The following is a 70,151-nucleotide window of genomic DNA, read 5'->3' on the forward strand; positions in this document are numbered from 1 at the left end:
AAGAAGCGACAGAGGAGACAGAGATTGTGGTGCAGTGGGCTAAGCCCCCTTGGGATGCTGACATCCCAGATTTGAGCACTGGTTCAAGTCGTAGCTCCTCGGCTTCCAATCCAGCTTCCTGCCAATGAACCTGGGGAGGCAGCAGATGATGGCCCAAGTGCTTGGGTCCCTGAAACCTATGTGGGAGATCAAGATGGAGCTCCTGGCTTCGGCTTAGCTTAGCCCCTGCTATTGCAGCCATTTGGGGAGTGAACCAGCAGATGGAAGATTCTCTCTCTCTCTCTCTCTCTCTCTCTGCCTTTTAAGCAAGTAAATAAATAAGAACTTAAAGAGAAAAGAGAGAGGCTAGAGGTGGTGTTTGGGGTGGCACTGGTGGTTTGCCTTTGAAAGGCTTGTGTCTGTCCTGTTGTTTGATTCACTGGGGATTAGCTAGTCCTGGGAGGGCCTGTCTCTCTGCTGTTCTGAGACATCAAAGCACCAGAAAATACAGAGATAGCACACGCGACAGGCAGGTGGCTCCTCCTCTGAGCGGCTGGTCTGGCTTTCCTCACATGGTGGCTGAAGACCCTGGCAGCCAGAGTTGTCCCTGCCTACCCTCTGCTTCTGTGTCATTTGCCACAGTCTCATTGTGGGGCCTAGCCCAGAGTCAGGTAGGAGGAGACCGTGTGTGTGTGCGCGTGTGCACCAGAAGGCATAGCTCAGGCATGGGGACCGTGGCTCCCGTCACAGGGCACAGGGGGCGGCTCCCGTGGGGAGGTTAAGCCCAAGTCTGCCTTCTGCTCAGTTGGGCCTGATGATCCCTATGTTCCTGCAGTCTCACCCATGTAATCAGGCTTGGCAGCCATACCTGGCTTGGGATCCAGGGTCCCAGCTCCCCTCGCCCCATTTTCCCTGCTCCTAAACTTCACAGCCCAAATGCAAAGAGCACAGAGAGGGTTCAACTCTAGAAGATGGAAATGCCTTCAATCAACGAATGCTTATTTTGTGCCCACTCTGTGCCAGGGTTTGGCCTAGGTGCTAAGGTAGGCGGGAAACGTGACAACCCTGCCTCCTGGGAGCATGGTACTTCCAGGGGAGGATTTTTTTTTAATGATTGATTTATTTATCTGAGAGTCAGAATTGAGAGAGGAGAGAGAGAGAGAGAGAGAATCTTCTGTCCACTGGTGTACTCTTCAAATGGCCACAATGGCTGAGACTGGGCCAGCCCAAAGCCAAGAGCCAGAAACTCCATCCGGGTCTCCCACGTGGGTGCGGGGGGCCTAAGCACTTGGGCCATCTTTTGCTGCTTTGCCAGGCATATTAGCAGGGTGCTGGATCAGAAGTGGAAAAGCCAAGGACTCAACCCAGTGCTCATATGGGATGCCGGCATCACAGGCAGCTGCTTAACCCGCTGCGCCACAATGCCAGCCCCCAGGGGAGGAAAATAAAAATGCAAACTGAAGGCAGCTGGAGTCCATGTGGTGCGGGCTGTGAGGATGGAGTGGGCAGTATATTGTACCGCCCGGAGGCTGAGTCAGAAGGCTCTGGTGCGAATTCTCAGATGCAAGTTGTTTTGGGGGCAAGTCTGGTGAGAGTTCTAGCCTCAGTTATGTCTTCCAATAAATGGGTTAAATGGTGCACCCTCCATCTGCTCCCCTGAGGGTGGGAAGGGCTGTAAGTCCCTCCATGCCTCAGGGATGTTCCTGGGACCCCAGATAACTGCTGGGCGATGCAGACCACTTCCAGATTTGGGGTCACATGCAAAGTTCAAGCCCAGATAGGGGTGGGACGCTCCTGTGACTATCTCAGTTCCGAGCAGGGCGAAGCTCCACTTGCTAAGGCTTAAGCCACGCCTTCGAGGTCCACACACACAATTCATACCTGGAGAAGACAAAGCTATGAGGCTTTGCATTTCTTCAGGAGTTGAGGCAAAAGTGACAGCCACCAAGGAGGGATCTTCTGACTCGTGAGACGCTGGGGATGCTGGGTGATGAGCAAACATGCGCCTTGGGCAAGAAGGCTCCTCTGTGGTGGAGTAGGCTTCACTGCCCAGGGCCCGGCTCGCCCTGGCTGGGGGGAAGCAAGGAGGAGGGCATCTCCCACGCCTCGGGTCACCTCCCATTGGGCCCTGTGGGGATTTCCTGAATTCAGCAGGCTTTTTTGGTTGTGGGCAGACGGCTGCGTGGGCATTGGGAGGGGCAACATGGGACATGGCTGTAGCCACAGACCCACGCACAAGGTCTTGAAAGGGAAGAGAAGGTGCCAGGGGCCACCATAATATGCACGGGAAAGGGAGCGGGAATCCCTCTCCCCTTCCCAGCTGTCCGAGGGCTTCTGCCCCCTGCACGGGGTTGTTAATATGGAGGGTGACTGCGCAGGCTGCAAGTCCTCCTTGGGAGGGGTGGGCGGCTCCCGCGGGTGCGGAAGCCCAGCAGGGAGGGGGCTGATCTCCAGGCTCTGACGACCCTGGTCCGTTCCTATGAGTGTCGGGATGTGCTTCTCGGGCATCTTGCAGCCAGCTCCTGCCACTCCTTGTTTGATTCGCTAAATCGCTGTGTTGGCTCACTGTGGCACACCCATGCTGACGGCCTGCCATCCCCCACTCCCCGCCCCGCCCAGGGACATGTGCCAGGCAGTGGAATCCAATGTGAAGTTAAACCCAGCTCAGTTCCCCCTCAATTCCCCATATCACCCCTCCTCCCAGGATGCAGAATGTGTGTGTGTGGGGGGGGGGTCTGGGCTCAGCCACACCTTCCCCAAAGTGTTTATTCTGGAAAATTCACCCAAAAATAGAGGGTTCTGAGGCTGGTGTTATAGCTCAGCGGGTTAAGCCGCCACCTACAATGCCCACATCCCACATGGGTGCCGGTTCGAGTCTCAGCTACACCACTTCTGATCCAGCTCCCTGCTCATGCTCCTGGGAAGGCAGTGGAGGATGATCCAAGTGCTTGGACCCCTGCACCCATGTGGGAGACCTGGAAGAAGCTTCTGGCTCAAAAAAAAAATCTCAAAAAAAAAAGTATAGGGCCCCATAAAACAGACTCCAGCATCGTTGCCAGCCAGCTCTAACAGTTATCAACATTCTGTTGATCTTGTTCACAGAAAAATGAAATTAAAAGAGAAGCTTATTTACTTAGGTACAAAAAATGTTGTTTGAAAGCTGCACAGTTTTTTCACTATATACATTTGCCAAGAAATTTTTGGAATCCCTTTGTCTGCATGGATTTCAAAATGCACCAAAATAAACTTATCCTTTTTAAAAATATTTATTTATTTGAAAGGCAGAAAGAGAGAGAGAGAGAGAGAGAGATCTTCCCATCCACTGGTTCACTGTACAAATGGTTGCAACAGCCGGGACTGGGCCAGGCTGAAGCCAGCACTCTGGAACTCCATCCTGGTCTCCCACAGGAGTGGCAGGGACACAAGCACTTGGGCCATCTTCCCTGCTTTCCAAGGTGCATGAGCAGGGATCTGGATCGGAAGTGGAGCAGTCGGGACTGGAACTGGTGCACTGATATGGCAGCGGTTTAACTCACTGTGCCACAGCACCAATGCCTGAACTTTTCAATTTCATTTTCCAGGAACTTTTTGAAATGTTCTAATATTTATATATGTATATGTATGTATATATATTTATATATATATATAGTTGTGTGTGTATACATATATATATATATATATTTCCTGAAGCATCTTGAGGTAGCATGCCATTTCACCCTAACCTAAGCCAGTTTGCACCTCTAACACACTAACAACCAAGGAAGCATTTAAAAGCCATTAACACTGGGCCATTGTCGCTGCTGATAGAATCAACAAGAATTTTTCATCATCACCTAAAATAAAATCCACATTCAAGTTTCCGTTGTTATCTCAAAGTTGTTTTTTTAAAAAGATTTATTTATCTATTTGAAAGAGTTACAGACGGAGGGCAGAGAGAGAGAGAGAGAGAGAGAGAGGAGAGAGAGGAGAGAGAGAGTCTTCCATTTACTGGTTCACTCCCCAGATGGCTTCAACGGCCAGAGCTGGGTTGAACCGAAGCCAGGAGCCTGGAGCTTCTTCCGGGTCTCCCACGAAGGTGCAGGGGCCCCAGGACTTGGGCCATCTTCCACTTCTTCCCCAGGCCACAGCAGAGAGCTGGATCAGAAGAGGAGCCCAGACACAAACGGTTGCCCATATGGGAAGGAGGCTCCTGGCCTCTGGCCACCAAGGGATCATGGAGGGCGAGTGGATGCCTCGCCCTGGCCTCGCCTGCTGCCCTGGCAAGGGGTTCTCAGCAGGGATTCCCTGCTTCCCTCCCTCTGTGACCTCCTTCCCCTGGCGGGCACAGCTTCTCCCTGGGGTTTCACGCGTGGCTGCACCTCCCTTTGCAGTCCTCAGCATCCGAGCTCGGCTCTGTTTTCTGGGCTGTTGTGCTACTTTAGGACTCTGTGTGAGAAAGCAGGGCCTGCCGTGGGGATTTTCATGCAGGTTTAGTTGGGAGGCATCCCTGGGAAGCACAAGGCGAGAGGGAAGGGAAGGGTGCCGGCATGCAGCCTTGGTCCCACCGGAGAAGGCACCTCGCAGCCACACCTGCAGAGGGCAGGAGGCTGGGGCATTCGCTGCAGACCCCCGTCTCCTCTGCGACCCTCACTCACTCCCTCTCACTTTCTGGCTGCCCCTTGTGGGCTGGGGTCAGAGGGCTGGCCAGCGCAGGAAAGTGGAGCGATGCTGGTGGACAGAGGAACGTCAGGTCCCGGCTTCAGTGAGCGCGGAGGTGGGCCAACACCAGCAGTGTCTGCCACAGGTTCTCATTGCTCTCCTTCCTTCCTGCCGTAATAACAATAACAAAGGGGCCAGCGTGTGGCCCAGCGGTTAGGCCACCACTGGGGAGCTGGCATCCCATGTGACAGCACCAGTTTGAGTCCCTGATGCTCTGCTTCCAATCCAGCTCCCTGCTAATGTGCCTGGGAATGCAGCAGAAGATGGCCCAAGTCCTTCGGCGCCTGACACTCATGTGAGAGACCAGGATGGAGTTCCAGGCTCCTGACTTCGGCTTGGCCCAGCCTTGGCCATTGCAGGCGTTTTGGATGGTGAACCAGCAGATGACGAAAGTTCTCTCTCTCTCTCTCTCTGTGTGTGTGTGTGTGTGTGTCTTTCCTTCTCCCTCTAACCCCCTGCCTTTCAAATAAATAAATAAATAAAGTATGGGTGGAAGATCTCTGTGTATGTGTCTCTCTTTCGCTCTCTGTCACTGTTCCTTTCAAATAAACAAATAAGAAAAAAGTAGTGGCAACGCCAGGCATTGGGCTAATATCTTCCCAAATGCTTTAGCATCAAATCTTCCCAAGGACTCATTCCTATTGTGCAGTTGACACAATGATGCTGAGAGAGGCTACGGAAACTGCTTAAGGGTTGAGCGTTGTCTGGGCTGGGTGCTGGGGCACAGGGGCTTTGCTGCCTTGCTCTGCCTCCCCGATCCCATCACCCTCAGGAGTGAGAGGCTAAGTTTCTGGGAGCTGAGAATGGCAGCCCCCCTGGGGACACCCCTGGGCTCTGACCCCACTGCTTACGGCCGGGAGTGCACCGCTCTCTCTTTGGAGTAACATGGGGCGCGCTCCTTGGCTGTGTGCTGTGTGCAGAGCTAGGCAGCCTGCTGCTCCTGCACCAGCTCGGCAAAGCCACGCCTTTGGAGGGTCCGCGTGGCCAGGCGCTGCCAGCTGTTGGCAGGGGCGAGCTGCTGCCTCAGGGGAGCCCGAGAGAACCCTGAAAGAGAGGCAGATCTGGGACCTGAAGGAGGTGCCCTCCGCTCTGGGCCTGGGAGTCACCTCCACAGAGGCCTCCGTGTCTCCCCACGCGGCTCTCAGCCACGTTCCAGACTCGGAGTGCTCAGAAGCAAAGCGGCTCGGCCTGCCAAGGGCTGGTGCCGCCCCAAGCCTTGCCCCACGGCCGGCAGGCGGGGGACTGGGCTGGATCACGGCTCCCGCACCCTTCTAGGGCCCTGGGGGTGAAGACCTAGCTCAGCCCTGCACCCCTGGACACTGCCACTCCCAACCCTCTCTCCCTGGATGTCTCCTCCAGGAACGCATAGAACAGAAGGACCCTACAGGCCTGCCCTTGGCCGCCACTCTCAGGGTGAGGACAGAGCTCAGGAGCTGGCTGTGCTGAGCCAGGGTTTCAGCCCTGGTGCCAGCGGGCTGGTCCAGGACACAGAGTGAACCTGGCTAAGCCTTTGTTTCCATATTGCAAGCATCCATCTGGCAGGATTTAAGGAGATGCTGTGGGCACAAGGCGTGGGCTAATCTGAGTGGCAGCAAGAGATACCACCCAAAGTCGCGCAAAGTCAGAGCAGACAACTTTATTATTAGTATTAATTTTTAACTTTATTTGAAACACAGTGTGATGGTGGGGGTGGGGTGGGGGGTGGAGACAGATCTTTCATCCACTGGTTCACTCCCCAAATGGTCACAACAGCCAGGGCTGGGCCAGGCCCAAGCCAGGAGCCAGGAGCCCGGAGCTGTTTCCACGTCTCCCACATGGGTGCAGGGGCCCAAGCTGTTGGGCCATCTTCCGCTGCTTTTCCCTGGAGCATTAACAGGGAACTAGATCAGAAATGGAGCAGCCCAGACTCGAACCAGTGCTCACCTATGAGATGCCAGTGCTGCAGGTGGCGGGTTAATCCCTGGGCCGCCCTGCTGGCCTTAGAACAGAATGCCTTCTAACTCAGAGTCCCCTCTTTGCCCCATCCTCTGGGTGCCCTGGGGTCTGGCCCAGGGACCCTAGCTTTTCCAACTCATAGACGCAGTCCTCTTTGGTGCCATTTCCCCCATGCTTAAGAGAAGTTGGGGGGTCACCCCGGTGACACCAACATCCCATAGCAGAACACCGATTGGTGTCCTGGCTGCTCTGCTTCCAATCCAGCTTCCTGCCACCCTCCCGTGGGAGACCCAGATGGAGTTCCAGCTCCTGTGGGAGACCCGGATGGATTTCCCGGCTCCAGGCTTCAGCCTGGCCCAGCCCTGGCTGTTGTGGTCATTTAGGGAGTGAGCCAGTAGGTGGAAGACCTCTCTCTGTCTCTCCTCCTCTCTCTGTCGCTCTGCCTTTCAAGTAAATAAGTAAATCTTTAAAAACAGAAAGAGAGAGAAGTTAGGGCTGGGAGGTGGCAGGGGAGTATGGGGTGGGTACCGCACGGGGCATTCCCAGGCTGCTTCTGTCTCCTGTAGACTCCACAACTGGACTTGTCAGGCCCTGGCTGGGGCCCGTGGGGCTCCCTAAGGATGCACTTGGAGTGCTGGGGCCTACGACCAGGACTGGAGTCCCCACTCTGGCGCTCAACAGTTCTACAACCCTGGGCGTGGTACACAGTCACCTAGAGTCATTTCTGAGATGATACCCCTCAGGAAGTGCAGGAGAGGTGGGAGCGCTGATCGCCAGTGTGGGAAGATCCATCATGAAGAGGGGAAGGGGCACGTTCTGGATCATTCTGGAAGGCGTGCTGGGGCCAGGGCCAAAGACAGTTTTCAGACAGAAGGAGGAGTTTCGTTGTTTCCCCACTCCCAACCCCTCCTTGGCACATGATGAAGGCCTGGCTGGTAGGAGCCTTGCCGACCGGGTTCACGGGCACTACTGATGAGAAAGGCGTGTCGAGACCCTGGGCACTAGCACAGAGGCACAGAGGAGAGACCCGTCAGAGAAGGCAGGGCCCGGGTTTCTGGGCCACGTGGCTCCGTCCAGTCTCTCTTTTCATCTGAGGTCATTTCGCTGTGGGTTTTTGTCTTTTCTGCCCTCTGTCCCTGGCTGGGTCTGTGATTGGGCTGCACGCTCTCCGTCTGGCTGATTGCGGGCGGGGATGGGGGCAGCGGTTCAGTGGGTGCAGGTGGGGGGTGTCTTGGTGCTGCCTGGGGCTGATCTGCAGCCGCGCACCCCCTCTGGCGCAGGCCAAGCTCTCTGGCCAGCTCTGCGCGCTCGCTGGGGTAATCCTTTCGCCTGAATAACCAGCAGCTGGCTGTGGCCAAGCCCGGGCGGGGCTGACCCCAGGGATGGCTGCAGCTCAGCCAGGCCTTGCCCTGTCACACACAAACAGCTCCCCTGAAGCCCCCACACACCCCAAAAGGCGACAGCAAACAAAAACCAGGGGGCGAAGTTGATTTATTTAAATATCTATTTTTCAGTAAAACAAACATTTTTAAATTATGGGGGGAAAAACAAAAAGGAAGACAATCACTTGCATTTGGGGAATTTCACACTGTGCCAGGTTTTGAGAGCAGAGCGCTGGAGACGCCTCAGCCCAGTGCAGAGGCAGCAATGACCTAAGTCACGGTTTTCTGTGCAGGTTCCACCCTGGCCACCACACAGCCTCTGCTCCGGAACTCGCGAGTCCCAGCTGTCTGACCGTCTGACTTCTGCGGCTCTCAGCTGCCCCTCGACATGTCCCTTTCCCTCCTACCTCTTTCTTCTCCACCTCCCACTGTCTCCTTTCCCATGTACCTGCACACACCAAGCGTCCAACAAAACCACCTCCTTCCTGCAGGGAACTGACCTCCCTCAGCACCTGCAAAATGTCTCTCTTCCAGAAAGCACCCCCATCGCTTCTCGGCCTTTTGGCTAAGATCACGTACAGAAAGCATTCCCGTGTCCCCTGCCCTGAGAGCGTTACCCGGCGTGAGGGACGCTCTGGGCTCCAGACCTGCTCCTGCCACCTGTTGGCTGTTACAGTCCTAGGGACAGGTTGAACCTCCCGAATTTGAAGATGCAAAATTCTCCCAAAGCTGAAATGTTCTGAGCACCTACCGATATGATCCCACAAACAGAAAATGCCACGCCATGAAGCTTTGTTTCAGACAGTTATTAAAAGCATTATGTAAAATTGCCTTCAGACCATGTGTATAAAGAGTATATGAAACATGAATGAAAATGGTGTTTGGACCTGGGGATCCCATCCCCCAGATATCTCATTATGAATATGCAAATATTCTGAAATCCAGTGTGCACCACTTCTGGTCCTAAGCATTTTGAATTAGGAATACTCAACCTGTCATTTCTTGTTTTTAAAGTTTCAGGTATACTGCTTCAAAAGGATGTGGCTAGGGCCCAACGTTGTGGCGTAGCAGGTAAAACCAACACCTGCGATGCCAGCCTCCCATTTGGGCGCCTGTTCGAGTCCTGGCTGCTCCACTTCTAATCCAGCTTCCTGCTGATGGGCTGGGAAAGCTGTAGAAGACGGCCCAAGTGCTTGGGTCCATGCACCTGCGTGGGAGACCCAGAAGAAGCTCCTGGTTCTTGGCTTCGCCTGGTTCAGCCCCGGCTGTTATGGCCACTCACTGAGTGAACCAGCGAACAAAAGATCTCTTTCTCTGCCCCTCTCTCCCTGTAACTCTGAGTTTAAAAAATAAATAAATAAATCTCTCTTAAAAAAAAAAGATGTGGCTACACAGCACTAGGTGCAGCAGTGTCCTAAAAGTCTACACAAGCTACAGAGTACATGCAGGGCTCCCTGTGGGCCCCCGGGTGCTGCCACTCTCGGATCACTCCACGTGGCACCTGCTTGGGGCCACATTGTGCTTTCAGTCTGTGGGCTGCCATGGTGGAACATCCCCTTGGCAACCAGCAAGTGGGGTTTGCCGGGGGAACATCAGGTCCCTTAGGGCAGGATTGGATTTGCACGTTTATTTGGTGAGCTTGCCCCTAGCTCACAGCACCGGTCAGGGCTGAACACGGGGCAGGTGCTCAGTCTTTAGGTTATTGCTTTGATTCAAGTTTCTTGGATAGATCCACCACCCACGGTGTGACGGCAGCATCATGGCAGCAGGATGGTGGAAAAACCCAAGCCTCCTGGTTCATCCTTGCAAACCTGACCTCCAGTGGCCAGGATGACGCCTGGCTTGGGGTCCTGGCACCCACCCAAACGCTCTGGCCCAGGGCTTAGGACCACCTGCTGAAGGATTTCCCTTTCCCACTGGAATAAGAATCCCCACCGAATGGGCGGGGAACATGGCCTTGCTGTGGATGAACCAATCAGACAAGAACTATAATTTGGCACGCAACCCCCAGATAGGGACAGAGGGACACGGCCATGCTGTAAACTCAGAGTGGGGCCAACTGTGGACTGTTCATTTGGAGGGTGTGGCGTGGGACTCCTGCTGTCTGAGCTCACAGCTGCCCCAGCCAGCAGCCTCCACCTTCAGCCCCCTCCCTCAAAGGCACGTGCAAATCCTCACAGGTCCTTTCAAAGAGCGGCCTCTTTTGTTATTTTCAAGAAAACCATCTTAAGTGGCTGCAGAAGATAAGAAAACGACCTCACCCCATCCAAAGAGCCCACCATACATGCATCACTCAGGAAACCCATTCTAGACCCTTCCCCTCCCCCACCGACACATCCCACCCCAGCAGGTGCACACAACTACACACAAAGCCTGCTGAAATTAACCTGCTTCTAAAAATAACCCAGCCCTTGGAGATCCACTCAGGGCAATGCCATTGCAAACACTGTCACTCGAAGCCAATCACAGTAGACACAACACCAGATAGCAGAGACCGAACACGACAGCCATCTCGGTGGCCCCTTGCTTGGTCAACCCCAACCCTCAAGTCACTGAACAAGGGTTTGCCTCCGCCAGACCCCTCGCCGGGACTGGAAGCAGCAGCCCAGGAGCATGCTCAGCCCTGGCTGACCCCAGAGAGCCCGGAAAAGCTGACTCTTGGCTTCAGGTCCATTCGGAATCAAACGCGTAATAAATAAACACATGCTCCCCACCAAGGCTGCTTGGGCATTTCCAGCCACGTGTGGATGTAGCCTTCAGGATGCTCCCCAGAATTCCCAGAGGGAGCTTTGCTCTGATGGTCCAAAGGCTCCGCCCCCAGCCTGAAGCTCTCTGGATCCCACTGGAGAATGGAGAGAGAGAGAGAGAGAGAGAGAGAGAAACAGCATGGCTCTTGCTGATGACTGAAGCCTGCTCTTTGCTGGAAGGGACATCCCCCACTCCCTTCCTGGTGAGCACAGCATCTTTGGTTCTAAGCCAGATGGAGTCTTGTGCTTTGGAAGGGCTTGGAGGAGTGTGAGAGACACAGACAGAGTGCTGGAGAAGGGACGTCCACGTGCGGCTCTCTTGTCCTGGGGACCCTAGAAGCAGGATTCTTTCCTCAGCATGGTCCTTGGGGGAAGAGCAGCCCCCGGGGCTCAGCACCCAGGGCCCAGGTCCAGCTGCTGCAGCATTGCCTGCAGGGACCCCTGCAGCCTGCTCAGGGCCACCACCTCCGTGGAGTAGAGTGAGGCCTCCAGGACGCCTCCCAGGCCCTCCAGGGTCTCCAGGCCACTGGCCCGGGGCAGGGGGCAGCTCTTGGACAAGGCCAGCAGGTGCAGAAGGTCCCGGAGGTTCTCCAGGTCGTTGGCTATTTGGATCACATTTCGGGACGGCAGACTGGCAAGGATCTGTTGGTAGATGGCCAGCGTCTGGTCCATCGTGGACAAGCTCAGGTTCGGGTGGAGGCCAGGGATGAAGTCCAAACCGACGACCCTCTGTCTGGAGGAGACCAACTGCTGCGTGGGAAGAAGACGCAGAGCAAGCGCTAAGAAAGCGCAAGAGATGTGGATCTGCTCCCCAGAGCCCACAGACCCCTTCTCCGCGTCACCTCTGCCTCCTTCCTCACCACCTGGCCTACGTGCCCCCTTCCTGTGCCCGGGGGACCCCTGACTTCCTGGATGCCCACCCTTCCCACTCACTCCCTCTTCCACTTCCAGACCGGCCTTCTCTGGTCATTCCTTTCTCCAAATGGCCCCTGTGGAAGAATCAGCTGCGACTCCATGTTTCTTGTTGAGTTCAGCCTCTTCCCAAGCATCTGGGCTCCTCAGTAAGCACCCCCAGCCACCGCTGCCCTCATTCCCTCCCACCCTCTGCAGCCTCCCACTCAGGTTCTCATGCATCCACCTCCTTAGGGGTCCAGGCCACCCCTGATGGGGACCCCCTCCCTCCTCGGCTCTGGTATATCTGGTTGCCACGGGGGGTTCTGCCAGTCCTCAATGCCTGGCACTCAGTCTTGTCACCAGCTACATTGGGACAGCCTTGAGGAAGGACTGTTTTGAAAGCAGGAGACTTGAGGGTTTCTCTCTACGAAATGCCCAAGACTCTGGAGCTGAGCTGTCCCTGCTTCTGCCCCTCTGGCACCTCCTGGCCGCCCACAGTCACTTCAAACATCTATAGTGACCATGTACAGTGGTCACATAAGTGGCTGATAACCACCTTGGGAAGATGATCTGATATCGCCATCATGCAGATGACCACGCCAGAGCTTAAGGGCATTTTGGAGCTAGCTGAAGATCTCAGGCAGACAGCACATGTGGAAGACTCACAGCCAGGCTTCCCAACTCCACAGACAGACCTCCTCGAGGGAACAGCCGAAGGGCTAGGCCTGTGGACCCCAGAGGAAAGCCCGGGGAAAGCCAGGTGCAGCCGCATGGGCCGATGGGAACCAGGTCGTCTTGCTCTTGCGTTTGGCCTTGAAATGTAGGAGCGAAAGGGCAGAGAGAAGCTTGCAGGGCCAGTCCTACTGCCCCTGCGAGAATCCCGGTGACAGGTTTGGAGGGTGCTGCCAGTGGTCAGCAGGGCCTCTGGGCTCGCTCTAGCCCCGGGCACCGGGACTGAAGGAAGCAGGCAAGCCGACAGGAGAAGGGACAGGGAGAGGCGGCGGTTCATGCAGTGGGAAGAGCAAAGGTTGCAAAGCCTGAGGGTGTCACCATATGTCCCTCCGTTAACCTCTGCGCCCAGCTTTCCCTACGCATCCTTGTGATATCAGACTCCTGCGATCCGTTCACAGAAACACCTGGCAAACCTCAGTGCCCTTGGAGTGGGTTAGCATTAGAACCACTCACTCACTGCCGAAGCCCAGCAGGCAGAGAGGCCGAAACGAGCAGCAAGAACAGGAGCCCCTGGCCGGCGCTGTGGCTTAACAGGCTAATCCTCCGCCTTGCGGCACTGGCACACAGGGTTCTAGTCCCGGTTGGGGCGCCGGATTCTGTCCCAGTTGCCCCTCTTCCAGGCCAGCTCTCTGCTATGGCCCGGGAAGGCAGTGGAGGATGGCCCAAGTGCTTGGGCCCTGCACCCGCATGGGAAACCAGGAGAAGCACCTGGCTCCTGGCTTCGGATCAGTGTGGTGTGCCGGCCGCAGCGGCCATTGGGGGGTGAACCAATGGCAAAAAAGGAAGACCTTTCTCTCTGTCTCTCTCCCACACTATCCACTCTCCCTGTCAGAAAAAAAAAAAAAAAAAGAACAGGAGTCCCACGCTTTCAAACCTCCCCCAACTGCCAGGAGGCGCTGGCACTCGGAGGGTGCTCTCCGGCCACAGTCCCGCTTGGTCCCCGGAGCCTCTGTACCGTGTGTGAGATGTCACTGATCCTGGTGACAATGGTTTTGATGAGGGTCTTGGTGTCATCCTGGACTTTCCTCATGGGCACAGCTGGAACACAGGACAGACAGGGCCACAGCCACAGGAGTCGGCAGAGGGGTCCACACTGCATTTTCCTTCCCAGGATGTGTATCTCGGGCCTGAAGGCAGAAGGAATCACCACCCATTACAGAGGCCAGTAGCTCAGACTGCGCCCGGCACCAGCCACACTGCCTAGCGCGGATGAACTGAGATTTGCTTTGTACTCTGGCTACCTTCTCCTCCGCACCAAAGCTGAGCCTTTATCTAGATGTCTATTAATGAAATGCATCCCTTCTGGAAGAAGATTCTTGTCCAGTCAATAAAACCACGACGAGGTGTCCCGCCGGCCCCGGAGCAGCCAGCCCGACTGTGACCAAATGCACTTGGTGTTGACAGCACAGACTTCAGGGTTGCTTCAAGGCAAAGGGAAAAGCTGTTAAGGTCTGGTTTGAATCTAACCACTCACCCACTGCATAACATCAGGCACACCGGGGACGGCGTTGGGGGCAGTGGGTTAAGCCGCTGCCGGTGACACTGGCGACCCATATCTGAGTATTAGACTTCCAATCCAGCTCCCTGCTAATGCACCTCGGAAGGCAGAGGAAGTTAGCCCAAGTGTCTGGGCCCCTGCCACCCTTGTGGGAGACCCAGATGGGGTTCCTGGCTCCTGGATTCAGCCTGGCCCAGCCCAGCCCATTACAGCCATTTGGAGAATGAACGTGAACCTGTGAATGGAAGATCTCTCTGTCTCTCCTGCCTTTCTTTCTTTCTTTTTTTTTTTTTTTTTACAGGCAGAGTGGACAGTGAGAGAGAGAGAGAGAGAGAGAGAGAGAGAGAGAAGTCTTCCTTTTTCCATTGGTTCACCCCACAATGGCCGCTGTGGTCAGCGCACTGCAGCCGGTGCACCGCCTTGATCCGAAGCCAGGAGCCAGGCGCTTCTCCTGGTCTCCCATGGGGTGCAGGGCCCAAGGACCTGGGCCATCCTCCACTGCACTCCCGGGCCACAGCAGAGAGTTGGACTGGAAGAGGGGCAACTGGGACAGAATCCGGCGCCCCAACCGGGACTAGAACCCGGTGTGCCAGCGCCGCAGGTGAAGGATTAGCCTATTGAGCCGCTGCGCAGGCCATCTCCTGCCTTTCAAATAAATAAATCTTTAAAGAACAGCTTTAGGCACATCACAGAATGACTAAAAACTCCATCCTCATCCCTGTGATGGGCCCATCTCCAGGCTTCTATGAGCATCAATTTAGGTAAAATGCACACGATCACTGATGTCATACATAAGAGTGTTAATGGTTAAACTAACAATAGGAGTCACTGTGCACCAGCTCCCCATGCAGGACCTCTGTCCTCAAGGAGTTGTATTATGAGAGTTAACGTGTACTATGAGAGTAAAACTTGTTTTCAAACAGTTGTGTGTGTATGTGTGTGTGTGTGTGTGCAAATTGTTGAAATCTTTACCTAGTATACAACTGGTCGTCTGTGTATAAAGTTAATTGAAAATGAATCTTCATGGAGAATGGACTGGGAATGGGGGAGGGAGGAGGAGGTGGAGTGGGAGTGTGGGTGGGAGGGCGGGTATGGTGAGAAGAATCATTGTATTCCTGAAGTTGTACTTATGAAATTTGTACTCATTAAATAAAGGGTTTCTTTGGAAAAAAAAAATGCACGTGAAGGGGCTCCATGGCGTCGAGAAATGTGCTCTCACCGCCTGCTGTTGGAGAGGACAGGGCTGACTTGTCTGGTCCAAGGCCCTCACGGCACCCCCTGCTCTCTCGGCCCTGGCCTTCCTCACCTGCTTTATGACTTCCTTTCTCTTCCACTGGGAACCTGAACCCAGCCAGCACTTTATAACCATCTGGTGATCATATGTCAGAGGCGTCACTGGGCGCCAAGGATGCACCAGTGGACAACAGGTGCTCTCGACTCCCAAAGGCTCATATATATGTTAAAAGGCAAGGAGAGGGAAGGGTGGGGGGGGGGAAGAGGGAGGGAGAGAGGGAGATGGAGAAGGAGAGGGAAGAGAGACTAATTCCATCTGCTGGTTCACTCCCCAAGAGCTGGGGCTCAGACTGAAACCAGCAGCCAGGAACTCAGTTTCTGGGTCTCCCTCTTAAGTGGCAGGGATTCAAGTCCTTGAGCCATCGTCTGCTGTGTCCCCGAGTGTGCATTAGCAGGAAGCTGGATGGGAAGCTTTCCATCCAGTATGGAATGTGACGTCTTGAGGGACAGCTTAAACCACTGTGCCACGATGCCAGCTCAGTTAGCGCATCCCAGGGGACACAGACAAGCCATTCCCATGCGGGAAAAAAGAGCTATCACGGGACAGCAAACGGGGCTCCCTGGAAAAGTGTCACCTGAGCTGGGCTTTAAAGCCAGGGCAGCGGTCAGGGAGGGCAGACGGTGGTGGCCGCAGGCGGCCGAGCAGCCATCTAGGGCGAGGCCCGAGGTGGAAAGAACCACACATGCACCCAGCATCCAACTGTCAAAGCCAAGGAGGTGCGAATCACGAAAGTAAAAACGTGCAGTTCCTTGCTGGGGCAGCAAAGTCTTAATGAGACACGGGAGGCAAAAGGCAACCAAGCTGAGTGCGCGTGAGCCTGCAGCCCGTGCGTGAACCTGAAACAAAGCCAAGATGCTAGCAAATAAGGGGACGGAGGAGCCGGAGATGGCGAAAGCTCATCCCGGCTTTCCACGGTCTCCCGCCTCTGGACCCGGAGGCAGCAGGTGCTACATTTTCCGTCCATAGGTGGCAACATCCGTTTGATGCATTTTCTGGCCATGTAACACACATAAACACTGCGTATGGAGCTTTAGTTGCCACGTTTGAACAAAGGTGAGCGTTTCGATCTCAGTTTTACAGAGGAGAGATAAAGGAGGCTCAGGAAGCCGAATCAGTCTCCCCAGTGGCAGACAGCAACACAGAGCATCCAGCATCCGGACTCGGGGCCTCCTGGGCAGCCAGGCTGCTGGGCTCCCTCCGCCCCACCTGCGTCTCCAATTACAAATCACCCCAGTCCCTCATCCAGGCTGGGGAACACAGGGCTTGGCAGCTAACATCCTCTCTAGGCTGAGGCTGTTTAAGTCACACCTTCCTTGTCAACTTCTGCTGTGAAAAATACTAAGTAGCTTGGGAGAATGCTTTGTGTTGTTTGCTCTCTTAAAATGGCAGCACTGGCCGGTGCTGTGGCGCAACAGGTTAAAGACCCGGCCTGCAGTGCTGGCATCCCATAAGGGCACTGGTTCGAGTCCCGGCTGCTCCACTTCCTTTCCTAATACTTATGTGTTAGTGACCCCTGCTTCCCAAGAGTATCTCTTGCCAGGTTAGCGTCGGTCCTAGTCATGGTCACATAACGACAGTCCCCTCTGATACCTGAATGGACAAACAGCTTGGGCAGCCCCTCCCTCACACTGGTAACCTCCACAGCCCACGTGGACATCAGTCACAGGAATCGAGAAGCGGCCGCTGAGTCGGCCTGCCTGACTGGGTGCGTGCCAGGCTGTGCTGTACTGTGCGAGACACACAGCCTTCGCCTCGAGAGCCGCTATCCTATTGGAACTCTGCTCAACACAGCCACACTTTATGCTGGCTGAGCTAATGTCCCCTGCTAGGGCCAGCAGGGGAGAGTGGACAGCAGGTCTGCCTCGGTTCTCCTGCTTCTTAGTCCCCGTGGGGCCCGACAATGGCCTGGGACTGGCTGGCAGGTCAGGGTTTAGGGGCCGGGGACCGGAGCCATGACTCAAGACAGCAAACACAGCCCCATGGAGCACAAGGACTGATTAGCACGTGCTTAGGGCCAGCAGCTGCCATGCACCAACTGTCCATCATAGACCAGGCGCAGCGATGGACGGAAAGTCCCTGGGAAGCGGGAGGCAGGTCTGGAGCGGATCGGGTCAGAGGCCAGGTCTTGTCCTTGGAAGCCTGGGTAGAGGGGCACATCATCTGACTTTGCCAACTACGTATACATATATAGATTGTCTGCAACAATAAAAGCAAAAGACAAAGCTGAGTTCTTAAGCAATCAGTTTCAGAATTTGCTTGATGGGTGCTGGTGCTGTGATAGAGTGGGTTAACCAACCACTTGCATCCCGTATGGGTGCTGGTTCAAGCCCTGGCTGCTCCACTTCCCATCCAGCTCCCTACTAATGTGCCTGGGAAAGCGGCAGAGGAGGATGGTCCATGTGCTCAGGCTCTGGCATCAGCGTGGGAGACCTGGAAAAAGCTCCTGGCTTCGGGTTGGCCCAGCTCCAGCCATTGCAGCCATTTGAGGAGTGAACCAGCAGATGGAAGACCCCTCTCTCTGTAGCTCTGCCTTTCAAATAAATAAATCTTTACATGCACACACACACACCCTAGCTCTAAAAAAAAGAAATTTACATAATGAACTATAATGCAAGGAAGAACATTTAAGCAGTAAAATTCCACAGGGGACCCAAGAAGGAAGTCATCTGGCTAGAATGCAACAGAATTGCGTTTGAGTCAGGGTACAGGACCTTGGAAAAGTCAGCTAATCTCTCCGAGACTCAGTTTTCCTAGCTGTCCATTGGGGATGATACAAATCAGAATCCCCACCTGTGGCTGCTCTATGACGAGAATGAGATAAAGCACAAAAGGTGTTGACTCTACGCCTGGCATATGGCCAAGCTCAACACCTGTCAGCTCTCACCACCACGATTTCTGGAGAAGGAATCAGGGAGGCATCATAGAAGAGGCGGCATTTGCCAAAGGCCCTAAGAATCGGAAGCAAGTGGGTTTGTGAGGGTCTGGGAGATGCTGGACAGCCCTGAGGGTCAAGGAGATGAAGGATCCTGGTGTGGCGGGGCTGTGAGGGTCTGGGAGCCAGCAGGTGTTTGCATCCCAGGGGACCAGGAGGATGGAGAGAGGTGAGAGGAGGCCTGGGGACAGGCTGAAGGGGGAGGGGGAACACTGCCCAAAGAAAGGGGTGTAGAGGAGGCCCTGAGCGCTGGGGGCGCCACCACTGAGGACAGTGGCCGCGGCTGGGTGGGCAGAAAGGCTGCTGTCAGCCGCAGGCAGCCTTATTCAAGGTCCCGCCACTCCCCCAACCCCTGTAACCCGTGCCATGGGTTCAAGGGGGACAGAAAGGGAGAGAAAAGCAAATGTAGCCCCGGGGACCACCTGGAGAAAGGCAGCAGCATCACCCAGGACAGGCTAAGCCCTGGGAGGCTCACACTCCCATAAGGCACCACCCACCCCGCCAGTGTCCGGCTCTCTGACTTCACCTGGGTCCTGGCTGGCGCTGCCCCGGCACTGATCCTTAGGTGACTCACACCCCCACCTGCCCCTAGCAGGTCCGGCAGGGCCCTGCGCCACCTCCCCAAGGCCACGCCCCCTCCTCAGCCCCCACTGGAAGATACTCCTTTCTATTTATGAGGGGACCTCAAAGGCTTTGAGCTCAGCTGCTGGGTGGCCACTTGGGATGCCTGTATTCCATATCAGAGTGCCGGGGTCCAGTCCTGCCACTCCAGCTCTGATGTAGATTCCTCCTAACGTGTACCCTGGGAGGCAGCACTGATGGACCCCATACTTGGGTCCCTGCCACCCACATGGGAGACCTGGGTGGAGTGACAGGCTCCTGGCTGCAGCCTGGTCCAACCCTGGCTGTTGCAGGCATTTGGGGAATGGATCAGTAGATGAAAGATCTCTGTCTGACTCTTTCCTTTTCAAATGAATAAATATTGGGGCCAGCACCGTGGCTCACTTGGTTAATCCTCCACCTGCGGTGCCGGCATTCCATACGGGTGCCGGGTTCTAGTCCCGGTTGCTCCTCTTCCAGTCCAGCTCTCTGCTGTGGCCCGGGAAGGCAGTGGAGGATGGCCCAAGTGCTTGCGCCCCTGCACCTGCATGGGAGGCCAGGAGGAGGCACCTGGCTCCTGGCTTCGGATCAGCCCGGCGCTGGCCGTGGCGGCCATTTGGGGAGTGAACCAATGGAAGGAAGACCTTTCTCTCTGTCTCTCTCTCTGTCAATAACTCTACCTGTCAAATAAAATAAATAAATCAATATTTTAAGTTCACGGAAAATGGAATTAAGAGATAGGTTTATCTTGGTGAAAAACAGTTTTGAAACCCATGCATACAAGGGTACTTCAAAAAGTTCACAGAAAATGCATATTATGAAAAAAAACCATGAATGGATTTCAAACTTTTGTGCACCAAAATGAAATTAGATTCCATTTTTTTCCCCACAAAATACTTGAAATGCCCTTGTATACTCACTTGAGCAGCTTTTGACTTTCTGAATGTATTTTTGTTTGACAGACAGATACCCTTGAAAGAGAAACAGGTGGTGTGGCCCAGAAGGTATCGGTTGTTTTTCAAACGTTGGTCACAGCACACCACCTGAACAGCACTGCGCTGCCATGAGCAGGCTTTCTCTTCTCTGCAACCCAAAGCAACATTTGAGAAATCCTGATAATTTCCTTAACTAGCAGCCAGGAAGTGAGTAGGGTGCTGGATTCTTAGGAGCTACCCTGAGATCTGAGCTCATTGAGGATGGCAAATGGATTTCAACTCCTCTGTCAGCTCTGATCAATTTTTAGTTTAGGGGAATTTGAGGCTCCAGCCAGACTCAGAGGGAGAAGGTGCCATGGCCGATTATTGATGCCTACATTTGTTCCAGCATCTACCAAGGGCCTGGAGCAGGTGTTCCTTAAATATTGGTTGAATGAATAAATGAAGTATTTCCCATTGCGGGTCCTGCAGGGCTAACCAGGTTAATTCATCTCCATGATGGCTCACCTGCTCCCATTGGAGCCACAACCTCGAATTCACTTTTGCCCAGAAGGAACTCCCAAGAAGTTGTCTCTTTTTTTCCCCCTCATTTATTTGAAAGGTGGAGAGATGAGAAAGAGCGTGAGAGAGAGAGAGAATGTCCAACTTCTAGTTCACTCCCTGATGCTCACAACCATCAGGGCTGGGCCAGGTTGAAACTAAGAGCTAGGATTCCACCCAGGTTTCCCAGTGGGCAGCAGGGACCCAAGTCCTTGAGCCATCCTATCTGCTGCATTCCCAAGGGACAGAGGAGCAAGGACATGAACACGAACTCCATTGAAGGATGAGTGCACCCCAAGCAGTGACGTAACCACTGCTTCAAACACCCACCCTCAACTCGCCTGTTTTCTTCAGTAACAGGAAAACCTTCTCAGCCAACGGACACAGCAGGTGGCTATGGCTGGGGATTGATGGCGAAAGGGCCAGTGAGCAGGCTGGGGGGGGGGGTGAGATGATGCCACAATAAAACAAAACACAAGGATCCTCAAACACCTGCAAACCACAAAGCTGTCCTGATGCAGACCAAAAACCCTTCAGGGTCCAGATCTCTTTCTCAGGGCACACAATCTGCTCCCCACACCTCCTGCATGTCCTCTGGCGCCCACAGGGGCTCAGCTTCTCCATCTCCCCTGTCATCCCCGGGAGCTCCTTGCCATGGTCCCAGTCACGAGCCTGACTCCTGCCCCTCTGCTCTGCCCTCCTGGCTTCTCCCCGTTTCCTTGGCATCCCCGCAGCCAGGGGCATCTGGAACAAGAACATCAAGGACGCAGAATGGGGAACGAGACCCAGGATGTCGGTGGAATGCTGGCATGGCCGCTGACTCTGGGTTCACAGTTGCAGAGAGCTAAGAAGCTGAGTGGCAGACAGTAGTATGCAGTCCACTGAGAAGTGCGGTGTCCGTGGAGTGAATGCTAGGAGTATACGTACGGGCCCAGCCCAGGGGTGTGGTTTCCAAGCACAGGACACTTCTCCTGTTCCTCTGATTTACCACGGACCAAGAAGACTTCCATGCCCTCTGCCAATGGCCCAGCGAGGAGCCGCAGGGGCTGGGATCATAGCCCCGCTGCTGGCTCATTGACTGACAGCTGGAGAATTGAACTTGATTTTCCTTAAACCCCAAGAAGCTGCTCATGGATGCATACCCCACAAGGACTCCACCTCTCTGCAGCCCTTTCCCTCCCCCAACTCCCACGTCCCCTTGGGTGGCCCCTAGGCTGTGGCAGGACTATGGCCTGGGTTCTCTGGGCAGAGCAGTCCCAGATGGCCACCTCCGTGCCCAGCACCGGCCACTCAGACACGAGAGGCATCCGCCTGGGGCTGCCGGGCAAGAATTCATTGCAACTTCCCTGGCTCGGTCCTTGGCGCTTGGAGCTATTTCCTGGAACAGAGGGGGGTGGAAATATTTCTCCCAGATACCAAGAAGAGTTATTTTGGGCCGAAGATGTATAACATATGAGAGGGACGCTCCTTTGGCCAACATGGAACAGTCTCCCCGTCCCCCAAGCCCCATGTCTTGCACTGCTTGAGAAGGGAAAAGACCTAAAAGCACACACTGCTTTCTCGTGTCTGCCAGCTCTCGGTGTCCAAAGGAGAGTGACGATCCACGTGGCCTGTCCGACCCTGAGGGCGCTGAGCGGGAGCCAGTCGGTTGTCCGAAGCTCCTCCCCATTCAGCGTGCCTCCGTTCTGCCGACCGTCGGGGTGGGAAAGAAACCGAGACCCCTCCTGCTCCCCCGCCACAGCTGCCTCCTGCCCGCCTCAGCGCTACAGAACCAAGGGTCCCGCAGCTGTCACAGTCCCTCCAGGGTGGTCTACCAGGTGCCTGCGCTCTGCCCGCCTCCCCTGAAGACCACCCTTGGTACAGACCTGAATCAACTCGTCCTTGCCGAAGCTGCTCTCGTCTCAGGGGACCTAACCGACCTTAAGGAGTCCCCCATCCAAACTGCCGCCGGCTTTGGCTGCAGACCCGGGAGTGGAAAGGTGACCACACCCACAGGGAGGTGCAAACCAGGCCTGGAGGGAGGAAAGGCTTGGTGTGTGTGTGGGGGGTCTCACCTAGAGCTCACCTGTCAGCAGTGTGTATTTAGCTGTCCTGGCTAGAATCGCAGGCACCGGGAGGAACATGCAGGTGACAGACCCCGGCGGCCTTGAGGCGCCATGGGGTGAGGTCCTGCCCAGCTGCTCTGAGAGACTGAGTTCTTCCCTAACTGCTTCTCCCCACTTCCACTCCATCCGAGCCCTTGTTCCAGGCTCACGGTCCCTCCCTTTCAGGGCAGGGCCCTTGCTGGGAAAATAAGACCAGAATTCTCCCTCTGGGAGAGCAAGGCTCTGTCCAGTCGTCAGACGCTGCACCCTCTGCATTGCCAACTTTGTCCCCTCTGAATGGGGATAGGTAGGACACCCGGATCTTTGGCCTGTGCTCAAAGCAAATTTCCAAAGCTGCCCAGCTCTGCGGACCCAGCAGTCTCCTGGGGTCCCGGCTGGTTCTGCGAGGACGGATCCTTGCCCTCTGGGCACAGCCCAGCCATGAATCCAATGCCCCCAGCTCGCGGCTGCTTGCCCTCTGGCTGGAACTCGGTGCAAAGCTATCCTAGTCCAGAATCCAGACATCTGCCCTCGCTGCCGCCTGCCTCAGTTTCCCTAGCGTCTGGAGTGGGGGGCGGTGGCCACCAAGGAAGAAGGGTGGAGACGAAGGAGAAATGAGCGGAGCGCACTGGGCCTTACCTTGCAGCTGCTGGCGCCGGGACTCCTCCGGGGCTCCATGCCTGCCCGCCCCTCTTATAGCCGCCCCAGCGCAGCTTACGCAACTCCCCGGCAGGCCCCGGCGCACCCCCAGCGCCAGCTCCCGCCCCGCCCTGCGGGGGCAGCGTCGGGCCGGGCGGCTGCGGGCCTCGGGCGGCAGTGCGTCGTGCGCTCCGGTGCCAGGAGCCCAGCGCACACTCACGAGTGCGTCCCGAAAGGCTGGGGGCAGCCGCAGGCACCGAGAAATCCTCAGAGTCCCGCCAGAGGCTCCCGCGCGACGGTGGCCCAAGGATCGCCCCGCCGGACGGTGCTTTGAGCGGGGCCAGGCGCCGGCTGCCTGGGAGGCTGGGGGCTCCAGGGCGCCCCTCTCGTCCGTGGAGCGTGGACGGCTCGGGAGCTCTGCCCGCAGTGTGCGCGCCGTCCCGGGCAGAGTTGAGGGCGCTGACTTCGCCTGCCTGCGGTGGCGCGCGGCGGGCGGGCTGCCCGGCTCAGGGTGCATGGTCTCCGGTTGGCGCCCCCGGGGTCAGGCATCCCTCCCTTGGGTGTCTGCCTCCACGGCCTTGAGTCTCTACGTCCTCCCGTTGTTTCCCGTGTACGAAGGTGAGGCCATGGAGGTCCGCAACGTGACGAACGGCGCGGAGAACACATCCTTCCCCTAAGAACTGTGCCCATGAACCAAACCCTGCCGCCGCTTGGCCGGGTACCGCCCCTGCACTGAGTGAGGACGGCTTGCCCCTCCGGTGGTTGGGGACTCGGGGGTGGGGGAAGAATAGTTCTGACTTGAAAATAATACGAAGTGCACACTTTGGTGTCCGTAAGTAAAATTGTGAGTTTTGCCAACAAAATGGTGCTGGGCGTTTTGCCTCTCATAGTAGGTGTCGGTACCTACAGAATGTTCTTTGACTTGGCTTCTTGGTGTGCAGAGCTAACCTGTAGTGAAAACGGGTGCCAAGCCCTGATGCAGGGAACACACGCTCTAGGAGCCGGCTCCCCCTGGCCTCGGGCCTCACCCTTCTCCAGGCGGGATCATGCCTCGTCAGTACTGGGGGCGGCCATCGCTGTCGCCATCACTGAGCCGGCTGCTGCTGGCTGCCCCTCCAGCCAACGCCCCTCCCCAGCTAGCTGGGCTGGGTGGTCTGTAAGAGGTCTGGCTGCTCACTCTCCAAGTCCTGGTCCCTTCCCAATGCCAAGGTCACGTGGGTGCCCAGGAAGTTTTTTGAGCTGCACCAGGGGCCACCACACTCCCAGGAGCTGATTTGCAGTGTGTGTTCTATTCACGTGTCACTGGGTGGGGATTCCTCTAGACTGGCAGCCGCTGGCGGAGGAGATTTTTAAAACTTGCAGTGTCGAGGGTGTAGAGGGGCCATGGAAAGCTAGGCTCCCGCAGGTCCTGGAGGTGGTGGCCACATTGCACCTGGCATCGGTAGAGATCTGCCTTGCTCACTGCTGTGCTCCACTTCAAGCCCAGTGCCTAGCACAAAGTATTTCATTTTTAAAATGTGTTTTTAGGAGCCAGTGTTGTGACGTAGTGGGTTAAGCTGCCACCTACAACACCTGCATCCCTGTATGGGTGCCAGTTTGAATCTTGGCTGCTCCAATTCCAATCCAGCTCCCTGTTAATCCTCCTAGGAAAGCCGTGGAAGATGGCCCAAGTGCTAGCCCACTTGGGAGACCCATGTGGGAGATCCGGATGGAGTTCCAAGCTCCTGGCTTCAACCCAGTTGTGGCCGTTTGGGGAAGTGAACCAGTGAATGGAAGCTCTATCTGTCTCCTCTCCCCACCCCGTAACTCTGCCTTTCAAATAAATGAATAAATCTTTTAAAAAGTAAAGTATACTTTTAAATGGAAGTTCCAAACATACAGAAAAGTAGGCAATAGTACAGTTGACTAATACGACATGGCATTGTCTAGATTTAGCAATTATCATTTTCTGTATTTGCCTCATTTGCTTCATTTAAATATTTGAAAGGAAATTACAAACATCATGACATGTTATCCCTAGATACTTCAGTACTTCCTAAAAGATGAGAATTTCTGTATAACAGCAAGATTATTATCACACAAGAGTAAACCCTTAACATTGTGAAAGAGCTAGTGAACATCAATGTCCCCCCAAAGGTCTCAGAAATATCTTTTTATGGTCGCTTTGTTTGAACCTGATTATTTTGCTCTTAATAAGTATTTATTGAAGAAAGAAAGGAAATTGAGCTATGTATTTGCAGAAACTAGAAATTGTTAATATTTGCCATGATTTATACCAGATTCCAACAGCCAAAAGAAAGCCAGCTGAAATGAGGAACTGTTGAGATCATTGAAAAGCAACATTAGACAGTGTGCAGGCCTTAAAGTTCTGTTTTAAAATCACAATGATGTAGGAAAACTATATTTTATAAGAGAAGAATCAGATCGGAAAATAGGAGCTGTTTTCTCATCATACATGTGCAAACACACACACAGACACGCCATAAAAGAATGAAGTCATTGCCAGGAGTGGCTTAAGGAAGAATTGTTAATCTCTCAAATGCGTTTTTCTACTTTCTAGATAGGTCTCCAATGGAATTACCTTTTTTTAAAAAAAGATTTGCTCATTTATTTGAGAGACAGAGTTACAGAGAGAGAGGGAGGGACAGAGAGAAAGGTCTTGCATCCGCTGGCTGCAGTGGCTGGAGCTGGGCCGATCCAAAGTCGGGAACCAGGAGCTTCTTCTGGGTCTGCCACGTGGTTGAAGGTCCTGAGCACTTGGGCAATTTTCCTTTGCTTTCTCAGGCCATTAGTAGGAAGCTGGATCAGCAGTGGAGCAGCCAGGACATGAACAGGAGCCCATATGGGATTCCCACGCCACAGGTAGTGGCCTAACCCACTATGCTACAATGCTGGCCCTGGGATTACCTTAAAAATTTATTTATTTATTTGGAAGTCAGAGTTACAGAGAGAGGGAGAAACAGAAATTTTCCATTCCCTGGTTCACTCCCCAAATGGCCCTTGTGGGTGCAGGGGCCCAAACACTTGGGCCATCCTCTGCTGCTTTACCAGGAGCATTAGCAGGGAGCTGGGTCAGAAGTGGAGCAGCTGGAACTTGGACTAATAGCCATAAGAGATGCTAGAATCGCAGGCAGCAGCTTTACCCATTGTGCCACAGTGCCAGCCCCTGAAATTACTTTTTATTTTATTTTTTTAAACTTTTATTTAATGAATATAAATTTCCAAAGTACAGCTTACGGATTACAATGGCTTCCCCCACCCCATAACTTCCCTCCCACCCACAACCTCCCCTTTCCCGCTCCCTCTCCCCTTCCATTCACATCAAGATTCATTTTCAATTCTCTTTATATACAGAAGATCAGTTTAGTATACATTAAGTAAAGATTTCAACAGTTTGCACCCACATAGCAACACAAAGTGAAACATACTGTTTGAGTACTAGTTATAGCATTAAATCACGATGTACAGCACATTAAGGACAGAGATCCTACATGATATTTTTAAAAAATTGATTAATTTTCTATGCAATTTCCAATTTAAAACCAAGGTTTTTTTTTTTTTCATTTTCAATTCTCTTTATATATAGAAGATCGATTCAGTATATACTAAGTAAAGATTTCATCAGTTTGCACCCACACAGAAACACAAAGTGTAAAAATACTGTTTCAGTACTAGTTATAGCATTACTTCACATTGGACAACACATTAAGGACAGAGATCCCACATGAGAAGTAAGTACACAGTGACTCCTGTTGTTGACTTAACAATTTGACACTCTTGTTTATGGCGTCAGTAATCTCCCCAGGCTCTAGTCATGAGTTGCCAAGGCTATGGAAGCCTTTAGGGTTCGCCGACTTCAATCTTATTCTGACAGGGTCATAGTCAAAGTGGAAGTTCTCTCCTCCCTTCAGAGAAAGGTACCTCCTTCTTTGATGGCCCTGTTCTTTCCACCGGGATCTCACTTGCAGAGATCTTTCATTTAGGTTTTTTTTTTTTTTTTTTGAAATTACTTTTTAAAGAAACACTTTTTATGTTGCATGGGTTTTTCTTGCTTTTCACGTCCAGGCTGTAACACTCACTTGGTACTGATGCTAGAGGTAACCAATTGGGCTGTTCTTTGGGCCAATATCTACGTAGCTTTGCTCTGAGCAAAGACAGAGCTTATTTGCAGGGCTCATCACCTTCTTTGGGCTCTCCGGGTGCACTGGGAGCTGGGGTTATTGCTTGAACTCATGCAGAGCACTGAGACCACATTGTGAGGCTATGGGCTACCTGTATAACTTTTTTTTTTTTTGCATTCAATTGATTTGTAAAATACTGCTTTATTTTAAAAATAAATAATAGACTACATGGTTTAAAAAGTTCGAAAGAGACAAGGAAGACTCCATCTCCTCCCCAGGTCTTCCTCTCTTAGAAGTAGCCATTGTCATCAGTTTTTGGCCTGTTCTCCCAGGGACATTCTTTTTCTGTTTTTCAAAAATGTATGCATTTGGTGCAGCGGTTAGGACCTGCCGGGACACCGGCCATCCTGTGTCGTAGTCCCAGTCCTCCACTTCTCATCAGTTTCCTGCCGTCTTCTGCACTCTCCTTGGGTTCCTTCCAGCCGCACAGGAGATCTGGATTGAGCTCCAGGTTCCTGGCTCCAACCTGGCCCAGCCCTGGCTGTTGTGGGCCAGAAGATGAAGATTCTTCTCTCTCTCTTTCAAATAAAATGTAAAAAAAATTTATGTTAAAATGTGTCAAAATAAACCATATGAATGATGTCATGCTTTTCACACTAATGTTCTTTTCTCTTGCCTTTAAATTATTTAGGTGGGAAGTGTTCAAATATCCATAACACACTTATAAGACAAAATGGCATATCAGATCTCCATGCACCTCTCATCTTTTTTTTTTTTAATATTTATTAATTTTATTTGAAAGTTAGGGACAAGCGCCGTGGCTCACTTGGCTAATCCTCCACCTGCGGCGCCGGCATCCCATAAGGGTGCCGGGTTCTAGTCCCGGTTCCTCCTCTTCCAGTCCAGCTCTCTGCTGTGGGCCAGGAAGGCAGTGGAGGATGGCCCAGGTGCTTGGGCCTCTACACCCGCATGGGAGACCAGGAGGAAGCACCTGGCTCCTGGCTTTGGATTGGCGCAGCGCTGGCTGTTGCGGCCATTTGGGGAGTGAACCAACGAAAGGAAGACCTTTCTCTCTGTCTCTCTCTCTCATTGTCTATAACTCTACCTGTACAAAAAAAAAAAAAAAAAAAAAAGAAAAGAAAAGAAAGAGTTACACAGAGAGAGAAGGAGAGGAAGAGATAGAGAGACAGTCTTCGATCTGCTGGTTCATTCCCCAATTGGCCGCAACAGCTGGAGCTGCGCCTATTCAAAGCCAGGAGCCAGGAGCTTCTTCCAGGTCTTCCATGTGGGTTAAGGGGCCCAAGCATTTGCCACAACAGAGAGCTGGATAGGAAGTGGAGCAGCCAGAACTCGAACAGGAGCCCATATGGGATGCTGGCACTGCAGGAGGTGGCTTTACCCGCTATGCCACAGCGCCGGCCCCGCACCTGTCATCTAGCTTCAACAGTTATTGAGCTCACCTTGCTCACTCACTGTATCCAAAATAGAATTTCTTACTGGTTCACCTAGAGCTGCTCACTTCTAAAAGTCAGTCTGTATCCCACTGTATGCATGCCTCACGATCTATCTGAACATAGCGTTAAGTCCATTATGTTGTAACTCATATTTTTAATATAATTATTTGAGCACTGTCTGGGTATGTCTATGGGAGGAATTCTGATAAGGGAGAATTGTGGCTCAAAGGGCATGTGCATTCCACATAGAAATATATTGCCAAGTTCCTTTCCTTAGAGACTGTACAATTTGCATATGTAATGGACTGTCAGTAACAGTGGCTTAAGCATGAACGACATTTAGTTATCTCTCCTCACCAGGAGCCTGGGGGTGGTAGGGGGGTGCAACAGCTCAGTGCCTTCCTCCTCTGATCCCTCCTGCCTGGGCCTGGGTGTCCTTGCTTACCTCCTCAAAGTGCACAGTTGATGCTACCCCTCCAGGCATCCTATCTTCATGCCAGTAGAAAGCTGGGGTAGGGACCACAGGTTTTCTCTGCTCGAAGTTGTTTGTTTCCAGTCAGGACGGTGGAAGTCAGGCTTTCCCTTACTTCTCATGGGCCAGAACTGACACATAGTCCCACCCCTGGGCCAATCACTGGCCAAGTGGAATGTGGTTGCCATGAGCCCATGGTAATTCCTCCCCTGTGGCTGGGGTAGGTCAGAGTGGATGAAGGGAGGCCCTCCTCTTAGCTGAAATCCTTAATCGGTACTCCCTGAGCTTGGAGGAAGGAGTGGAGAAAGTGCTATACCCACCCATGCTGCATGGCCACCCTCCTGCTAGGCTTGCCTTGACGACTAATTAGTAAACCTGAAAAATCCTTTATGTTCTAGCCCTGATGACCTTCACGATTTTTTTAAAAAGTGTTGTCGCAGCACTTTAGACTTGAATAATGCGTCTTAGTTTTCAAAACATTTTTACCATCTCATTTGATTCCATCAGCAGCCCACGAAAAGGCGTGGGGCAGGTCTTCTCCCTGTGCAACCACAGGGGTCCAGAGGTCCAGAGTGGCCAGGATTTTGGGCGCTGAACCTAAGCTCATCTTCCCAAGAGCGCTTCCTCCAAGGAAAGGTCACTGGTGCCACCGTTCTCAGTGGAGGTGGCCCCTGCAGTTCTGAACTTGACAGTGGAGAGTCGCCGTCACAGCTGAGCACTTGGATCTACCTGGGGAGCCGGGATCTGTAGGTCCCTCTCTCCCATCCTGGGCTTGGCAGAGTGACTGGTGGTGCCCTGTTGGGGGAGATGAGAGGCAGGCAAAGGTGACCATTCTGTTCTGATTGTGTGTGGTCCCAAGTAGCTTCTCTTGTGTGAAATGTGCCTTTTTTTTTTTTTTTTAAGATTTGTTTATTTGAAAGTCAGAGTTACAGAGAGAGAGGGAGAGACAGAGAGAGAAAGAGATCTTCCCTCTGCTGGTCCACTCCCCCAGTGAATGGCCAGTACTGGACTCCGCCAAAGCCCAGAGCCAAGAGCTTCATGCAGGTTTCCCATGTGGGTGCAGGGGCCCAAACATCTGGCACATGTTCCGCTGCTTTTCTCAGACCATTGGCAGGGAGCCAGATCGGAAATGGAGCAGCCGGGACATGAACTGGTGCCTATATGGGAAGCCTTTCTTTGCCCTCAACAGAGCAGCCTCTCTTAGTACACTCTGACCTTTCTGGACTCCGACTGGGTTTCTCATATGGGTGGCAGGGATCCATGTACCTAGGGCTGTCAATCACTGCCTCCCATGTGCTTTGGCAAGAAGCTGAATGGGAAACCCAGAATAGCCGGGGCTGGAAGCAGGCACTTAGATATGGGACGCAGGCATCCCAAGCAGTGGCTGAACCCCTGTGTCACACTGTCTGCCCCAGCCCTATTTATTTCTATGTGGCACCAATCCAAAGCTATAATCAATCAGTCAATTGCTAAACTATCTTTCTTCAAAAACCTAAAGCTGTCTATTTTAGAATATTTTTGAACTACAGAAAAATGATAATGATAATTAATGCAGAGGGTTTTTATATACTGCACCTCCGGTTCTGCTATTATTAACAGCTTCCATTAGCATGCTACATTTGTTACAATTAATGAGGCCATATTGGTACATTATCATTAATTAGAGTTCAGGCTTTATGCAGACTCTTCAGTTTTTCTTTCTCTCTCCTAATTTACGTGAATTTTTTTTTTTTATCCTGAGAACCCAAGTTCTACAAGGGTCAAGACAGACGTGTGGGAGGGGCTCCATCAACTGCGGAATGGAGCCTTGAGCAGGAGTTTGCTGCTTGGTCGTGCCTGGGACAGTAGAGATCTATGGAATAAACACACAAATGTGATAGCCACTTCATGCTGAGGCTCTTCTGAGGGGGAGGCATTTGGCGCAATGGTTAAGATGCCCACATCCCCTCCCGGAGTGCTGGGCTCCGAGTCCTGGCTCCACTCCTGATTCCAGCGTCCTGCTGATGCACACCCTGGGAGGCAGCAGGTGATGGCACCAGTACTTGGGTCCCTGCCACCCACGTGGAAGACCCAGACTGAGTTCCAGGCTCCTCCTGGCTTCAGCCTAGTTGCAACCCTGGCTGTTGTGAGCATCTGGGGAGTGAACCAGTAAATGGAAGCGCTCTCTCCCTATTTGTCTCTGCCTTTCAAACAATTTTTTTAAAATTGTTTTTAAATCCACAAGGCAACAAGTGCTTACCTGCACCTGACAGGCCAGCGAGAAGACTTCTTGACCAAGTGGAGCCTGGCCAGCAGTGGGGCACCTAGCCGTGCTGGGTTCAGACACACAGCCCTCCACGAGGCCCTCCCCTGGCTTCTGTGGGGCCGCACCTGCAGGTGCCATGCCACATGTGGACCTGACCTATGGATGAACTTTCTCTAGTTTTGTCTGATGATTTGTTCATTAACAAAGGACCCTGTTATATTCATTCAGCTCCTCCCCCAACTTTCACTTTAAAAAAAAAAAAGATTTATTTATTTATTTATTTGGAAGTCGGGTTATAGAAAGAGAGAGAAACAGAAAGGGAGAGAGAGAGAGAGAGAGAGAGAGATCTTCCATCCACTGGTCCATTCCCCAAATGGCCACAACAGCTAGGGCTAGGCCAGGCCAAAGCCAGGAGCTTGAGCTTGGATCTCCATGCTGGTCTCCCACCTGGGTGGCAGGGGCCCAAGTACTTGGGCCATCTTCCATTGCTTTCCCAGGAGCACCAGCAGGGAACTTGATCGGAAGTGGAGCAGCCCATGTGAACCAGTGCCCGTATGGGATGCCGGCACTGCAGGTGGCGGCTCAGTCTGTTGTGCCGCTGTGCAGCCCGTTGACTTTGCTTTACTTGGGTGACTCTGGCTCTGGCTTTGCACTTCTGGCAGGCTTCTTGGTGGAGGAGGATGAGGGAGGAAAGACACCCTGACATCCACTCTTTCTTTTCTTTCTTTCTTTCTTTTTTTTTTTTAGAGATTTATTTCATTTATTTGAAAGACAGAGTTACAGAGAGAGGTAGAGACAGAGAGGTCAATCTTCCATCGGCTGGTTCACTCCCCAGATGGCCGCAACAGCCAGAGCTGCGCCGATCCGGGGCCAGGAGCCAGGAGCCAGAAGCCAAGAGCTTCTTCTGGGTCTCCCACGTGGGTGCAGGGCCCAAGGACTTAGGCGATTCTCTACTGCTTTCCTAGGCCATAGCAGAGAGCTGGATCAGAAGAGGAGCAGCCAGGACTAAAATTGGTGCCCATATGGGATGCTGGTGCTCCAGGCCAGGGCTTTAACCTGCTGCGCCACAGCGCCAGCCCCACCTGCTCTTTCGTAGGGAGCTGCTCCAACACCAGAGAACTTCAGGGATCCCTACTTTCCAAAGGCTTTGCTCCCAAAGACAAAATTACTGAGCACCAGTCATCCCCACCCATGCCCAGGCGCGGCTACTGCATGGTGGGGAGGGTATGGGGCCAGCAGAGGAGACGAGGGTCTGGGCTGCTGTCTGGGAGGGTCTTCAGCCTTTCCGTGCATCCGTCCAGGCATGGTTTGCTGCTAGAGTGGGTGGGTGGTAGGAAAATGAGACAGCTAGGAGCCTCGCCTTTGGGCTATGGACATTTCCGGGCTACACCCTAGCCCTGTCTGTCTTGCAAGGCGTCTGTGTGTTTGTATTAGGGAAGCAGTGGGGGAGACAACCATGTGGTCCCTCGACAGATGATGCCAGTGTCCTCCAACCCGGCTTTTGCCACTGCTGCAGGCTGCCTGCTCTCAACCGAGCTCTGGGGACGCCTTCCTGGGCCCCGCCTCCCTCCTGCGCTAGAAGCAATGAGCAACAGAGCAGAGGCTTCAGTGGGGGCTTTCATAGCTCCCCACCCCACCCCAGGGTGCCGCAGCTGCACCTGCGGAGCGCCCAAAGGTGGCGGTACAGCAGCTCCTCCCCGTCAGCCAGCGCGAGCCTTGCAGTCTCTGTGGGTCCTCACAGGCAGGGGCGGGCGGGCTCTCAGCCGGGATGGGGAGTGTGACCGGGCTGGCCTGAGTTTCCGTCCATGGTGACGGTTGTCGACTGGCAATGGAGCAGCAAGAGGCCAAGCCCAACGTGCAAGCACACACGTTCACTCGTTCACTCTTTCCCATGCACTATAAAGCCAGAGCCGCTGTGGGAGGAGCCAGTAGCCACAGTAGAGGCCTTGGGGACGGCTTCTGTTGCTGTCGTCAGCCCTTCCCAGGAGGGGGCGCCACTGAGCCCCGGAAAGGATGAGCCCACAGCCAGCATGAGCACTGGGAGCGAGTGGTTCCCCCAGAGAGAGTGAGAGCAAATAGAGGAGGGCAGCAGAGGGCTCAGGTCGGCTGGGGGCGGGGAGTGGGGCCTCAGGGCGACAGAACATTCTTTTTCTAAGAAAATTATTTATGTATTTATTTGAAAGACAGAGTTTCTCTCTCTCTCTCTCTCTCTCTCTCTCTCTCTCTCTCACACACACACACACACACACACACACCCCATCTTCCATCTGCTGGTTCACTCCCCATATGGCTGCAGTGACCAGGGCTGGGCCAGGCTGAAGCCAGGAGCCTAGAGCTGCATCCGGGTCGTTCCCATGGGCATCAGGAACTCAAGTGCCTGGGGCATCGTCTGCTGCCTTCCCAGGTACATTGCAGGGAGCTGGATTGGAAGTGGAACGGCCAGGATTTCCTGGGGCTCTGATACGGGATGCTGGTGTCGCAAGTGGCGGCTTAACCCGTGGTGCCATAATGCTGGTCCCACAGAAAAAAATCTTTACAAGGGGAGGTAGAGGGAGCTGGATTTTAAATGGCCTCCCAGTCAGTGGGAGTCATGAAACACACGAGAGGGATTTGCACGGTTAAGTCGCCATTTTGGGAAATTCAACTTGCAGGGGAATGTAGGAAGAATTGTGAGGGGAAGAGACTAAAATCGAGGTAATAAGTTGTAAAAAGCTAGACATGCACTGGCTCAGACATTTCTTTATGAGCCAAGAAGCAGCAGTATTCTATGTGCTGGGGACTGTGCTACATCCCGCAGGTGCAAAAATGAGTGAAATACAGTCCGAGAACCCTGCCATGGCTCGGGAGCGTGAGTGACAGGTAATGAGGAGACAGAGAAAGATCCATGCCTGGTGCTGTGGTGCAGCAGGTAAAGCCACCGCCTGCAATGCCGGCTTCCCATATGGGCACCTGTTCATGTCCTGGCTGCCCCAGTTCCAATCCAGCTCCTTGCTAATGTGCCTGGGAAAGCAGCAAGTGCCTGGGCCCCTGCACCCATATGTGAGACCTGGAAGAAGCTCCTGGCTCCTGGCTTCATCCTGCCTCAGCTCCTGGCCATTGGGGCCACCTTGGGGAGTGAACCAGCGGATGGAAGATCTCACTCTATCCCACTCTCTGTAGCTCTGACTTCCAAATAAATATTTAAAAAAAAAAAAAAAACCCAAATGCATGTTGAGGAAAAGAACACCAGCCCGTGGGCTGCATGGCCAACCCTCCAGGGAGACAGCAGCCATATTCCCGTTGGCTTCCCACAGAGACCTCAGTGCTGGTGTTGCTGATTGAGAAGAACTGGGGAGGGAGTGCGTGTGGCGGGGTGGGAGGGTGGTGGGGGGAAGCTTGTGTGGACGTGGGTTTCTGGTGCGTAGCAGTCCATGGAGCTGAAGTCCACGCAAAGGACCAAGCATAGAGATGTGAATCCTGACTTCTTTCCCCACGCAGACCCGAGCAATGGCTCCCCATGAAATCATGTGAAGCGCTCTGGGATCTGCCAGGTTCTGCGTGATTGGTATGCAGTGGGGGAGGGTGTGAAGGGAGAGGGAGGGGGTGGCACAGGTCTGGCGTGAAGGTCTCAAGGCCCTGGGAGCAGGTGCGCAGACAGGGGGCGCCTTGGATCGTGGCAGCACAAGGCTGGGGAGTCTCGCAGGGCAGAGACGACAAGAGCTTTTCCTTCCCTTTAATTATTTAATTGCCCAAATCATCATGTTCACTGCAGAAAATTAGAAAAGGCAGAGAAGCAGAGCCGCGTGAACAAAGTCATCCCTAATCCGACCACGCTGAGATAACCCCCGTTCATAGGTTGGCGCTGATCTGCTGGGCTGGGGAACAGCCTCTTCCATTCTGGGCTGGAACCCAGCCTGGAAACCCCGAGGAGGGCGGTGTCAGCCTGGAAGCCGGCTGCAGCAGGCTCGCCCTCGGGCCGCTGCTCCTGCCCCATGCCTGGTCTTTCTCCACCAGGGTGGAAGGACTCTGCCTGTGACCCTTTGTGGAACTGGGTCCTGCCGGGGAGCCAGGGCCAACCTTGGGAGGATGCTCCCGAGAAGCAGCTAAAAGCCCCGGGTCCTACAGAGAGCTGAGATTCCCCCACCCCGAGCTTTGCGGGTGTCTGGCCTTATGTTTGCCCACAGAGTTGTGTCTCACCCAACCAGCTGCATAGTCAAGCCGCACGCAGCTTCTCACCCAGCGGCACTGAGCCACTGCTGCTGTTGGAGGAGACACTGGGCTTCAGGCGCCTGGCAAGGCTCCGTGTACCCAGCACTCTACTGGGTGCCCGTGGGCATGAAAGGCATATTTCACACCCAGCGAGAGTCCCCATTCTCCAGGAGAAACCGAGCAGTCGCGCAGACTCACCATGGAAACAGGACTGTGACGGCAGTTGTCCGTCCCCGGGCCACCTGCCTACGGTTGAAGCTTGGCTCTGCCATTCATGGGCGCGCGGCTTGGGGTAAATGGCTTGCCCGCTCCCTGCCTGTGCTGCCTTGGGCGTACTGGGCACATTGCCGTCTGCCTCGCAGCAATGCGGGACGAGCCGTGGGGGCTGTTACGGAGAAAACAGTCTGCAAGAGAAAACAGTCTGCATCAGAGCAGGGCCCTGGAGGCACGGGGGGTTAGGTGGACAGGCCGCCTGAGGAAGGCGCCCCCTGGGCACGGGCTGAGCAGCCAGGGAGGGAGGGACAGCCATCGACTGTGCCAACTCAGCAGAGCCCGACACGGTGACCGAAGACCCAGCCTGCCTGCTGTCATGCAACCATCGGGTCTGGGCTCTTGTTTGTCGCATTCTGCGCTGTCATGGAGCCGGGAGTCAGAAGATCTGTCTGCCCAGGGCTGAGGCAAGGCCATCAAAGTGCCTTTTCCCCCATTGCATAAGCAGCATGGCTGCCGGGACTCTGCAGAGCGGGGCGTGCACCTGTGCCCATCTCAATCGGATCTATCAGCCTGAGCCCGGGGATATCACTTTGTCTGCTGTTCTGATGGTACACGAATGAACGTTTTTTGTAGAAAACACCTAGAGAAGATAGTGCAAATCTCTTATAATTCCACTACTCTGAAATCACGAATGGTTTATATCTTTGACATGTAACTCTTCTCTCTTCCTGTGTCTCGCTACATTATTTTTCTCTCCCAGAAATAGGATCATACAGTATCTACTGCTTTGCCAGTGTCTTAAGTGTCTTTTCATGTCATTAAATATTCTTCCATGATGGAATTTATAACGCCTGCCTTGTGTGAATGGGCCATAAATTATTTAACCAATCCCTCTGCTTGAAAAGTGAGATCATTTTCAATGATTTTCGCCCCCCTCTCCTAAACAAGACTGTCGCGCTTAATCTTGTAGACAAATCTCTGTAAATATTCATGCTTATTTCCTTAGGGTCATTTCTGAAAAGCTAGGTCGAGAGGCATTGCATTGTTAAGGCCTTGGCTGCCAACCGCTCGGGCTCCTTGCCCGTGGCTTTCCCACCCAAGGCCCTAAACAAGCACAGTGGAGCCACTTGTAGGGAGCTGCACGGGTTCCCCCCAGGGAGCTTGGCAATGTCCCACGGGCTGGGATGGGGAACACGACAGGAAGTGAAGTCAGCCAGGGTGCACTGGGACATTCAGCTGCCCCTTGAGGAACCAGGAGACTAGAGAGAGCTGGGGGGGTGGGGGGCAGGTGAGGGATTCTGGGGGTGGGGATGCACAAGGTACCTCACTGAAGGAGAAGGCGCAAGGGACAGACTTTCCTGTGCCAAAGCCTGCTTGTAGCTGACAGTTTTGTCCCGCTGAGCTGGGGTCTCTCTCTCCCAGAGATCTGTGCTCCGAGGGCAGGCGTGCGTCCCTTGGTCTCTGCACACCGCGCCCAGCATAGCGGAGCTGGTGGCGCTGACCTGCCCCTGCCCCACCTCCTCTTCCTCGCTTGCTGATCAAAGCTGCTGGCTTTGTGATCTGCCTGCCTGGCTAAGTGTGCGCTGTGGACACCTGAGCAGTGCGTACATATGTCTGTCCACCTCCTGATCGGCAAGGCCACCTAAAAGTGATCTAAGACCTGTACGCGTGACCCCTGCCGGCCTTGCCACCCGCCTCCCTGCCCGAGCTCCCGGGCACTGTTGACATTGGGAAGAGGACATTTCCTGCCCCGCTGCCCATCTCTGTTTCTCTTCAATGCACAGTTAACAAACAGCCTCCTCCGGCAAGCACGCCCTGACCCCCAGCCAGGCCCCATGTCTCCCGGGCGTTTTTAGACTTAGTTTCATGCCTGACTTCTCCAAACTGCCCAACCGGAATCCATCGGAGGACAGGCAGGCGGGCGGGCAGGACCAGTATCATATCTTTATTCCTTGCTGCACCTGCTGGAGTGCGTATCCACAGCAGGTTCAGAAGGCATGATGGGTGGGCGGATGTGGGCCGAGGCGGCTCTGTTAGGTCACCCCGCAGCTCTGTAGCAGGTGGAGGCACGTGTGTGTGGACTCGCACATTGTTCCCAGCAGCACCAACAGTTTCAACCCCGCTTCAAGCAACTGCCATTTGGCTGAGCAAACAGGGGCCGGCAGAAGTGCAAGGCATTGGCCAAAGTCAATGGTCTTGAATCCAGGTGATCTGACACCAAGTTCAAGGTTCCCTTCTTAAGTTGCCTCTCACGGGTATCACAATTCAAATGTGATTCTTTCTAACAGAATGGATTTTGTTTCTTTACAATAAGATCTAGCAACGCGGGACTTCTGATGTTGGCAGTGAGGCCAGGGACGGTTTACTAACTGCGGCTTCATTTGAAGGAGCCAGCTACGAGATAGGGAAAGGAGCCACCGTTGTGACACTTGCCCCAGACTGGGAGGTCGAGCAGGTCCTGGAGCCTTTCTCCCCACACCTCCCAAAGCAGCATCTGGCGATTGGTAAAACTGAATCCTCATTGGTAACATAGTTAATTAAGGATGATGAACTTTTTTGACCAAGGAGGATTAGTGAGATAGTTAACCTAGGCCATGCTAGTGTAGGAAGCCATCTGGAGTCCCCAGGACAAAGTGGGTAACACCCTTCCAGTGTGGGAAACCAGACCGCCAAGGCTCAGAGATGTTAATTAACCAGCTCCACGTCACCCAGCACAGCCCTGATTCTGGCTCTGACTCACTCCCCCAGCCCAGTGGGTCTCACCCTGGCTACACATGAGGGGCTCCTGGGACCCAGGTCTCAGTCTGGTCCAATAAAACCAGGAGCGCTGGGCTGGGGGCGATGCACCAGTACATCATAACAGTTCTCCAGGGCTATAAGGAAAGCCAGGATGGAGAGGCCCTGCTGACCGGTGCTGCACTGCCTCTGAGCTCTCCCGGGAAGGCTTCCGACAGAAGTGACAGGGCCTCCCAGCCCGCCAGACTCCCCTTAGATGACCCAGAAGCTCTTAAGGTGGAGGCTGTCCTGGGCATCCATTAGGACAGACACTCCCTGGGGGTGGGACTTGCACCTTTATTTAAAAACAAATTATTTGTTTAGGTGGGGCCGGCACTGTGGCACAGCGGGTTAAAGCCCTGGCCTTGTTAGGGAGGAAATCAGAAATGAGCTTCTCTGTGTGTGACAAAGGCCTAAGGCATTGGCATCCAGGTCCAGCATCCGCACCTTCCAGGTGCAGCCCAGGATCTGCTCTTCAAACATCCTGCCCGGATCCTGACCTTCCGGGGGTCCTGCCCCTTCTACCCGATAACCATCCTTCCTCTAAGGCGGGGCGACGCCAGCCAGGCTTCCCCTGTCTGATAACTTCAGGGGGAAAGCTCAGAAAGGAATTTTTCATATTTACATCCAACAAGTCCTTTGTTCCAGGAGGAGAAGGAAAGGGGGATGGAAGGCAAGACTCATCCCCTTACAAGCCCTGGCCTAAATGTAAACCGCGCACTCTCTCTCAGGTCCTGTCTGGAGAGGTGCCCATCTGTTCTTACAGATGTCCCCACCCTAATAAACCCTGCTATCCCCTGCTCTCTGTCTCACGCCTGAGTTCTTTCTTTTTCTTTTTATTTATTTATTTTTTGACAGGCAGAGTGGACAGTGAGAGAGAGAGAGACAGGTCTTCCTTTGGCCGTTGGTTCACCCTCCAATGGCCGGCACACTGCGCTGATCCGAAGGCAGGAGCCAGGTGCTTCTCCTGGTCTCCCATGGGGTGCAGGGCTCAAACACTTGGGCCATTCTCCACTGCACTCCCGGGCCATAGCAGAGAGCTGGCCTGGAAGAGGGGCAACCGGGACAGAATCCGGCGCCCCGACCGGGACTAGAACCCAGTGTGCCGGCACCGCAAGGCGGAGGATTAGCCTATTGAGCCGCGGTACCAGCCCTGAATTCTTTCTTGTACGAAGACAAGGACCCTTGCTTCTCAGGTAACAGCCTGAAGCGCAGGCATCCCATATGGGCGCCGGTTCTAGTCCCAGCTGCTCCTCTTCCGATCCAGCTCTCTGCTATGGCCTGGGAAAGCAGTAGAAGGTGGCCCAAGTCCTTGGGTTCCTGAACCCATGTGGGAGACAGGGAAGAAGCTCTGGCTCCTGGCTTCAGATTGGCACAGCTCCAGCCATTGCGGTCAGTTGGGGAGTGAACCAGCAGATAGAATACCTCTCTCTGTGTCTCTACTCTCTCTGTAATTCTGTCTTTCAAAATAAATAAAATAAATCTTTAAAAAAATTATTTATTTGAAAGTCAGAGTTACAGAAAGGCAGACGCTGGGGGAGAGAGACAGAGAGAGAGGTCTTCCATCCGCTGATTCACTCCCCAGATGGCCACAACGGCCAGAGCTGCACCGATCCAAAGCCAGGAGCCAGGAGCTTCTTCCGGGTCTCTCACATGGGTACAGGGGCCCAAGGACTTGAGCAATCTTCTACTGCTTTCCCAGGCCATAGCAGAGAGCTGGATCAGAAGTGGAGCAGCCGGGACTCGAACTGGTGTCCATACGGGATGCCAGCATAGCAGGCAGTGGCTTTATCCGCTAGGGCACAGCGCCAGCCCTGGGACTTGTATCTTAGCATACACACTTCCTACACTTCCCCCAGGTGACTGCACAGCCCGTGTTGAGAAGCAGAGCACAGAGACTTAAAGCAAACGAGCCTGGCCTCTGTGGGACTCCCACTGAGTGGTGGGGAGCACGGGTGAGGGGGAAAAACCCTCAACACTCCCCGATCCAGGGTGCAGAAGTGTCAGGTGCTCAGGAAGAATGGATTCCTGCTCTCAAGTCCCCCCAACACGCTCAGCAAACGCGTCGACAAATTCACTTAACGTTCTCCCTCTCCGTAGAAGAAGCACGGCGCACGTTGGTTGTTCTCCGAAAGGTGATTTTGCTTTTTTAAATGCCACGAATGAGGTTCGGTGTGGGAACAAAGAGAACTCAGCAGACAGACAGAGCAGGGAGCTGTGCACCTCCGCTGAGGTGGCTGTGGCTCTGAATGCAAAGCGAATGCTAACTGTAGGAGGGGGACAGGAGGTGTTTGACAATTACTGCATCAAAGAGAGCGGCTGCGAGGCCCAGGAGGGAGCCGCCGCCAGGGGGCTGATGGAGCTCTGCTCACCTGCCACACTCACGTTCTGCTCCCCCAGCAGGGTCTGACCTTGGCAGGTTCTGCATGCCCCTGCCCCCAACTCCGCCCCTCACCTGCCTCCCTGCTCTCAAGGGCCTGCCTGGGGTGTTGCTCCCCCTCTCTTGGGAGAGCATGGGAATGGTTGGGGAACTGTAGTTAAAAGCCAAAGCTCCTTGCAATGCAGAAAAGCTCACCCCAAAGGTAGCAGAGAAAGAAAACCGTGTTAGGACTTAACAAGCATTCAGCCAGATGTGACACGCATCGCGGGCAACTGAGCCACAGCCAAGTCGCGCTCAGCACCAGTGGTAACTAGTCCTCAGCTGGGAGGACCTGCCAGCACCCTGTGTCACACCTAGGTGACCTTGGATTCACCTGGTGATTGGGGTGGGCATCGGTGTTGGCTAATTGTCCAAAGAAAAAAAGAAACATCCTGGGGCAGGTGTCGTGGCACCGTGGCTTAAACTGCTTGTGACACCTGCATTCCATATCCGAGTGCCCACCCAGATTCCTGCCAATGCACACCCAGCAGGCAGCAACAGGTGTCGGCTCAAGTGCTTGGGTGCCTGTCACCTTGAATCGAGTTCCTGGGCCCGGCCCAGCCTCGGCTGTTGTAGATATTTGGGAAGTGAACCACTAGGATGGAGGATCTGTCTCTGTCTCTCTCCCTTTCTCTCTGACACTCTGCCTTTCAAATAAATATATCTTTAAAAAAAAAAATCACCTTGGCCCAGCACCATGGCTCACTTGGTTAATCCTCCACCTGCAGTGCCAGCATCCCATATGGGTGCCGGGTTCTAGTCCCGGTTGCTCCTCTTCCAGTCCAGCTCTCTGCTGTGGCCTGGGAAGGCAGTGGAGGATGGCCCAAGTGCTTGGACCCCTGCACCCACATGGGAGACCAGGAGGAAGCACCTGGCTCCTGGCTTCAGATCAGCACGGCGCGCCGGCCATAGTGGCCATTTGGGGAGTGAACCAACGGAAGGAAGACCTTTCAACTCTCTCTCTCTCTCTCTCTCTCTCACTGTCTATAACTCTACATGTCAAATAAATTAAAAACAAAACAAAACAAAACAAAACAAAACAAAACAAAACAAAAACACCTTGATGACAAGAGGTTTTGCAACCTGGAGCGGAAGTTAGGGTCCTACCTCTCTGGGAAACTGGACAGAGGGGTCTCTCTTCACTGATGATTGCATGTCACAGAGATGGTGCCCAGATCCTGAGACAGGGCTGGGTCACAAAGTTGGCCAGAGGCTTATTAACTTTAAAAGATGGGGCCGGCGCCGTGGCTCAACAGGCTAATCCTCCGCCTTGCGGCGCCGGCACACCGGGTTCTAGTCCCGGTCGGGGCACCGATCCTGTCCCGGTTGCCCCTCTTCCAGGCCAGCTCTCTGCTGTGGCCAGGGAGTGCAGTGGAGGATGGCCCAAGTGTTTGGGCTCTGCACCCCATGGGAGACCAGGAGAAGCACCTGGCTCCTGCCATCGGAACAGCGCGGTGCGCCGGCCGCAGCGCGCTACCGCGGCGGCCATTGGAGGGTGAACCAACGGCAAAGGAAGACCTTTCTCTCTGTCTCTCTCTCTCTCTCACTGTCCACTCTGCCTGTCAAAAATTAAAAAAAAAAAAGAAGAAAAAGAAAAAAAAAAGAAAAAGATGGCTGTCTGGGGACTGGCCCTTCGGTGGAGCAGGTTAAGCCACTGATTGCAGCGCTGGAATCCCATATGGGTGCTTCTTTGAGTCCTGGCTGCTCCACTTCCGATCCAGCTCCCTCTTGATGTGCCTGGAACAGCAGCGGAGGATGGCCCAAGTGTTTGGGCCCCTGTCCCTGTGTGGGAGACCTGGAGGAAGCCCTTGGCTTCTGGCTTTGGCCTGGCCCAGTCCTGGCTGTAGTGTCCATCTAGGAAGTGAACCAGTAGATGGAAGATCTCTCTCTTTTTTTGTCTGTCTCTCTCTGAGACTTTTTTTTTTTTAAGATTTATTTTATTTATTTGAAAGAGTTACACAGAGAGAGGAGAGGCAGAGAGAGAGAGAGAGAGAGAGGTCTTCCATCTATTGGTTCACTCCCCAATTAGCTGCAAAGGCCTGAGCTGCACCGATCCGAAGCCAGGAGCCAGGAGCTTTCTCCAGGCCTCCCACATGGGTGCAGGGGCCCAAGGCCTTGGGCCATCTTCCACTGCTTTCCCAGGCCACAGCAGAGAGCTAGATCGAAAGTGGAGCAGCCGGGTCTCGAACCAACGCCCATATGGGATGCTGGCACTGCAGGCGGCGGCTTTACCAGCTATGCCACAGCACTGGCCCCTCTGTAACTCTTTCAAACAAATAAATAAACCTTTTTTTTTTTTTTTTTTAAGATGGGTGTCTATTTCAAAGGGATACAGAAACAACTTGGTACAAGTTTCCCAAAGTGTGTGCCCTAAGAAAAGAGTGAAAGGGGAGGATTCAGGGTGAAGGGAGCCTCTGAATTGTAATGTACTTTAGCCTTTACAGAAGTCAGCGTGGGCCCTTGGGTAGTGCCTTCGGGGGAGGCCAAGGGAATGTCTGGCCCCAGGGGCAGGCACTGGCCCACACTTGGGTAGAGTTAAGCTGGATTGGATCTTGCAACCTTGTGTGTGCCTTTTGGAGCCTCCAGCTCTCAGATAGCTTTGCAATTAACCCCGGGTGTTGGCGGTGACGGGTGGTCCCCTCACCACGGACCTCCTGACCCTGTCGGGATCCCGTGTGTCCACAGCTCTCTGCAGCCAGCTGTCTGGGGATGCAGGCCTCGGCTGGGGGCAGACCATGGGGCTCCTGGGCTTCCTCCCTCCTCCCTCCCTGCACAGCTTCCAGCTTTTGCTCTATTCCAATTAGACTCTAACCCACTGGAAGCTGCAGCCAATTCTGCGGAAAGTTCAGATCTTGAGGGAGTTCATAAATGAGGCTTTGCTGCTAAGTGTTCTCCAGCAAGGAACAATGGGGGGTGGGGGCTGGGGGCTCGCAACGCCCAGCACAGTCGCCGCTCGCTCTTCCCAAGCTCTCTGAGTGTAGAAGTTACAGACATGGAAGAGGCACCCTGGAGAGGTGCAGGGGTGGGTGGGGGTGCTGCAGGGGGAGCAGACAGGCCCCCGGGAGCCTGGGCAGGTCAGGGGACGGGCTGGGGGACGGACAGCGGGGAGGTGCAGGTGCCTTGGCTGTGCCTGATCTGTGACAGCCAATTCTAAACAGCGCCTTGGATGCTGAAGGTGTGAGTGGGGGATGGGGTGGGGTCCCCTTTGGTGTTTGGGAAGCCTGGGGAAGGAACCCGCATTTCTGCACATACGTGGTGCATCCCTGTCTGGGTGTCCCTGTGTGTGTGCTTCTGAGACTGGGCGGACGGGAGGTGTTTCTGCAGGATTCTGCCTGGCACGCCTCAGCCGGCAGCGAATCTGGCAGTTTCTCTGTTCCAAATGGTGTCAGAGAGGGAGGGACACTGAAGCCAGGGGCTGTGGTGACAGCGAAAGCTCTGCCCACTGCCCCTGCAAACTCCTTCCCAGCTTGTCTTCTGGTCGGTGCCCCGTTTCACTCTCTCATCTGGCCTTGAACTTGACAGGCCAGGACTCCCTGTGTGCCATGCACCCTTGCTTCCACAGGCCTTTGCACCTGCCCATCTCCCTGCCTGGGAATCCCTCTGGCTCTTTCTTCATCTGACTAAATTCTGCCCCTCCCCAGGGACGTCACCTCGTGCAGGAAGCCTTCCCTGACCTCTCTGGAGAAGGAAGGAGTCCCTCTTGGGGTTCCTGTCTCATCCAGGGTGTGTCTCACTTCCAGCCCTTGCCACACCCTGTTCCGGTCCCTGGTTGACTCGTCTGTGTGTCTGTGTGCACCGAGAACGCCTTGAGAACAGACTGTGTCTTTCCTGCCTGGATCTTGGCAGAACACGTGCTGGGAGATGAATGGGCATTGGGTAACGGCGCCCCACCTTGGCAGAGCGCGTCTCCATTCACCCAGCCTTCTCGGATGCAAGGCTCTCTGTGCATCCTGCCAGCAGCCCAGTGCCGCAGAGGAGACAGGTGCTGTGACCCCTCTCCTCTGTGAGGTCCCCAGGTCCCCTGGGGACCAAGGGCAAGAGCCGCCTCCACCTCAGAGATGGAGCACATAGGGCTGAAGTGGCTGTGACCCAGGGCAAACAGGCTGGAGGAGACTTGCCTACATTTTTATTTATTTATTTTCAATTTATTTGAAATGAAGAGAGAAGGAGAGAGAGAGAGAGAGAGAGAGAGAGAGAGAGAGAGAGAGAGAGCACGCTTCCATCCAGTGATTCACTCTCCAAATGCCTGCAACAGCCAGGGTTGGGCCAGGGCGAAGCCGTAAGCCCCAGACACTCTGGTTGCTGGAGATGTGAGTGTGAGATGGCGGGGAGTGGGATTGTAGCAGACACAAATGTGAGAGGCGGACAGCATATAGACCTGTGGGCTCTTGGTCCTGTTGAGCTGCCTTTGGCTTGGCCCCCATTCCCTCTCCACGCTCAGGTCCAGGGACCCACTCTGGTTTCCCTGGGTAGGTACAGTAGGTGGGACTCCGTGGAGAAGCAGAGCCAGGTGTGTGTGTGTGTAGTCAGGGAGGATGGCTGCGTGTGGGTGCATTAAGCGGAGTTGTGGTATGGAACTAGTGCACACAGCTGTGGAAGCTGAAAGTCCAGCATCCGGAGAAAATGAGCCATGAGAACACAGGCCGTGCACCTGCCGGGCTGCCGGTGCACCGTGCCCGATGCTGCTGGGCGGAGGCGCTCCCCTCGGTGTCCTGCCCTGACATCACAGCCATCACTGAGGCAGGAGAAGAGACAGCGGGGGTGCTGGGTGCTCCCCTCCACGCTTCAGCCCAGAAGCACCCTCTGTCGTTTTCTCATTCAGCAACACAACCCCTGACAGGGGAGGGCTGCGTGGCTATTGGTGAGAAATCAGAGTTTCTGCCGCAGGGCCGGTTGTCATCTCTATGCTGGGAGCGCAGTACTCCCTTCCTACTGTCTTTGAACCAAAGGAGCTGCCCCAGGATAGCTCGGATCCCTAAGGCTCACCCTTGGGCTCCCTGGGCACCCTCCGGGATCACACAACCTGAGGGGCTCTCTGAGGGTGTGACGCTTTGGGGGGCCTTCCTCTCTGCCTGAACAAACGTGAGCGGTACCACTTCCTGACACTTTTACCCAAAATACAACAGCAGCCCTCCTCTCTGGGTAATGCTGAGAATGCCGAGTCTAGGCCCATTTCTCTCTCTCTCTCTCTCTCTCTCTCTCTCTCTCTCTCTGTTATGCACTCATCCTTAGGACATGGGCTGGCTGTATTTTCAGGCTATTAAAACGTGTTTGTTAACCACCATTGATCAAGTGTTACCACGGACATCCCAGTAGCCCATAAGCTGTTTATTTCCTCTGAGTCTCCTGCCCCGCCCCCCTCAGTGGACTGCCCCCAGGGAGTGGCTGATTTCAATTGCTTTGCTCTCCAAAGGCATTCATAATTAAGGCATTCATGTCTACTGGGACCTGTGTTCTTTAAATAAATTTAAATGGAGATTTTTATTAAAATAATCAAGGACAAATAATAGCACGTATTCATTTAAAGCAGCTTGTGTGGTTGGAGCTAGGTCTGAAGGAATACAAACAGCAAAGCCTGAGCCAGTCTTCATAGCTGGTGTTGCTACTTTGTATTTAGTTTAATCCTGGTTCCTTCTTGCGCTTAGGTAACATGAATAGAGCAGATCTTTTCATGGTGGCTGTGCACCGGAGGTCCTCCGACTGTCAGAGTCCTGGTCTACAGCATCTCTCTAACCTTCATCTGCAGTGACTACTTTAGGACACTTTCCAGATCCTTGCAACTTGTCAGAAGATCTTTGGTTCCTTCTGAGTTTCTCTGTCTCAGCCCCTGCTTCCCTGTAGTCTGCGGGGAGAACGAGAGGGGGATTATAGTAAGACGCGACGTTTCCAGAATACTTACAACCCAAGCTGCCTTTTTCTGAATCAGCAGGAGCATTTTCCTCCCCTCCGACTCCCTTTCCCGGCCTGGGCTCTTTGCTGAGTTTTGTTATCTCTGATAGCCACAGAAAGGTCCCTAGCAACCAGGCTCCTGATAAGGGTGGATGATAAACCAACCTCCTGGCTCTGCGAAGCCTGCTCCTTTGTAGGAACAAAGCAAGCCGCTGCAGAACAGGAGTTTTGAAGTCCGTTCCAGCAGAGACACCAAGGGACTCCCACCCGAGCAGCCTTGCGTGCTCAGCAGGATCCTAGGAGGAGCTCTCTGCCAGTGCAGGTGGCGACCCCCGGGGTCGGCCCCAAGGCCCCTCCGCCCATGTGCGGTGGAGCAGACTCAACACGGAGAACTTCCTGGGCGCACAGCAAAGCGCAGGCTGCAAGTTGGACATCTCCGGTGGAAGTCGGGCTAGGTTGGGCCTCATGGGAACTTCTAACAGAGTTGGAGGGCGAGGGGGCGGAGCTAGGAAAAGCAACAGGGCTGAGCCCTGGGTCTGCAGGTGTGGTCGGAAGTCCGGAGTGTCTTGGCTGGGCTGTGTTCCTGCTGGGCCTTTGGAAGGGGCTTGAAGAAGCCTCAGGTGGGAAGGGAGCTCTTTTTGTTTTAGTAAAACTCAACCAAGTTGAAGTTAGCCCACACGATCCCTCCCATCAGCAGTGTGCCGACAAAGCCTCCTGCACGTGGCCGCAGCTGTCCTGGGGGCTGGTGTGACAACAGCGGGTGGGAGCTGCAGGTGTAAAATTGTTATCTATTATCAATTATCGAGTGCCTGCAGCCAGCCGGCTTTCTGTGAAACCTTATGTATTAAGACGCATAGGGTCCTCCTCGGAGAGCTCATTGTTTTGGGAAGGATCAGGATGGAGAAGAATTCACAGCACGGGTCACATGGAGAGGACAGAACCCCGGCGTCCGGAGCACTGCTCCCCCAGCCCCTTAGCCCAGAGGGAGCAGGACCTGCCTCAGGTGTGGCTGCCTCGGGGAGAGCTCCCTGAGCACCACGCCCCACTCCCGTTTCCCTGTCTTGTTTTACCCTCACCATGACCCCACGAGGGATGAAATTATTGCCCCCATTTGACAGATGACACCACTGAGGCACAGAAGGGATGAGGCTTTGCTCACCAAAAGCAGCTGGAAGCTGGCAGAGAGCTGCGTTCTGCCCATGTCCAGTCTGACTGTCAGTCGACCCAGGCCCACCCTTTGCTTTCCCCGCTGAGAGGCCGGGGCAGGGTCAGAGGGTCTGAAGCCCTGCGGAAAGCTGTCCGTCATCCTGCCAAATGGATCAATACGTAGAGACGAGAGAATGAGCCTCCCCCTCCCTCAGCGGTTTCCATGGCAGCTGTGGCCGCCACCACAGAAAATCACGGACTGGGCTGGTGACACAGCAGCAATCCACACTGTCCCCGTCCTGGAAACCTGAGCCCAAGGTGCCCCGGGGGTGGCTTCTGTTGAGGTCCCTCTGTCTGCCTCCCAGTCACAAGCCTCTGCCTGAGAGCTCACCCTGCCCTTTCTCCCGCCCGCTCACCCTGGTGTCTCTGCGCGCCCGGCTTTTTCAAGGACCGGATTTCCTTAGGGCCCCAGGATTCTGTCTTCAACCCTGATGGTTTCCTTCAAGGCTCTTTCTCTAAATAACGCCACACTGCGGCTGGGGCTTCCAACAGACGAACTTTGGAGGGACACGTGGTTTGGTCCAAACAGATTCCGTCTCTCCTGTGTGCAACGGGGCGGGGCGCAGCAGCGGGCGTGGTCAGCGGCCATCCAGGGGCCAGCGTGGGGGGATGGGCACCGCCTCCCTGGAAACCACATGGGCGCCCGACCACTGCTCCACTGAGAATTCAATACTTCCTACAGAACGTCGCCACAGTCTCCTCCAGCTCTCTGCACCCCAGCAGTTACAAGTCATTTTCACTTCGGTGAAAGCTTTTGAATTTAACATCTCAGCACAGGGACTGAAGCCCAGCTCCCTCTCTGATCAAAGCGTCCATCAAAGTGAGAAGTTGCTTTCCAGGCGGGTGTTTGGTTCAAGGATTTAACTCACGGCTCGGAATGCCCACGTTGCTCCCGTACCGGAGCGCCTGGCTTCCAGTCTTGCCTCTGCTCCACAGTCCACCTTGGTGCACACCCTGGGAGGCAGCAGGTGCTGGCCCAAGTGCTTGGGTCCCCGCCATCCAAGGAGAGATTGGTCTGGGCTTCTGGCTTTGGCCTGGCCCGGGCTTGGCTCTTGTAGGTATTTGGAGAATGAACCTGCAAATGGAAGAGTCCGCTGCCCCTCTGTTTCTCTGTCTATATATATATATATATATATAAAACAAATAGTTTTTAGAGGTGTATTTATTTATTTGAAAGGCAGAGAGACACACACACACACACATATATACAGAGAGAGAGAGAGAGAGAGAGAGAGAGAGAGAGAGAGAGAATCTTCTACTCACTGGTATATTCCCCAAATGGTTGCAATGGCCAGGGTTGGGTCAGGCCAAAGCCAGAAGCCCGGAGCTTCTTCTGGGTCTTCTATGTGGATTCAGGGTCCCAAAGACTTGGGCCATCTTCTACTGCTTTCCCAGGCCATAGCAGAGAGCTGGATTGGAAGTAGAGCAGCCAGGTCTTGAACCAGCACCCATATGGGAGGCCAGTGCAACAGGCAGAGGCTTAGCCTATTATGCCACAGCACCGCCCCAATAAATAAGATCTTTAAAAAAAAAGTTCAACAAGTAAAAAGCAAAAGACTCTAGTGGGAATAAAGGAAAGCGCTATAAACAATAATCAAATGGAAAGAGGACCATTGCACCCATATGCAGTAAATTTCAAAGTAGTTACAGGCCATTAAAGCATTCTTTTTTTTTTTTTTTTGACAGGCAGAGTGGACAGTGAGAGAGAGACAGAGAGAAAGGTCTTCCTTTTCCCGTTGGTTCACCCTCCAATGGCCGCCGTGGCTGGTGCGCTGTGGCCGGTGCATTGTGATGATCCGAAGCCAGGAGCCAGGTGCTTCTCCTGGTCTCCCATGGGGTGCAGGGCTCAAACACTTGGGCCATCCTTCACTGCACTCCTGGGCCATAGCAGAGAGCTGGCCTGGAAAAGGGGCAACCGGGACAGAATCTGGTGCCCCGACCGGGACTAGAACCCGGTGTGCCAGCGCCGCAAGGTGGAGGATTAGCCTAGTGAGCCATGGCGCTGGCCAACGCCCACATTAAAGCATTCTTAACCATTAGCTTGACAAAGGTATACAGCAAAGTTTGACAAAACTGTATTTGCAGCAGTCCTGATTCACAGAGGACACTTTTTAAATTTTTTTTTATTTTTTCCCTACCTTTTTTTTTTGACAGGCAGAGTTAGACAGTGAGAGAGACAGAGAGAAAGGTCTTCCTTCCGTTGGTTCACCCCCCAAATGGCCGCTCTGGCTGGTACACTGCGCCAATCCGAAGCCAGGAGCCAGGTGCTTCTCCTGGTCTCCCGTGAGGATGCAGGGCCCAAGCACTTGGGCCATCCTCCCCTGCCCTCCCGGGCCACAGCAGAGAGCTGGCCTGGAAGAGGAGCAACCGGGACAGAACTGGCGCCCCAACTGGGACTAGAACCCGGAGTGCCGGCGCCGTAGGCGGAGGATTAGCCTAGTGAGCCACGGCACCAGCCTTTCCCTACCTTTTGAATTTTAGCTCCCACATAAAAGGGAGCCTGTGCGGTATCCACCTTTCTCATGGAGTCCTTTCATGGCCACGTGAGTCTGCTCTGGCACACTACCACCACTCACCTCTCTGTGGTCATGGGGACCATTTGGTGGCTTTTAGTTTGGGTCTTTATCAGAATCAGGTTGACTAGGGCCTCCTGGACTCAGTTACACAATCTGACTTCCATCCCCTTCGTGAACAGCTGGTACATCTGGTAAACCTTCCTAACATAGACAAACTGCTCATGGCAGGAGATCAGGGGCTTCCAACTGGCCGTGGGAATTTGTGGCGCTACATGGGAAAAGCCACCAGTTCATCAGGGGCAGGCCAGGGTGAGACTGGTGGCAGGTGTACAAGCTGCCCAAGCCTGGGCTACCTTGTCCAGACCTGGACATCTCTGTTTTATTCGACGAAGGCTGTGGGGGCCTCCACAAATGCTTCCTCCTGCCCTGCTGCTGACAACAGGTGGTCAAGGTGATGGACAAGTTCCCCTTGGGCCCTGAGTGACCGCCTGCCCTCCGTGTGTGGACATGTCCAGGGAGTTCTCAGTCCAGAGGCAGAATTGAGACGGTTCCAAGAGGCAGGCTCTGGAACATTCCGAAGTCCAAGTCCACAGCCAGGCTACTGGAGTTCAGAGTGAAACAGTGGTCTTGAAGCCGACCTTGGAGAAAACTGGGCTTGGAGGCAACACACTCCCTCCAAATACAAGTGGGATTTGCAGCAGGCTTTGGACCTGGAGTTCGATGGCACCTGCAGGGACTGGCATGGTGGAGCAGGGACACGCAGAGCGGTTCCTCCACCTCCTTCCCTGACTGCTCTGGGCAGGGGTGGGGGGACACTAGGGGGGAGCGGGCCCTTTACCTCCCTTGCCTCCCAGATGTTCTCTTCTCTCCCTTCTTATCATCTGTTCCTTGGATTACTCCTGGGCCCTGGGTGAGCCAGCCAAAGTGGTCATGACAATACTAGTAAGCTGATTTAAGAGAAGAGTCCAGCTCTTCGGGCCTTTGGGCAAGACCCCGGCTGGTGCTTCACTTGGTCAGCTACCAGGCTGCAGGCAGACTGGCAGGTCCTGCCCGACTCCACTGCCTGATTCCTGTCTTATCTTGCTGGGGTATCAGCAAGCACTCCCGCCAGCGAAGCCTGCCTTTCCTCCCGCAACAGAAAGGCTAAATGGGCGTGGTATCTTTGGGACCCTCTCTCCCCTCTTGGGTTTCTCTGAGGCAAAGGAAGATGGGCACAGACGACTTCTCACGTTCACGTACCCATGGGGTCCCTGGCCAGTGCTCTCCAGAATGTGCGATGACCTTGGGGCCATCTGTAATGAGCTAGCCTTGCCCCGACACCTCCATGTTCTCTTGTTACTTACAGGGCTATTCTGAGGGCTGCACGAACTTAAAAGAACTATAGTTGAGCACCTACTCGGTGCCAAACATAATAAGGACATTAAGAGGCAGGAATCTGATCGCCGTTTTCTGGCTGATACCAAGACTCAGAAGTTAACAGATCTGCCCACAGTCAGCAAGTACCCAGATTCCAGCCAAGGTCTTTTTAAATGCTGGACCTTGCATTTTTCTACTGTGTTATGTAAAACATTGCATCAGTTAGATTGGGCTGAGTTACAAGTGACCCCCACCCTCAGTGGCTCCTAACAGGAAGTTTGCCCTCAACCTCATGGGTGGTGCGTGATTGACATGTGCTGTGTGGTGGCAGGGGTCTCCGTGGCCTAGTGTCCCACAATCACACTGGTGAGGGTAGGGCCAGCAGCCTCGCCAGGCCCCACCCCAGAGGGTGACCAAGCCCTGGAGGTTCTACAATGAGCAGTAAAATGCCCTAGTGTTGGATGGACATGCATGGTTCCAACCACAACTCACTGACAAAGATGCTATGTGGCCCTTGCACTCCACAGGAGGGAGGAGGTACACTGAGAATGGAGAGGAGCTGGTGAGCACCACTGGGACCCACCAGAAGGGCATGCCACGGGGCCGGGTCCCTAAACATTCAGCTGATTTACTCTATGCCCGTCCCCTTCCTCAGCCACCAACAGATCACAGTGGAATCAACAGGTCCCTCCTGGTATCTCCAGCTGCAGGCTTGCTCTCTTCACTGGTTTGCGACTGGATGGTGGGATGCTGCCAGTAGTCCATGCCGGGGTCAGAGTATTCCAGGGACGGTCTCCATCCGTCATCCGGCAGGGCTGTAGGTGATGGCCCGCCCTCACACACATGACACACGACACCCTCCCGTGGGCATCTGATAGGCTCAGGGCTACAGGCAGCCCCCGTGTCTGGCAGCTGCAATGCTGCTTCTTCATCTTCCATACAAGGAGGCATATTGGTGCAAAGGAGTGGCAGGGGCATCACCTTAGGAAGACATGGAGCCCGTCCTAATTGGTTTTCAAGAAGTCATCAACCATTGGAACATCTCAACCGTTTATTATTAGTAGCTGATTGCCTATGACACAGCTCGAAGCTGCTCCAGGCACGCGGCATGTCAGGACTCCACGGGGCAGGATCGCTGGTCGCGATGCCTCCAGAGCAGCAGCCAGTTGTGAAATGACGCCCGGTGCCAATTAACTGGTTGTTTGATCTGCACCATGCCCAAGAATCGATTGGAGAGAACATTGCGTCCACACGAACCGAATTGGCCAGGGGTCCGGGCATTGTGTGAGCACAGCGCGCTAGCGTTCACAGCGCACCAGGTTAGACCGGGTGGAATCTCTAGAAATAGTTCCCATACCTTCCCGTGGTGTCACAGATGAGGAACCTGAGGGACAGCCAGCGTCCACGCCGCACGGCTGCTGACTATTGTCTCGGGGAAGAGGGCAACGCGGCCACGTCTTCACCCACTGCATTTTTCACATTTTCTGAAGCGATTTCAGCGTCGGATGCCCGCTGAATGGCACCGCGCTGTTCTAAAAGTAGACAGGAATTTGAGAAACACCCGTGGTGCAATTGTTCATTGCTTAAACTCGCTGCTGACTCATGTGCCCTCCGCCACCAGCGGTGGCACCCCTCACTCCCCAACTCTTTCCCGACTCTGGTCCCATCCTCCCAGCGGGGCTGGGCGACGGGATGCAGTGACGTCACTGTCGCGAGTCCCCATTGGCTGGTGGCGGGTGGGGCGCGGCGGGGGGGGGGGGTGGGCGGCCCCTGCTGGGAGCCCTGGGCACTGACTCAGCCTCCTGGGCTCTGGGCAGAAGGAAGCCACCACTACCAAAAGTGGAAGAAGGAAGTGCAAGTTTTCAGGCTTCGTTTGTCCTTTGGCTAGAGGACAAACGCGCCCACTCCAGATAACTTCGGCAGGCGCCACTTCAGGTGTCAGGGAAAAATAAGTCCCGTGGAAGCCCTGGGCTCCCTTTGCTCCCGCTTGTTTGTGAATTTCCCTTTTTTCTCATTCAACTCAGGTTCCTGGCTCTCTTTTGTCGGTTGAGTGGTGGGCCCTTTCATCTCCCTCCCTTTTTCAAGTCAGCTTCAGAGGCTTGTTGCTCCAGGCGCTGTGTCACGTGGCCCTGGGCTCCGGGCTGGGGTCCGTCGCGGGAGACGCCGGCTCTCCTCCGTCAGTGCCCAGTCTAGGGCTGTGGCAGCTCTGCCAGCCCCACAGGCCCAGATGCCGGCGCAGTGCTCGGCGTGGACAGAGAGCTCGTAGGCTTGGGGCCAAAAGTCAGCCCTTTAACCCAGATGAACACGTGGGGCTGCCTCTCCCCTGCAACCCAGCCTCCACCCCCTTGCGGGTCTGCACAGTTTGGAGCAGTGTTTGGAATCTGGCCAGGGTAGGTAAGCAGGAAAGACGCAACAGTAGGCAGAGGCCCTGGGCCAGGTCTCTGTAGTCTCACAACAAGCTGGAGGGGAAGAGAGGCCTGCAGCCTGCGGGTGGATGCTGGGTCCCCCGGCTTCTCCTCCTCCTGGATTGGCTGTACTGGTGGAAAGACACGGTGGGAAGTCCCGCCCTCCTCAGCCCTTCTTCCTTGTGGACCTTGGCACAGAGCTCCACACACACGTGTATACATATACATCCATACACATAAACACATACACACATATACATGTATGCACACACGTAATACATATAGACACAGACACACATGCATACACATAACCTACACAGACACACACACTCACACACACACACACACACCACACATACCGATGTCCCTTCTCGGCCTCTGATTCAGATTCTGGAAAACCCTAGAAGAATCTATGGCTGAAGAATGTACAACGCTAAGAGAAAGCGGAGGTGGGAGAGAGAGTTGAGTTTCCAAGTTCAAACCACAGCAAACTTCAGCGCTCACCAGCAAGCAGGGGACAGGGTGAACTGTGCTCCCTTGGCCCAGCTGAACGTGCCTCGGCAGGTAGAGGGAATGGGTGAGTCCTCCACCTGTCCACATAGAAGGGTCTTGGAAGCACAGTGTTATGTGTAGAAAGTTCCAGAATGCTGGTTTCCAAAGGACACCACTCACATAAATTAAGAAGCAGACCAAGCTCGTAGCGTATGAGTGACACGAGTAGGTGGGTGGCCCGGGGTGGCCCAGGGTGGCTCGGGTGAGAAGCATCTTCATCATTTTCCAGGATGGCTGCCCTCTTGGGAGGAGGAGAGGGTCACACAAGGGCTTCCACGTGTCTGTCTTTAGCCATACTCTGACATACATGTGGCAGAATGCTTGCGTGTGCCATCTCTAGTGGTGGCACCATTCCCCTTGCGTTTTCTCTGTGTGTTTGAACTACTTCAAAGTTGAAATAAGAAACCAAGATTCGGCCGGCGCCGTGGCTCAACAGGCTAATCCTCCGCCTTGCGGCGCCAGCACACCGGGTTCTAGTCCCGGTCGGGGCATCAATCCTGTCCCGGTTGCCCCTCTTCCAGGCCAGCTCTCTGCTGTGGCCAGGGAGTGCAGTGGAGGATGGCCCAAGTGTTTGGGCTCTGCACCCCATGGGAGACCAGGATAAGCACCTGGCTCCTGCCATCGGAACAGCGCGGTGCGCCGGCCGCAGCGCGCTACCACGGCGGCCATTAGAGGGTGAACCAACGGCAAAGGAAGACCTTTCTCTCTGTCTCTCTCTCTCTCACTGTCCACTCTGCCTGTCAAAAAAAAAAAAAAAAAAAAAGAAACCAAGATTCCAGGGGCATTGTGCACACGTTTCCATAGTAGCAATGGATGTGGTGCTGGGATTTTTTTTTTCCAACCTCATCCCTTCCTTGAAAGAAACTCCTTAGCATGTCCCTTCCTTGGGTCCCCAGAGAAATGTCTGTTTTTCTTTGCTGCGTCCAGAGGGGCATTCTTCCAGCCGGCGATCCGGGACGTGCCCTTCTGATCCCATGACTCGGAGGAACATCTCAGCCACCTCCCCATGCAAACAAGCGGGGGCATGAGGACACTGAAAACAGGCTTGTGTCCAAACCCTTGGGCAGGGGCCAGAGGCCTCGCTGCTGTCCAGGGCCACCTCCTGCCAGAGGCTCCGCTGCCCCTCGGGTCCGCAGTGGAGCCCCAGGATCTGCTCTACCCTCCCCCCTCTTTCTCTGTCTTTCCCCAAGTTTCCTTGCAAAAGTGCGCCCCTTGGCCACCCAGCATCTCCCCTTGGCATCACCCGCTTCCAGCAGAGCTGGCCCAGGGGATAAGGAGCCTCCATCTTGGGTGTTTGTCCTTTCTCCTGAATGCCCCGACCCCTCCCATGCTGAACCTGTCTCTGGGGAGCACAGCCCAACAGGACACTGCCCTCTGCTTCCCCCCACCCCCCACCAACCGGGGTTTGCCAAGGAAAGAGCCCTCTTTCCTGGGACTGTGCCTGGCAGAACAAGGCACATGGGCGGGCGGGGGAGGAGGGGGAGGAGGAGGAGCGGATAGAGGGGAGTAAGAGAAAAGGGAGACCAGGAGGTGGGCACTGGGGCAGTGGTTAAGTGGCTGTTTGGGAAGCCCTCATCCTCCATCAAAGTGCCTGGTTCGTGTCCCTGCCTCTCTGCTTCTGACCCAGCTTCCTGCTAGGGTTGTGCGCCCTGGGAGGCAGCAGGTGGAAACTCAAGAACTTGGGTCCCTGACGCCCACGTGGGAGACCTGGATGGGGTTCTAGACTCCTGGCTTCAGCCTGCTCCTTGCTGTTGGGGGGCACGTGGGGAGTGAAAGGCAGCAACTCTGCCTTTCAAATATGAAGCCAGGGGAAGAGGAGGGGAGAGAGAGAGAGTAGGGAGAGAGAGAGACCCCGGAACAAAGATGCTGATTTGGGTCAGCAACTTCCAGGGGACGAAGGGTCTGCCCCAGTCCAGCAAGTGCTCTCCAGTGCCCTGCCCTGGCCCTTCCAGCCTTCTGCGAGCTCTTGACTTTCCTCTGTCATTTCCCCTTTGGGGAGAACAAAGGATGCCACGGGTGGGCTCTGCTTTGATGAGAAAAATCATCCCGGGAGACGGGCAGGATTAACACGCCGCTGCTTCGCCAGACACACTCGCGATGTTATCACAGTGGACTACAGGATTATATGTCATTAGGATTACAGGGTGCAATAACTCTGGGTGCATTTGACATTTCCATTCAAATGGTACTTGGGGGAAATCAGGCGGATTTCATTGCTGGTAATTCCTCTGCCTGCTGCCTCCCAGAGCCTGGCAGTCCATCTCAGGTCGCCCACCCCCTGCTGGCAGACCCTGAAGCCCCTTCCACGCCCTCGCCACGGCCCCACCTGCTTCAGGTGACACCCCAGAGGCAAGAACAGCTCCTCCTGCTTTCCCGCCTTGCTCCCAGGGCCCTGGGGAGAGCTGGTGAGACAGCCCCCTCCGCCGTCTTCCAGTCTCTTGGGGCCAGCTCCTTGCTCACTTGGGAGCAGGCAGGCTGCCTTCCCTACAGGGCATAATCCCCAGGGCACCGTATCTAGGGGGCTAGGTCGGGAGCCAAGCAGCTGTTGCTGATTTCAGACAACTCATTGCTAAACGTCAATAACACACACGCGCGCGTGTCAATAACACACAGGCTCGTACAGGCACCCGAGGGCTGGCTCGGCATTGGGGGCTTCCTTCCTGTTCATTGACTAGGACCCAAGGCTCTTTTAGGAGGGCGTCATTACCCCCAGCGTGCAGAGGGGAACACTGAAGCACAGGGGGGTGTTAAGGACTTTCCCGAGCTCACACGGCCACTGCAGGGAGGCCCTGAGACTGGAATTCAGCTCTGAGTGGTGCGGAAGCCCCTCTGGGGGCAGCAGGTCCCCCAGGCTGCAGGGCTTGGAGTTGCAACCCGACAGGTTATGGGAAGGGTTATGTGCAGCTATGTTTGGGAGGAGGACTAGAAACTGGCCTTGAAAGCTGACCCAGCCCTAGGAGAGCAACAGAAACAGCCGGCAGAATCCCTAAGCCTGCTGCGCAATGCAGCGCTTTGTAGGCCGTGTCAGTGCACTTCCCCATTGTGACCACACGGTGCCGCCCTTGAGCTGCCTACAGGTTCCTCACCTGCGTACTGGTGGCAGGTGGCGGAGCAGCCCCACTTCGCAGCTGGGTGGGATTGGGCGGTCGGGGAGCATCAGAGAAGGAGCTCTGGTGGCCACAGGCCTTAGCCCCGCAGTGCTGCCAGTCCCGGTCCTGCCTTCTCCGCGGATGTCTGGCTGTCTCCAGCTGGGGCTGTAGCTTGCCTCACACACCTGCCGTGATTGCTCCAGGACCCATACACCCAACCCTCCTGCTGAAGCCCAGGATCCTGCAGCACCTTTGAACTCCATGAGCCAGCTCACCTGCTACTTCAGAATTGCATCCAGCAGCTCTCGCGGGAAGGAAGCGCCCAGATGCCTTGCTTCCTGAGAGCTGTGGCTCTGTGACAGGTAGAGACCTTGGGTGGGGGAGGCTGGACACCGTGTGCCTCACCTGGGGCCACCTTGGTGCAGGAAGCCACCCAGGGCCAAGTGCAAGGCTTCCAGCTGGGAGGGGCACTGGAGCCAGGCCTTTTCCTAGCCAGGGAGCATGAAGAGGTTCAGGTGCTCTTGGTGGTAGAAATGAGAGGGATGCCTGCATGGCCTCACCACAGGTGCGGCGGCCATCTGCCGGCCACCCAGCCTCAGTAGGGGGGATGGGACCCTCCTCTGCCCTTTATCCCCACGTAGTTCTTACCCGGAGGGGGAAAGCTTCTTTGGGGGCTGTAACCCAATGCAAATGCAGGAGCCCTGCCCCCTGAGGCCAACACCCCAGGGGACACTCAGGTCCTCCAGGCCACCCATCTCTCCTCCCCTCCTGGGGGCGCGAACCCACCTCCCCTCTCCAGAGGAAAGCAACAGTGCCGACTCCACTTAACTTCAGCAAGCAAGGCTTTTATTTGGAGGGTTTCGGGGTGGCTCACAGGATGAAGGGACAGTCAAAGGCCCAGGGAAGGGCAGATGTATGACACATGTGGCGACAGCTCACATGACAGCTTCTCATCCCACATCAGCCAGCACCCCTCAGTCCGTTCCCCATCGTGTATCCCTCTGCACAGCCCGAGCTTTATCTTGTGTCCAGCCGTGGGTGAGTGGGGGACGGGGCATCTTGAGTGACAGTCCTGCCAGGAGTGCCAGTGATGTGGGATGGGCAGGCCCCCAGGGGCAGCTGAGAGGGTCGCCATCCCCAGGTACAGCCTGGATCTGGGGAGAGCCACGCTGCCGATGTCCACCAAGCAGTCTTCCTGGCCTGTATCTGAGCGACCCTGGTTTCTCCTTGCCCTGCAGGGTCTCCCACTAGGCACTGCCCACAAATAAAGGTGCATAATGGGGCCTGGTGTTGTGGTGCAGCAGAGGATTAAGCCACCGCCTGCAGTGCCTGCATCCCATATGGGCGCTGGTTCGAGTCCCGGCTGCTCCACTTCCGATCCAGCTCCCTGCTGATGGCCTGGAAAAGCAGTAGAAGATGGCCTAAGTGCTTGGGCCTCTGCAGCCACGTGGGAGACCTGGAAGAAGCTCCTGGCTCCTGGCTTCAGCCTGATTGTGGCCATTTGGGGGAGTGAAGTAGTGGATGGAAGATCGTTTTTTGGTCTCTCCTTCTCACTCTGTCACTCTGCTTTTTTTCAGATAAATAAAATAAATCTTACAAAAAATAAAGTGTGCATAAAATGGGGGCGCAGAGAGCCTCCGTGCTGACTTGAGCCCGCTCAGCTGCACGAGATAATAGCAGGAGGTCCCGGCTCCACTCGCCGCTCCCGGGTTTGGTGTGTGACTGCCTGGCGCCCTCGGGGTCTCCCCCGCAGACGAGGCCTCCCGCAGATGCTTTTTGGGGTAAGGGCTTCCTGACTACTGCTGAGAGGAACAGCAAGCCCAGACCGCAAAAAGATCCAAAGGAGGCGGCATCCCCCCGCTGGGCGGGGGCTGGGGAGGCTCCGCCCTCGTGGCTCCGGCTGGGCTGGCTGCTGGGGGTCCTATCAGGGAAGCAGAGTCAGGACCTGGGGAGAGAAGAGGAGAGAGGGAGGAAGACGGGAGGGGACAGATGTGAGCTGGGAGCAGGCGGCGGCAGGGGTCCCAGCTGTCATCGCCCCGTCCCCGTGATGTCACCGCCTCATGGTTACCATTGCCAGGGGGCTGATGGATCCCGCACAGCGCCCGGCATGCCCCTCACCTCTGCAGTGACCAGGGCTCGCTCCTACACCGGGTCCTTGGTTCCACAGCCTCAGCTTGCTCAGCGCCCCCTGGGGGCTTTCCCGGTTACTGCATGTCCAGAGACCTGGAAGAAGGTGCACCACTGGGTCAGACCTCGGGGAGGCGCTCCTTCCCACCTGCAGGTGTGGGCTCCACTCGGCTGCTGAGCCTGTTTCCTCTTCTGCCCGTGTCAAAGGAGCCGCTGCACCAAAAGCTCCCTGGGAGCACCCAAGCCAGCGCCTGGCTCTTACCTCCCTTACTTGGAGGCCCCCAAGGCCACAGCCACGCAGGAGGAGAGCAGGGCTCAGGATCGCAGGCCACCACACAGCCCAGCTCGGGATGGTTCATCCATCTCTGGCTCTTCCCGGAGGAGTCCACGCGGCACCTGCTGAGGAGGGTGGACCCCACGCCTTCCCAGGATGCCCAGCACCACAGGGGCTGCCTGGATACGTTGGCCCAGGGAAGAGGCTGGGGCGTGGGACACCTGGCTGCGGGCAGCTGCAGTGGAGTGTCTGGGGCTGGATAGGGCTTGGAGGTGCTGAGGGTGGCTGTGCCTTGGGCAGGCCCGTGCTCGCTGTCTTGGGAGGAACGGGAGGAGGGCAGCCTAGCTTACCCAGAATGCAGCTCTCTCCTCCCCAGGTGCTCCTCTGAGGCCTGGATGCCTGTGCTGGCAGCAGGCAGTTCATCCTGAGGTTGGGGCATGGGACAGAGAGCTGCCCAGAGCCAGCTTGGAATGCTAGCTGCCCCCAGGGCCCATGAGTCCCACCCCCACCAGTGTGTCACCACACAATCTCTCTCTCTCTCTCTCTCTCTCTCTCTTTTTTTTTTTTTGACAGGCAGAGTGGACAGTGAGAGAGAGAGATAGAGAGAAAGGTCTTCCTTTGCCGTTGGTTCACCCTCCAATGGCCGCCGCGGTAGGCGCACTGCTGCCAGCGCACCGCGCTGATCCAATGGCAGGAGCCAGGTGCTTCTCCTGGTCTCCTATGGGGTGCAGGGCCCAAGCACTTGGGCCATCCTCCACTGTACTCCCAGGCCATAGCAGAGAGCTGGCCTGGAAGAGGGGCAACTGGGACAGGATCGGTGCCCCGACCGGGACTAGAACCCGGTGTGCCAGCGCCGCAAGGCGGAGGATTAGCCTATTGAGCCACGGCGCCGGCCCTCTCTCTCTCTTTTGACAGGCAGAGTGGACAGTGAGAGAGAGAGACAGAGAGAAAGGTCTTCCTTTTTGCAGTTGGTTCACCCTCCAATAGCCGCCGCAGCTGGCACGCTGCGGCTGGTGCACCACGCTGATCCGAAGGCAGGAGCCAGGTGCTTCTCATGGTCTCCCATGGGGTGCAGGGCCCAAGCACTTGGGCCATCCTCCACTGCACTCCCGGGCCATAGCAGAGAGCTGGCCTGGAAGAGGGGCAACCGGGACAGAATCCGGCGCCCCGACCGGGACTGGAACCCGGTGTGCCAGCGCCACAGGCAGAGGATTAGCCTATTGAGCCAAGGCGCCGGCCCCCACACAATCTCTTGGGAGGAGCCTATGTGGAGCCCAAGGGGACACCAGTGATGAGGGGGCAGCAGGGGAGGCCCACCCTTCTGGGGGCTTTGCACGAGCCACCTGCGCCTTGGGCCCTGGACCCTGAGGCAGGACAGCAGCCAGCCACCAGGGAGCCCAGGGCCCCTCCCTCTCTTGCACAGGCCCCGCCCCTCAGGGGCTCTCTTTGGCTTCACCCCCAGCCTCCTGGTCCCAGGTTCCTGGGTCTGATTCTGCACCACCAGCAAGTCCATCAATTAAGTGCTCCCTGCAAGCCTTCCGGTGGGATCCCGCTGTTCCTACAACGGGAAATGCAGTCCTGCCTACAGCTTCAGGCAAAACCCTGAGTCCTCCCCACCCCCAATCCTCTCTCCCTTTCCCTCTCCCTCCCTCCCCCTCCCTCCCCCTCCCTCTCCCTCTCTCTCCTGCGCGTCCTCATTCCCTGTGTCCCCAGCTGCTTGCTGAGACTTCATCATACTTATCACAACCAGACGTCGCTTGTTCTAACTGCTGCCACGAGGCAGAAGGCCATCTGATCTCATCATTGCTCTATTCCCGTGCCTAGAGCTGTGCCTGGTGCCCAGCCCGGGGCATGGAAGCGCACACTACAGGAAGGCGTGTGGGAAATGCGACCCAGGGGCCACAGTGCTGCCCAGTGGTGGACAGCGCCCAGCTGCCGAGCAGCTGATTGTGCCCGGGGACTCTGCACAGGCCCCTCCTCCCAGTCCCCCCCGCAGCCCCTTCCCTGGGCTGTCACACGCAGCTGGCACAGCGGTCTGCTGGGTCCCATTTCCCACTGCTCCAGCTGTGTGCGGGTTCCGCTCGCTGCTGGAAGCCCACACCTGTGGAAAGCCGAGTTCAGAACCCTTCCTCCCAAACCAGCAGCCCTGCGGGACTTCCCCAGCCACCCGGCTTGGCTCCACTCTGTCCTCCCACTCCTCCGAACCGCGGCTCCGCTGGAAAGGGAGGGGAGCTTTCTGGGCAGAGTCTGAATCAGCCTCCTGCAGAGGCGAAAATGGCTGTGGTCCTACGGCCGCCACTCTGAAGGGAGCTGGGGAACAGCGAACCAGCCTCGAGCCCTCTTGGTCTGTTGATCTCTCAGTGAGTGGGGACAGGCAGGAAAGAAGGGAGGGGCTGGGGGACTGGAGGTCCCTTCCGGAGAAGCGGGGGCTGCCGGTTTCAGCCCATGTACCAGTCTCCCTGGTGGGCACCCCGGTCAAGACTGGTGGACACTGAGACCTCGCAGGCTGGCTGCTGGGAATAGCTGTGGCCTCTCCCCTATCTCGGGGCGGTCTCCGAAGTCCACCTGCAGGAGTTCCACTCTCTGCCACGGAGCCCCCAGGCCCTGCCCACTGTCCCTATGCTGCCCCTCCCCACTCCCTGGAAGAAGCTTCGTGCTCTGCTGAGACCGCTCCTCCCCACGGTCGCCCCGGAGGCTTGGCAGACACAGAACACCAGCCGGCACCTGGAAAAGGCTCTGCCGTGTCCCCCTCCTGTCCAGGTCCTCCCTCGATCACCGCTGTTGGACCAGGGTCTGAAAAAGGCTCTTCTCCAGCCACGCCCTACAGGTGAGACGGCCTGAGGGCTCCCCACCGCCCCTCCCCCCCAGTATCTTTGATCGCTAGTGAGACCCAGGATGACATGGGGGGGTTGGATCTCCCTTGGGCTGGTACCTGTCCAAGTGGCCCTTCTACCTGGCACCCTCGATCAGCCAGGACCACCTTAGCAGACCCACCTGTCTCCCACCCCTCCCCCAGAAATCCCATCCTCCCCCTCTCCAAATGTCTTTCTCATCACCTCCTCCGCCCCCACCATCACCTCCTCCTCCCTTTCCCTATCAGAACCCCTCCCTGCTCAGCCTCCATCAAGTTCACCCATCAAGTTCACCTCCTTTCTGAACCTCCCCCGGGGTGCCCTAACTTCTTCCCCTGAGTGTCTGCAGGGCAACCCCCTCCCGGTTATTCAGCCTGCTCCTGCCACGTCAGCCCAGGCAGTGTGGGCATGATGTCCTCAACAGTCCCACAGAGCCCACCCCCTGCAGCAGCCCAGGGCCCCAATGCTCCCCTGGCCCACCTCTGCCAGCAGCAGGCAGCCGTGGGGGCCAGAGAAGGGTCCTGGTCCCTCCAGGTGACCAGGGAGGCGCTCCAGCAGTCAATGGGCCGCCTCGGATGATTTGCAAGTGGGAAAACTTGGTGCAATCGGCTGCTGATGGAAGAGAAAATAGAAGTTTACAGTGCTCCTGACGACAGGCAGCAAGGCGGGCGCTGGCCCCGGGGGCGGATGCAGCAAGTGCACCAGGGTGTAACGGACAGGAACGGACACGGTGCAGGCCATTCCAGAGCGCAGAGGGGCCCAGCCCCTGGGACAAAAGGGCGGGAGTCCGATCTGATCAACAGAGTCGGTTTCTGCTCTCCAGGCGTGAGGCTGGGCAGTGACCTTGCTACTTGGAGGGCGAAAGGGACAGAGGCTGGAGGAGGAAGCGGACCGTGCAGGATGGGGCTCGCAGTGTCCTGGATCCCTCCGCAGAGCTCCATGCCTGTACGTTCTCTGGCACCGTCCCAGGGGGCCTGGGCGACCGGCAGGGCGCTGGAGGTGCAGAGAAGCCCCGGGCACGCCCACCCGGGGCTCAGGGCCACGCCCACCGGCTCCCGGGGCCACGCCCGCCTGGCCTGGACGGGGCGTGGCCTCCTGGAGCCGTGGGAATGTGACACCACTCCCCCGACCACCACCCGGGGTGAACACTGGATACAGGTAAAATCCCTGAGTCCAGCCCTGCCTGCCCACTCCCAAGGTGACCCTGGGGTTTCCTGTGTCTCTCTCCGAGGCCGGCGCTAAGGCTGCTGCGTTGGGGTTTCCGGCGCAGAGGAGAGACCCCGTGCCCTCACTGCACACCCACACTCCCCCCGCCAACGCAAGCCCCTCTATGTGCATAGTTTTTTTTTCAAGTGCACATCGGCTTACTTCCTCCACCGCTTACTGTGATTTCTTGCGGCTTGTGGGATTGCACCGCCCGTCCTCACTGCCCTTTCCCCAGGCTCCTCCTCCGTCAATCTTCCCTTCCCTCCCAGGCGCCCCCCCCCCCCCCCAGCAGCCTGGGCACGCCTCCAGCTCCTTAGGCACGCTGAGCTTGCCTGGGGCCTTTGCCCTGGCTGTCCCCTCTGCCAGGAGCACCGTCCCTCCCACTGAGTTTAATTATTACTCCCGCTGAGAGCCCTTCCCGGGGCACCCACATGGATCCACCCTGTTAGCCCTCTGCCCAGCACCCCGGCTTCCTCCCAGCACTTAATCTCCTTTTGCCGGTATCTATACACGGCTGTGGTTTTTAAAAGTCTGTCTGTCTCACTGCATTGTACACCCCTGGGCACAGACGTCTCCAGGAGCTATTCCATGCCCGGCCGCCATGGTTAGTGCTGACGGAATGGGCAGAAAAAGAATAGAGGAAGAGGGAAAGTGGGAGAGAGAGGCAGGTGGCTGGAGGGGGCTGTGGCTGTCCTCCGAGTCAGGCTGAGGGCGGCAGTGGTCAGTGTATGCAGGGAAGCTCACCCCAGGCAGCCACCTTTTCCCACAAGGGGACAAAGGCAGAGCAGGGCTGGGGTGGGCCCTCCCACCCTCTAAGCTGGGTGCTCTCTGTCTATGGGCTTCCTGGCCACCCAGGCAGGTGGGGAAAGGGGAGCACGCAGAGCGAGGCAGGAGAGTGACCAGAAATGAGCCTGAGAGAAGTGGCTTTGCAAGCCCTAGGAGGCTGGACTTCAGGCAGCACCTAGAGGGAGGCCAGCGAAGTACGGGCCAGGGCCTTGTCACCAATGCTGATTTTGGCTTCGTGTCCTGCTAAGAAGCACAGTGAGGCTGCTAGTGAGCCCCACTCCCATGGCTCCTCTTAAGGGGCCATGGATTTTTCCAGAAGCAGCTGGCTCCGGAGCCCTCCCATTAAGTGCCTTGCCTTCCTGTTGCAATTGCTGCTGCCTCAAGTGACCCCTCCTTCCTGGAGAGCTCTGGGAGGGGTCTCTTCAGACTTTACTCCTTTGTTCTAGGGCTTGAAGGTGGTCTGTTGTCCCCAAACTCATGCTGAAGCTTGGTTGCCAATGTAGCCATGCCAGGAGGTTGTACAGACTGGGTCTGTCCTCTCATGCCTGGATTGTTTTAAAACAATGCCGTCATCCTCGCGTTGTCTCCTCCACCCACCTTCCACATTCAGCAGTGCAAGGAGCAGCATGCAGCCCTCACCAGAAGCCAGCAAGATGTTGGGAGCTGCAGAACCATGAGCCAAAGTAAACCTCTTTTTATAAATTACCCAGGCTCATTGTTCTTTTCTAGCAACATAAAATGGACTTAGAGACTATGTAACAGAACTCCGGTTAAATGGTAGGAATTTTTATATTGTGACGTCATCATCTGCTGAATAACTTCTGTGATATCTTTATTTTAGGCTCATATCTCTTGATTTGTCACCTGATTGGTGAAAGTTGTCCTTTGTGATTTTCTCTATTTCATATTTTTCTTCCTTGGTTCATGTTAAAAAGAGAAATATTTCTTACTGAAGCTTTACTCATTAATTTATAGGCCAGTATTTATACTCTTTTTTCAGCTCAGCAATAATATTTTTTAGATCTATTGTAAGTTTTTATTGTCTTCATAGTTTCATCAGCCATTAAATGAAACTAAATAGAGTAACAGTTGTTTAACATCTGAATCTGATTCTCACTCAGGAAATAATGTAGATAAAAATGACTATTGTATACTCTGAATGATGCATGAATGGAGATATTGCCATTTATACGATTGCAATTCTATGAATAACTTCTAGAGTTTCTTGGTCTCTTTCTGATGCTAATAGAAACCCAGCCTTCTACTCTGACCCCATCTGAACTTGCTATATGTGGGGACTTGAAGGGAGGGAGGGGTCCCCAAATCCCAATGCTTTCGCCCTTCACTGGGGCTCTCTGGCATCTGACCTCAAGGAAAAAGAAACATTTCAAATGACCACGTGTGCAGAGAGAGCTGTCCCCATGGCAGGTGGGGACAGTCTGAAAGCCTCAGCCTCTAGGCTTGGGAGGTGGGGACAAGAAGCCACAGAGACAGGCAGAGCAGGCGAGTTTCCTGTGGCCCAGGAGTGGCCCAAGGAGTGGTGTGATGGATCCTGTTGGGAGATGCCCTCAGAGAGGTCTGGGGGCTCAGCACTATGGGTGGGGAGCACCCATGTGGTTAGGAGCTGGTCTGTAGGGAATGTGAGTGCAGAGGATCCGGGCTGAGTCCCAGCTCTGTTGGGGACGTGGCCTGCTCTCCAGGGGGCTTTCAGTCCTGCCCATACATGGCGCCCTCATCCCAGACTGATAAGAAGTCACTCTGATGATCAAGATGGCTTCCTGGGCTGTGCTTGCTGACCAAACAGTGGGCAGCTGCTGGACACGAGTGAGGCAGGCCCCAGAAAGTTCCCCCTGGCCCCCTTCTACCCACAGTCCAGGAATAGCTTGCCCTCAGGTCTTCCCTGCTACTAGCAAGACAGGCCCCGGCCCCTGGCGCACCCCTGGGTGGATAGATAGGAAGTTGTGATTCTGACCTGCAAAGGTTGCACCCAGGCTTGGGCCCAAAGCACAGGGCCAGCTGCAGCCCTGCACAAAAGCCACTGGCTGTGCCTCCTGCCCTTCTCCTGCCCCTGCCCAGCTTCCACCTGCTTCCCTTTATAGAAGGCTAGGCAGCGAGATGCGTGAAGGGGGAGGTGTTTTTACTCAGTCTCAGCCTGAGGTCTATGGCTGGAGAGAATAGGGGAGCGGTGGGAGGGAGACTCGAGGCAAGCCAGGCCACGGATGCCCATTTACTGCCTTGGGCGTAAGAGAAAGAGGTCACAGCCTGCTGAGAAAGGTCCGCTTGGCATCAGGAGTAATGCTGACCATGGAGGTGGGGCAGAGATGGTTAAGAGCCGGCGTTGGGCTTCACTGCCAGCCAGATTACAGTCGCTGGCACTGGACTTGGTCAACAAAACACGGGAAGCAGCTGCTGCTTGCTGGCCCACACTTGCTCCAGATTCTCTTCTCACTGTGGAGACCAGCACGCACGCAGGGCTGCTAATGTGGCTGGAACCGGGGGCTCAAGATAGCTTTCATGGACTGAGTTGTGCCCCCCTAAAATTCACAGGTTGAAGCTCTAAGCCCCATACCTCAGAACGCAACTCTGTTTGGAGACAAAGCTGTTAGGTGATTCAGTTGAAGTAGATTCCTGGGGTGGTGCTAATCCAGTTCAGACTGGAGTCCTTACAAGAAGAGATTTGGGCACAAGAAAGACACTCTGAGCTCAAACTTCCAGCCTCCAGAAGAAGATGGTGGTACCTACAAGGGCTCCTGCTGGGCAACTGGCTGAGGACTGGGTTGCTGTGCATAAGGCAAGACCTCACAAATCCCACTGCTGCGGGGTAGGAGCCTAACAGGGTAACCACAGTTCATGCAGAGCCTGGAGGCGATGTTCCAGGGCACCAAAGAGTAACAGGACATCAGTGAGCCCTTCAAGCATTCAGGAAAAACTCCGAAAGGCCACACCTTAGGAGTAACCCCCGGGTCCTAAAGTAAGTGCCATGTTCTAGGAATGAGGAAAGAGAGCAAAGAAAAAAAAAAGTTTGCTAGGATCAAGATGATCCACTTTTTTTTTTTTTTTTGACAGGCAGAGTTAGACAGTAAGACAGAGAGACAGAGAGAAAGGTCTTCCTTCCGTTGGTTCACCCCCAAAATGGCCAATTTGATGCCCTGTAAATTAAGGGAGAAAACTAGATTCCTATACTGTATCATCCTCAAAGTGCAGCATATAAAAAGATAATTTTAGACATGAGAGGAAACAGGAAAATGTGGCCCATGGTCAGGAAGAATGGACCCCTGTGGCTTACTGTAGGCTAATAGGAACAGACCCCTACATAACAGGAACTAGAATCAGTGGATAAGGAGTTTTAAATTGTCATTATAAAGATGTCCAGTGCTTAAGAGAAAAAGTTACATATAATGAGTGAGCAGAAACATGGAAACTATAAATGAGACTCAAATGGAAACTCTAGAACTAAAAACTATAAGGTATAAAATAAAAACTTCAGTGGATAAACTATGTAACAGATTGGAGTCTGCAGAATAAAGATTCAGCAACTGAAAATAGGTCAACAGAAATCACCCAAACTGAAGACCACAGGAAAAAAATTTAAAAATTTAACAGTGGGTGCCGGCACCTGTGATGCCAACATCCTATGCTGGAGCATTGGTTCACATCCTGCCTGCTCCACTTTCAATCCAACTCCCTCCTGCTAGTGCACCTGGAAAAGCAGTGGAGGATGGCCAGAGTACTTTGGCCCCTGCCACCCACATGAGAGACACAGATGGAGTTCCTGGCTCCTGTATTTGACCAGTTTAGACCGAGCCATTGTGGCCATTTGGGGAGAGAACCAGCAGATGGAACATCTCTTTCTCCATGTGTCTCTCCTTCTCTGTCACGCTGCCTTTCAAATAAACAAAAATTTTTAAAAAAAAAAATAACAGACACTCACAAACTCATGGGACAATATCAGATAATCCAACATGTGACTGGAGAAGCAGAAGGAAAGAAGGGGGAGAATTGAGCACAAAGGATTATTTTCAGGAACGATGGTTGAAAATTCCCCCATTTTGTGAAAGACATCAGTCTACATGTCTGAGAAGCTTGGGGAACTCCAAGCAGGGTAAATACAAGGGAAACCATGCTTGGGTACACTGTTAACACAAAAGCACACGAGGGAAATTTCTAAAACACTGAGGGGAGGGGGACACATGTAACACCACTATGGCTGACTTCTCATATGGAGCAATGACAAGTACAGGCAATGGAACATCTTTCAGACCCTAAAGGGTGGGCTGGCGCTGTGGCTCACTAGGCTAATTCTCCGCCTGCGGCACCAGCACTCCGGATTCTGGTCCCAGTTGCTCCTCTTCCAGTCCAGCTCTCTGCTGTGGCCTGGGAAAGCAGTGGAGGATGGCCCAAGTGCTTGGGCCCTGCACCCGCATGGGAGACCAGGAGGAAGCACCTGGCTCCTGGCTTTGGATCGGTGCAGCGCCAGCTGTGGTGGCCATTTTGGGGGGTGAACCAATGGAGGGAAGACCTTTCTCTCTGTCTCTCCCTCTCACTGTCTAACTCTGCCTATCCAAAAAAAAAAAAAAAAATGCTAAAGGGAAACAAAAAGCCTCTGTCAACTCAAAATTCTGTATCCCATGAACATATTATTTGATAAGAAGCAACACGATGTCAGAGGAATGAAAGCTGAGTGAATTCATTGCTGGCAGCCATTCATATAAAAATGACAAAGGATGGTCCTCAGTCTGAAAGGACATGGTGCCAGGTAGAAACTGTGATCGACAAGAAGAAAGAATATAAGGAGTAAGTAGATGGGCAAATCTGAAAGATTTTTTTTCTCTCAATTTTGTATAAGATTTATTTATTTATTTGGAAGGCAGAGTTACAGAGAGAGATGTCTTCCATCCACTGGTTCATTCCTTCAATGACTGTTAACTGGGCCAGGCCAAAAGCAGGAGCCAAGACCTCCATCCAGGTTTCCCACAAGGGTGGCAGGGGGCCAAACACTTGGGCCATCCTCGGCTGCTTTCCCAGGAGCATTAGCAGGGAGCTGGATTGGAAGTGGAGCATCTGGGACTTGGACTGGTGCCCATATGGGATGCTGGCATCTCAAGTGGTGGCTGACC

The 70,151-nt window shown here is 54.8% G+C and overlaps 1 protein-coding gene across 1 annotated transcript; it reads right to left on the reverse strand.

Annotated features, from left to right (window-relative positions):
* Positions 1–9,233: 9,233 nt before the first annotated feature.
* On the reverse strand, positions 9,234–22,904 carry LEP (leptin). The gene is made up of 3 exons (XM_062198399.1): positions 22,890–22,904; positions 13,323–13,494; positions 9,234–11,491 (listed from the first exon to the last, which is right to left on the reverse strand). The coding sequence occupies exons 2-3, from the start codon at positions 13,464–13,466 to the stop codon at positions 11,132–11,134; spliced, it is 504 nt and encodes a 167-aa protein (XP_062054383.1). The 5' UTR covers positions 13,467–13,494; positions 22,890–22,904; the 3' UTR covers positions 9,234–11,131.
* Positions 22,905–70,151: the final 47,247 nt, after the last annotated feature.

The sequence above is a fragment of the Lepus europaeus genome, chromosome 1, assembly GCF_033115175.1.
Source record: "Lepus europaeus isolate LE1 chromosome 1, mLepTim1.pri, whole genome shotgun sequence".
Lineage (NCBI taxonomy): Eukaryota > Metazoa > Chordata > Mammalia > Lagomorpha > Leporidae > Lepus > Lepus europaeus.

Bases quoted from the DNA above. Each gene is read 5' to 3' on its own strand.
- LEP (XM_062198399.1), bottom strand. From the start codon at position 13,466: ATGCAGTGTGGACCCCTCTGCCGACTCCTGTGGCTGTGGCCCTGTCTG. The intron at 11,492-13,322 runs GTACAGAGGCTC...CTTCCCACGCAG, and splicing joins TCAGTGACATCTCACACACG to CAGTTGGTCTCCTCCAGACA.